The following is a 72,089-nucleotide window of genomic DNA, read 5'->3' as shown; positions in this document are numbered from 1 at the left end:
ATTTCCGGGTTAATATGATGCATTTCTCTACATACCAGAAATGGCTTACCAACACAAATTAGTACATAATTGTGAAGTTCTAGAAAAATAGTGTTTACATTACACATTATATCCCATGTATACTGGAAATACAAGAAGTCTATCAAATTATATCAGTTTATTTATAAAGCACCACTTTACAACACATGTTGTGTCAAGGCACGTTATAGAGTCAGTTCAATCAAATAAAACAGACAGATGTTCAAAGGTTTTCTGTCTAAGGTACAGATTGCATCGAGCCCTTGACTTGGAGAATTCACTCTTCCTGGATGTGGATGAAGCCGCATCGGACAATCGCCTGGATTGTGTTGTTGACTTTGCAGTAATCTCTCAATAAATAGTTAAGAATCCAACGCAATATCACCCCCTGTTGGCTGACGTGAAAATGCTACACCTCTAAGCTGTTGCAGAACTGGCCCAGAACGTATAGAAATACAAATATTAGTTCAATTACTTGGTGCAATGAAGTCAGAGTGCCAGTTTCCTAGTCAAATTTACAATGAGAAGACCCCTGAAAATTTCAAACAGGGAATCCTGATCACGCTGAGCCCAGAGCGTTGCATCCAAAATGGCCGCTGTCCACATTGAATGTCATGAAACTTATGGGTATTAACTTTTTATACACTTTTATGGCATTTGTATCCCATTAAATCACAAATAGTGCACAGGCATAGTACCTAAAGAAGATCTGTTCAAATTGTTCCATTACTATTAGAACATAAATCGAAGTACGTTGTTATCTCCTTTTATCGCTAACAGTGGTTAGACTGTAAATCAGTGCCAGATCTTTGGTTAGTGAATCACTAGTAAACATCAATAAGGGTGTAAATGTTTGTTTCCTGCATCTTCATGTGCAAGCCGTTGGGACATCATGGAAATCTATGTGTCTAGAAATTAATTCTGGCGTCTACTTTACACCTGTATATAGGATGCTTTTCTTTCAGATCAAAAAAAACTGCTGCATTCACTAATTACTGTGCTGCTAGCAATCTGCATGAGCAGCTAACATGCCTCAGTAGAAAATGCAGTTTCATTTTTAAGAACTTCTTTCAGCCTTCGTCCTCACTTTGATTTCATTCCGGTTCATGTTGGCCCCATCACTGGGTGGATGGGCCCGTTGGTTGTCTGGGCTGGGATTGGAGAGGAGGGTTAGGACAGGGTAGGTCGGGTTGTGGTGGCACCAGGCACCACAGACAACCCTCTGGGGTGCCTGTGCAGGAACCTGGGAGTATATGATGTATGTGGTGGGTGTGGGTGTGTGTATTGCGTCCCCCTTTTTTTGGTGTGTGTGGGTGTGAGTGTCTGCATGTGGGAGCACCAGGGTGGGCACGTGCGAATGTGACTGTGTACCTGGCTTTCTGTGTGTCTCTTTGTCAGGTTGGGTTTGAGCTGCCCCCTCTCCTGGAACATCTCAGGTCTCCACAAAGTGTGGAACCCATCTCCCCCATTTTGCTCCCCTCCGTTTGCTGTTGCCCTGACCCGCTGTTGCGCTGGTGGTCCTCGGTGTTCGGGGCTGGGTGTGTCCCAGCTCACTCCTGGCGGCTGCTTAGAAATGTTGCTAAAGTAGCGTTTCCATGAACCCTTCCGATATTTAGATGGGCATTCGCAGAAGTCCCCTTTGACCCCAACCTGATCAGATGTTAGCTAGATTCCCCAGTGAAAATACTTTCACATGCTTCAAACTCAGATTTCTGCTGCAAGTAAGTTGCTAACTTATGCCAACTGCAATACAAATGCCTACTTAAAAAAGAAAAAGTTCAAACTCTGACCTTATGTGAATAAATATATAGGGTTTCCACATTATGACACTAGTCAGAACTCATTAATCCCTCCACCCAAAACATCAGTTAAGTGAATCTTTGATTTGGATTTTATTCCTACAAACCATCTTTACGTTCTGTTTTCATTAAGCGAGGGAGGCAGAAGGCTACTGCGTCCCACCTGCTCCCTATCTAACAAAGATGTGTTCAGCTCAGCCTAAACCACATGACTAATGCTCATTCGCTGCATCGTCTTTTAACCTCTGCACCTTCCCAGTGACATTATATTTATATCTCCCCCCGATGACTGGCTACACCTTGCTCGGCCTAAATAATTCAACATCCCCTTCCGGTTATGGATGGCGACATCGCTCTTTCATGCTGACAGACCAGGACGTGGTTGACCGGACATGTTGCTATGACGACTCAGATGTGCCCCTTGACCCTGTAACGATTCTCTCCAGAGATTACGCATGATGTCATGATCTTCATATGTACGGCCCTGCTGGCTGTAATCCCCCCCAGTCAGTGAGCATACTTGGATCCTTGGATGACCTGAATGACCTGTAAGGAAATATTTAGGATAAAGACCAGCTGAAAAACAAGGATGCTTTTATTTTGGGTAGACCTTAATGTTCTTTATTCCCGAAATTAGGATTTAGACAGTGAGGAGTGTTCTGCTAGGCCAGATGTAGAGGGGTTATATTTGTAACACCCTCGGGGTGCTGTTGCTCTGTTGTTGGGTCATCATTGCAGTGCATCAGATACAAGCACGTTTTAGCTCCGTCCGAGCCCATGCATGTGTGCAGTGTACACTCAGTGGCCCCTGTTCCTTCCCACATCCTCACAAACAGCACACAAACACGCTCTTCGCCCCGTCCCTCCAGGCAAAGTAAAGCTCCTAGTGATAATCTGCAGCGGCCAGCTGGATGTTACATCACTGCTGAGCATCTGACAACACACAACTGCAGAGAGAGGAGCCTGGAGATCAACTGGTGAATCAAAATATTAGAGACAGCAATGTGAGAGGACCGCGTTCCATACAGAGTAACCCCTCCAAAAAAACAACTGAAAACTGGTTTGTGTTCCTCTCGATCAAGAAATGTTGGCTGAGATTATTAGAAATTAATTGTAAGCACATAGCAGATAGAAATAAATTGTTTGTCTTTTGTCACATCCGGCCTTAATATGTCTGAACGGCACTGATCCAGGCAAAATACTGTAAGCAAGTAATCTGATAAACTAGAAAAGGAACATTTTAACAAAGACTACTGTGGCTGATTAAATAAAATACTAATTGGAGTAAAGATAAACAGCTTATGACTGCACTTTTGGCAGACATATTGCATTTTGATGTTGGGGTTGGTGAGGAACCTAAGGTTTGCTCTGACTTCATGGGGCAGTCCTATTGAGCTCTGCCTCAGACTCAGGAGTACAAGCGTACAAATGTTTTAGTGTTTTATCTACATAGCACCAAATCACAACACAGATCATCCTAGATGACATGTGTGGACTAGTGGTTAGAGAGAAGGGTACTTGGCGTCCTGGAGAAGTTGCAAGGTTCTGGGTTTGAATCCCAAAAACTGTCCCTCTGGGTCCCTGAGCAAGACCCTTAGGCCCAGAATGCTCCCCGGGTGCCATACAGCAGCCCAGTGCTCTGTAAGGGCTAAATGCAGAGGACACATTTCATAGTAATTGATGTTGCCATAACAAATAAAGATAATAATTAGCAAAGTCAATTCAACCAAATCGTCCAGATAGACTGGTTAAAAGTTTTCTATCTAAGGAAACCCAGAAGATTGCATCGAGTCATTGACTTGCAGCATTGACCCCTCCTGGATGAGCGTGTAGCCACACTGGAGAGTTGCTTGCATTGCACGGTTGAGTTTGTAGCAATTTCACATGCGAAACATCCTCATAACAGTGAAGAGGAAAACTCCCCTTTAACAGGAAGAACTTTCTGCAGAGTCAACCTCTGCTGACCTCCAAACTTCATGTGACCTTCAGATTAGCTCGAGAACATGGAATGGGTTTCCATTCCATCGAAGTGCAACTCAAAGTATGCGATGCAGTGGTGTAAGGCACATCGCCACTGCTCTACAGTCCAGTGGAGGCGTATTCTCAAGAGTGACCAATCAGCCTCCTCCATCTGATGGATGTGTCTTGGTTTGGGACAGGAGAGCCATACTTGTCTGGCTATATTGTGCCAAGAGTAAAGTTTGGTGGAATGGGGATTCTGGTGTGGTGTAGACGTTCAGGAGCTGAGCTTGGCCCCGTAGTGTCAGTGAAAGGGACTATGAACGCCTCATACCAAGAGATTTTGTACAATCCCATGCTTCCAGCGTTGTGGAAGCAGTGTGGAGATGGCCCTTTCCTCTTCCAACTTGACAGTGTACCAGTGCACAAGTACGGTCCATAAAGACATGGATTGGTGTGAATGACCTTGACTGACCTTCACAGAGTCCTGTCCTCAACCTGATACAACACCTTTAGGATGAATTAGAGCAGAGACTGAGAGTCAGGCCTTCTAGTCCAACATCACTATATGACTTCACATTTGCGCTTCTGGAAGAATGGTCCAAACTTCCCCTAAACACACACCAGTACCTTGTGGGCAGCATCTCCAGAGAAGCTGAAACTGTTATAGCAACAAATCCAAGGTGAAAATGTTGGATTTGCTTCTACATTCTAAGTTGCCTTCTGAACTGTAACTGTGAATGACACGCTGGGTTGTGTCTCCTTAATATGTGCAACGAGACACTCTGGATTCAAAGCAAAGGAATCCAAATTATTCTAACAAGAAACACTCAAAAGGTTCAAACCTTCTTTCTGCCAGTAGATACTGTGAAAGGAACAAGTACTAAATGTTCCTATGAATGTAAGGCTGATGCTTCAGTGTGGAGTAGAGAGTGGTGGAGAGGACCACTGCAAAGAGACGATGAAGCCCTGGGAGGAGCTAGTCAGTGGACGGGTTTACAGTCACGCAACATGCCACTCCTCCTCCTTCCATAGCTCTTACCTCAGCTATCTCGGTCTCATCACGCAACCTCCCCTCTAGTATCCCATCAAACATGTGGGCCTGTCCCCATAGCTGTTCTCTTTCTCTCCCTCCTCCTTTCTGCTCCTCTCTGTGCCTCCCCTCCTCCTCCCCTCTTCCACTCCATCACCCTGATGGTCTGTGGCAGTGTCGGCTGCTGTGTTTGCTCCTGAATGGGAGCCTGTATTAATCTGCAGCCGTGATTTCCCTCTGTTATCCCTGTCTGGTTCCCCCTTAAATTCCCTCTCATTTGGGCTGTCTTTGCGTCGGACGTGCCTTCGCTCATGCTTTCTGTCTGCCTTTTGAGGTCTGTTAGCACTGGAAACAAGCATCTGTTTAGTCAACAGGATTTAACTGGATGCCGACTCCACTGACAGAGCCCAGGAGAGAATTGGGCATTCTGAATATTAGGATGCCATGTCCTCGGTCTGATTTGATCAATCTCTCTTACAGTGTGGCGGAGAAGGGGGCCGAGGGCTGCAAAGAGCTGATGGAGGCCTTTGCTGCTTGTGTGAAGAGTGCGGCTGAGGGGACATCGTGAGGAGTCCCTCTCCAGTCTAACATGTAAGGATGTTGCGTAATCACCTGAGTCGGTCCTGGTCATCACAGCTGAGCGCAGAACAGCTGCAAATGCAGTTTCTGTGACGTTGTAAATGTCATTCCCAAACGTTTGGGCATATTACTGAAAAATCTACTGTGCCTTGGAAAAAATGTGAGTTGTTCTTGAACCATTCTGTATTTTGTAACATTACAGCCACAGAGGCTGGGTCTGTTCCTGCAACAGGACATTTTTTAACGGATATTCCTGTATCACAATGACCCAGTTGATGTCCTTTCCTAAATCCAAGACTCGTGCTTAAAGACAATCTCCGTTCAAGCTCACTGAGCTTAAAAGGAGATTTTTGCACAGAAGGGTCAAAATGTCCTGTCCCTTGATGTTTAGGAACTGGAATTTGATATTAATTTTCATATTTTTATTTGTATTAAAATTGAAAACCATGCATACCTTTCCTTATACCGCACCGCTGTGTGGTTTATGACATAAAATCCCAGAAAAATAGATAGAAGCTTGTGGTTGTAATGTGGCAAAATGTGCACGAGGGTTATTATTGAAAGTGAAACAAAGACATGCTTTATGTCAACTGTTGTTTTTTTAAAATCTGGTTTAACATAAAAAGATTCCTGCCAGTTATTTAAGCAAGGTAATAATACATATTTAACTTTTTGGCAGTTTAATTTATCCTAATTCTGAGATATCATCGGGATTACTTGGACATGTTCCTGCACTTTATGTACAAACTGAGATATCACTGCAGTATTAACTCCATAGAGAAACCATTTAGTTCAGTAGGCTCAAAGCTATAATGTGAACAGCGTGAGGATAGTCACAGTTGTAGTTTTGCTCTTTCTTTAAACCACCATGTAATCTTCCCATTTGAACCAAATTAAACCCCAGAATCTTGCACACTCTAACCCTAACCCACCCTCAGTTCTCTTCTGTTCATAAGCAGGCAACAACCCTGAGAACTAACACACAAACTTATTTCATCAAAGGGGATTTTGTTGCGATATTGAGCAAATATCCGCAGTAGAGTCAGAAATGTATAACAAAACAGAGTTTGCTACACTTATAGAAGAAATCATCCACACAGCATGAAGCTACCACCATGTTTTAGAGCAGGGAAGGTGAGGTTGAGAAATTACACTTTCAAGCCAAAAATAAATAAAAAATGACGCTGGTGAAGTTAAACCAATAAAGCGGTGCTGGCAGGAAGAACTGAACAAAATGCGATCTGAATCAGCTGTCAGTCTAAGCCTCTCACATCACTCTCCTCTCTTCCAGGTCCAATGCACTGAGTCCTCCAAGTTCCCAGCATTCCCTTCTGCACAACAGCACTCGACTGAATGATGACAACAATAAGGATGATGATGATTGCGGGAAAAACACTGTGTTGATCAGTCTGAGTTTGGGATCTGGAAGCAGTAACCTTAGTACCCCCCCCCCTCCCCCCTTCCTGTTTTAGCCTTACCTGGTGTCCCTCAGTCGTACCGTCATTCCCCTTCTCCCTCTACAGCTGATAACTAGTACATTGATAATTCCAGAGAGCTGATGGGCTGTGATGTAACCTGTCGACTTGAGATAAATGCTTATAAATGGAAATAAAGTCTAAAGTAATTGGTGTAAAAAGATTTTCATGCTCTGAGTTTTTGTAGCATAAAAGCTGTCCCGCCAACTGGATCGGTGTGTCCATTGATTGCTTTACTTGTTGAAGCAGCTGGAACTGGGATCTGTTTTTACTTGAATGTCTGAATGTCCGCATTCCATTTTGGAGAAAAGTCAGCCGGCATGCAGTGTTCAGGCTAACCAGTATGAGCGTCACAAGCCAAAGAAAACCTGTTCATTACCAGATTAACTCTTTGGCACTCAATATTAACTAAATATGAACCGTCACAAGTACAAATAAAAAGTTTATTGCCATTTTCACTCTGTTCCATAGGTGTGACAGCCACATTGGCTTTTGAAGTAAAAAATCCGGCTTTCCAAGTCAACATTCTGATTTGAGGGGGCAGTCTACAGCAACAAATCTTTGAAGCGGAAGCTAATGTGGGAGTGTCTTCTCAGTGGAAAACAATAATTAAAACCGGATGGCTACAGGTTGCATAATTTGGGTGCATGGAAGCTGCATCTTATTACTTTGAAAGCTTTCAATAATTTTAGAAATATCCGCCTAAAACAGACTTTACAGCAGAGCTACATGATTACCATCAGACGGGAAGAAAAATCAGACGTTAATGCTTACAGTTCGCTAAATGTAGCATGGCTAAACTTTAGCATTTTTACCCAATCTTTGAACGCATCACTGCAATCATTTTTAACAGACTAGCACACCTAATGAACTGATCCCTCTCCTGGTGTCTGACTAAATGACTGACAGGCACTCATGGGGGCAGATGCAGCAGAAAGAACTTTGCAAAGTCAGTAGCTTCCTCCAAACTGCCTTCAGATCAGACCAACAGCGTGTAGAGCTTCCTGGGACGCTTCATCACCGAATGCAATGCAGTGTCAGATGCACCGATGTAAAGCAGGCCACAACCAGACTCTAGAGCAGGGGTCACCAACATGGTGGACTCCATTTTTTGCATTGTCATGCTCCCAACTCTGTGGGAACAGTTCTAGGATAGCCCCTACCTGTTCCAACACGTCTGCATACCAGTGCACAAAGAAATATCCATCAAAAACCTGAACAGCCTGCAGAGAAACTTAAACCCTTAAGCACAACCGGTAAAGAGCTAACCTGACTCATGCCAGACGTATGTTGCTCCGCCTAGCTCCACTCACATACATCTGGGACATCGCCCATTGAAAGTGATTTCTCCAACCAATTTTATGGTCTGGCCAATCAGGACGCAGGGCGGGTGTTTCCTGGATGTGACGTAGTGGAGACGCGACCATGACGTGAGACTGTTTTGATAGCAATGGCGGCTCGTCGAGGAAGCAAGCGTTAACATTGATGCTGCTATTTCTTCCGTGTTGTCCAATGTACCTGATATTGTTTCATTAAAAGAACATCAGAGAACGGCTCTGAAGGCTTTTGTTGGTGGAAACCATGTTTTCGCTCTTTCTCCCGACCGGATTTGGCAAGTTTTGTTTTCCGGGGCGCGTCCGCGTCTGCAGCGGACGCGCCCCGGAGCAGTTAGCGGTTAGCGCTAACTATGTTAGGAGGCCTTTAGTCCTCAACGCGGTTCTTCTGAAGGAACGGTCAGGTATTCCAATACAGGCACTCTTAGACCTTGCAGACAGCCTGCCTAGATGGGTTATGGCTGTTATAGTTGCAAAGAATGGGCCGACTTCATATTAAAGCCATCGCATTGAGAAAGAGATGTCATTAAAGTTAATGTGTTTGCAAAGTAAAGCATCTCAGTACTTCTGGTACTATATTTCATCTGTGCTGAAAGGTATCCAGCTTCACTGAGAGAAAGCCGGCGGATCAGATTCTCACGAGCACACCCAAGACCCTCCAGCTGTTTTTGGCCGTCCCAGGGGGATAAATTCGGACACCAATGTTTCCACACGCTTCTTTCACATGAGCTGTTTCCCCTCAGAGGTGTATGTTTAAAGTTACTTTGTGCGTATGAGAGACTTATAGACCAGTTTGAAAAAACATTTTTCTGTATGTGCACAAACCATGGAATTATATTTCTTTCAAAAAACATTATCCTCTTTTTACATAAATACTGCAATAGGCACAAGAGACAGCTAAAGCCTCAATACATCACAATGGTCCTCAATTCCAATCCTCTGGGTCCGGGGTCCTGCAGCTTTTAGATATGTCCCTGGACCACCACACCTGAATCAAATGCCCTGTGACAGACTGGCGACCTGTCCAGGGTGTACCCCGCCTCTCGCCCAGTGAATGCTGGAGATCGGCACCAGCAACCCCCGCGACCCCATGAGGGATAAAGCGGTTCGGAAAATGGATGGGTGGATGGATGGATATTTAAATGATTGAAACGAATTACATGAAATCATCATGAGTCAGCAGTCTTTCCCATGATTGCGCGGGCCATAACAGAATAAGTATCTCATTTATTTTAGGCTTCCATTTCACATGTGCACACAGCATTTAATCGGCATCGACAGCCACTTTTATATGTCACTCAAACACGTGTGGTTCGGTACAGAACAAAGTCCTCTGGTCCGTGTGTAACATCAGATGTATCATGTCTTCTTCAGAAATACCAAATAAAGATTCCTCGGCGGGGGGAGGACATACCGTATTGCTCTATAAAGAGGAGCCTAAAGGGCAAAGGCTAGTGTTACGGTGTGTCTCCGTCCGAAAGCTTCACAAGATTATTGCAAACTGCTCCACATCTGAAATGACAAAACATCTCAGTATAACAAGTCATTTTTATCAGTTCTAATGCATGTTAGCAAAAAGCAGCAACACCATTTTAATGTACTCTATTATGTACTTATGCAAGAGTTAATTGGCAGGTTTGTTGCCCTAATGTACAGTTAATAAATATACAGTAGACACCTGATACCACCTATTCTATAAAAAGGGAAGAATATTTTTGCTCTTATTAAATCAGCCCAGGTGATGATGATGATGATGTCCCGGCTTTGTCAGCTTCTGACAGGTTAGTTCACTACATTTGCTTTAAATAAAGGCAAACCTGTGAAAATATTAAAAGGCAACAACTCAAACACACTGCTTCCTTAAGTGACATGTTGGGAAATTCCAAATAAAATACATTAAAAAAACAATTTTGAACCTCCAGAAGTCTGTTTCATTTTTTTCATCTTTGTTTTACCAAGTCAGACAGCAGAAGATCAACCTTATAACCGGTCTTCAGAGGCTGCTTAATGTCCGTTCAGCATATGGTGAACTACATGATGTCAACTTCAACCCATCAAAAAGTATCATCTTGATTTGTTGCACTAAGGAGGACAAAAATAGAGTATTTCCAAATTTCAAACTATCTGGGACTTTATTGAATGTCTCAAATGAAGTAAAATATCTTGGCCATGTGCTGACAGGCCGTCTGTCTGATGATGAGGACATTTACCGTGAGTTTGGAATGTTATATGCTCAGGCAAATATCCTTGTCCGAAAAAAAAAAAAAATATCCTTGTCCGTAAGTTTGGATTCTGCTTTGATGAAGTAAAACTGGACTTGTTTAGTTCATGTTGTACATCTCTGTATACTCCACATTTGTGGGGCAACTTTAAAAAATCCAGTCTTCAAAGATTGAATGTGGCGTATGATGACGCATTAAGACTTTTGTTAAAGAAACCCAGATGGACCAGTGCCAGTGAACTGTTTGTATCTGCCTGTGTCAGCACTTTGATGGCTGTTTTAAGAAAGCTTATGTATAAATGTCGCTTAAACAGGTCTAATAATAGAATTATCCTACTGTTGACTAATGTTAAATATAGTGCAGTAAAATACTCAAATACTCATCAGCACTCTGGAGACATTGGTATGATTGCCCTCTGATTGGCTAGGAGTCGTTTTTTATTGTACTTTTTATTCTTTTATCGTTTTTATTTTCTCTTTTATGCAATTTGGACTTTGAGTCTGTAATAAAAAAATCTATCTATCTATCTATCTATCTATCTATCTATCTATCTATCTATCTATCTATCTATCTATCTATCTATCTATCTATCTATCTATCTATCTATCTATCCCTCCTTTTGGCATGAAGAGGGATATGGAAAATATTGACCCAACATATCAGTTCGCTTGTTAAAGCTTGGGCACAATAGGATCTTCCACAATGATCATAATAATTTTTGTCTTTGTACATTCTAATAAAATGTGTTTTATGCCTTTAATCCATTCCTTAGTGAAGACTGCAATGCCACTGTACGGCATCCAGGAAGCCTTCTGTTGCTAAGAGTCCCACGGTGACAGTTTGTGGGATTTGAACCTGGGAACTTGCAGCCTTCCCAGGAGGCAAGTGGCCCTCTCACATCATCACACTCATCACAAAGTGGCTTACTGATGATGAAGTCAATGTTTCAGAGTGTCTATACCACAAAGCTCTCAACTCAGTCGTATAATATGAGAGGGTGGACTCATAAAGGTGCACAGCCATGTTTGGTTCTTGTATCCCCAACTCTATTGGGAAGAATTATCCATGTAACCAAAGCACCAAGCCAACCGACATACCAGTTACATTTATGATACCTTCAGAGCAAATGTGGCAAATATTTCAGAACTTCTCCTGCTCCAGCGCACGCAACTGCAGTAGATTATCTCCTCAGCCTGACACCAAGCTCCGCATTAACCCACCAATGAGCCAGTCTTTGAAATCAGTGGCGTTCATGCAGAAAGACTGTCTGACATCCTTGAGCAACAATCAAACCAGATGAAAAGCTTAACAGCACCATCTTGTGGTTGGACTAATGCACTTACATATCAGCTGGAAAAATCATTAGTGGAAAGCGAGGTTTTAAACATTAAATCAAAGGGGAAAACTCAATGATAAATTATATATATATATATATATATATATATATATATATATATATATATATATATATATATAGCTTCTGGAACACTTTGATGCTGTTCTTTAATGTCATGACACCCAAGAACAGTTTACAGCTTCCTTGGGCTCAGTCAGATTTTATGGGGGACTTCTGTGAACCGAAATGTTTACTTCTTGCCCCAGATTCTAGAATGGTCTTAAGCTTGGACTTTGACTGGACCATTCTAACACATGAGTATACTTTGATCTAAACCATTCCATTGCAGCTCTGGCTGTATGTTCTGCTTGAAGGAGAACATCTGACTTTCAAACAGGTGTTCCGCTAAGATGGCCCTGTTTTAGCTCCATCCAACTTCTTCCACCTGTTTGAAAATCAGGTTTGCGGACGCTGTCATAAAGGCCAGATTTGGGCGGTGGATCTCTGCAGCTCCTCCAGAGCTACCATAGGCCTCTTGGCTGGCTCTCAGATTAAAGCCCTGTCAGTCCGCTGAATAGCTCTATCCATTCTGTTGCAACGAGGATCTTTATTTAGAGCTCTCAGAGTAAAGGGGCCTGAACAGTCTGGTAAGTCACGGTTGTCAAACAGATTTGGAACTGCGATGAGGTTTGCAGTTACAGTGTGCCAATATTTGATCAAATTTCAGGGGTTTGGATGAAAAAATACAACAAAATGAATGTTGTATTGATGAAGAGATACAACAAAAACACCAAAAATGGAGATAAGGCCCTTATTGGTACAGGAACAACTCAATGTTGACTTTTCTGTTTTATTTTCAGGTTTCTGAACAGCTCCCTCAGTGGGTCAGAGTACAGGACATTTGTGCGCTAACATGCTTCTGCGCCGTTAGATAATCTGAGCTGCGTCAAACTGACCGGACCCAGAGATTAAGATTAACGGGGGATTAGGAATCCACGTCACGCAGAGATCATAACGCGGACCTTTGTTACATCCAGTGATGCTGCGCTCTGTGGTGCGGGATGAGATGTGCCTGTGAAATGTTTAGGCAGGGCAATTTATCAGAGATGGTCTGACTTCTGTTGACGCTGTCGGAATTGCTTGCTCCACTTTTCAATTAACAGAAGAAGAAATGAGTCACACACCGAACACAGATTATGACCAGTCGGTCCAATAACTAAACTGGTGTTTCAATGCCGCTCCTAAAAAGAGCCAATAACAAGTGGAACAAATCCATTCCTCGTCTGGGAATGAGCTTCCCCCGTAGGGTGGTAGGTGGTTTTCCTCTGCGCTGAATGGAATCGGTAGACCTGGTGCCGACGTCTGATAAGGATGCCTCCTGCCTGCCACTGGAAGGAGACCCCAGGGCAGGGCCAGAACTCAGCGGAGGGACGATTTATCCGTTTTAAACTGGGAAGTTCCAGGCTTCTCAGTCATTTCGAGGTCAGCTTTGTGAGTTTCTTACAAAGTATTAAAGATAAAAAGAAATCCTTCATGCTTAACATCACACTGTCTTCTTAGTAATCCTCCAAAAGCTGTTTCCATCTTCTTACCGCTGAAGGGATGAAACGGCTGCCTTCCAGCTTACAGTTGTAGATTTTTACTAGACCGTTATTCTCTGCTCGTCTAGGATTTTAGCGACAAACGTCTCAGAGGTCTCCTACAAAGCAGCAAAATCTGCAGACAGAGCCATTTGAAGAGGTATTCATCCTCCTTTCATTTTTCCACGTCATGTCACAGAGAAATTTCATGTAACAGAGCAACACAAATTGGTGCTTAACTGTGAAGAGCAAAGAGAAGTTCATGCATTTTTTTTTTTGGTTTTATACCAATATCTGAAGAATGTCCATTAATGTTCAGCCTCCTCCGCTCTGACACTCCTAGAGATACAATCCTCTGCAACCATCCGCCCCCAGAAGACACTAAATTAGTAAACTGCCAAATGAAGGCAAGCTGTATTTGACTTGATCCAGCAGTAAAGTTCTCAGAGGTTTTTAAAGAACATTAGGGGGCAAAGTTTAAAGCAGGGCTGAGTTATGAGAGAAAAAAAATCTGATTTGTTTTAAACCCACAGAGAACGACGGATCGTCCAAAAATGAACGAGAATGAACTGTAAACCCAGCAAGAGCTGCCCCAAACTAACAGGCTGGGTAAGGAGAGCATTAATCACAGAAGCATCCAAAGGCTTGTGGTAACTCTGGAGGAGCTGTAGACGTCCGCTGCTCAGGTGGTCTATCTATCTATCTATCTATCTATCTATCTATCTATCTATCTATCTATCTATCTATCTATCTATCTATCTATCTATCTATCTATCTATCTATCTATCTATCTATCTATCTATCTATCTATCTATTAAGCTGTCTTTTTTTGTTTATAATAAGTTGGATTGAAACTTTTTTTTCTTTACTGTTTGCAGAATGGCTGTTGCTGGAGGAGTGGGTGTGCGTTTCTCCCCGGGCTCTATTCATGCGAGATCTGCCACTGGCCGTGTAAATTAAATCTCCTCTGCTCTGATCCGTCATACCTTCTTCTTCTTTTTTTCTCTCCTCGATTGCATCTTTGATTCAGAAGTGGCCGCGAAAATAAACCGTGTTTTCTATTGTTGCTACAGGGGGGGTGAACTGGAAGTTGCATTTCAGAAAGGGAGAAGGGTGGGGCACCATCGGCGGAACCCGGATGCTGATGCTGACCGATGGAGAGCAGGAAGCTGGAGAGAAAGAAGAGGAGCGTAGTGTGAGAGGGAAGGACTCGGTGGGGGTAGCAGCAGGCTGCAGCAGAGCAGGCAGGGGGGAAGCCGACAGCGGAGAGCCGCTCCCGTGGATTCTGGCTCTTTTCGGGAGTCTCTCTGTAGCAGGAAGCCGGCTCGCTTCCGTTGTTCGCGCATCATCCGCGCCGGCTGAGGGAGGAGATGCGGTAAGATCATGAGCACGGCCGTCCAGGGAGGGAGCAAGGAGAGAGGGAGGGAGCACGGGGAGTCGCCGGCTGAGGATGCTTGTTGTTTCTAGAAACAAGATTCACCATCGGAGCGAGCTCTGATCCTCCTCCTCCTCCTCTTCCTCCTCTACCAGCACCGGCGCGCAGGGACCGGGAGCGCATCCCTCCCCCCGTAGCAGCTGTCCCGACCGGGGGGCGCATTTAGCCTGTCTCCCTCGGCCTTCCCGGAGGCTGTATTTTTCTTCTTCTTCTTCTTCTTCTTTTTTTACGCTCACCCTCCTCTTCCTCTGTTTCCCGATGCACGGCCAGGGAGGGGGCGAGCCAAAGTGTGCACCGGATATTGGAAAACCCATTCTTCTTGCTGCCTTTGCGATAGCAGATTCTAATTCGGACAGCAGACAGGCAGATAGATCCTGAGCAGACGAGGCCCGGGGCTTGACAGGAGCAGGGACATGTGTGGTGTCGGGAGGACTATGGGAACAGTTCTGGACCGCGGCAGCATCAGCAGCAGCAGCAGCAGCCAGGACGGGGGTCCCTGATATCGATCCTCGGGATGGATCCAATCAGGCCCTTCTGACTTGGGTTATTTGAGACTGTACTCTTAACAGCAATCAATCGGAGGCAAAAGTAGCCTTCCTGTCCAGCTCCTGCGCGATCCTCTCCCTCTCTGCTCCACTTTGATCCACTAGAAGCTGGGCGCACACGTCATCCCTTCCCAATTTCCATGTGGATGATGCTGCATTCCGAGCGGCGCTGAACGGAAACTGATTCTGGACCTGACCACGAGACAAGTTGAAGGGAGTAGCCTGCAGGGCCCCGGCTTCCCATCACGACCGCTTTAGTCGTTTTCCCCCCTCCGCCGCCTGTGATGCGCGTTGCGGCGTTACGCATAGAGCTTGATCTGCCTTGTTCCGCGGGATAAAGTCGACTTTCGGCAAGGATGAGCAGCAAAGAGATCACGGTGGGCCAGTCCAGCCAGTACGTGGGGCCTTACCGGCTGGAGAAGACCCTCGGGAAGGGACAGACAGGTAGGGTCCCTTTCAAGTCGCCTACAAGCCTTTAAAATAAGTAAGGCAGGACAGGGCTGGTGTAATGCTGCGGGAGGCCCCGAGCAGAGATTTATTTAGGGGCCCATTTACAGACAAGCTTATCACAATCCACTCAGATGGAAACAAAATGCACGGATCAGAATTTTGAGACCGTTTTCCAAACTCCTGTGTTTTGTAAGGCTTTCCCCCGGCCTTGCAATGTTGATTTCTCTTTAAGTAGCGATGCACCAATAACACTGTTCTTGACCCATTTAAAGTCCAGATTCCCTATCAAGTCAGACCTGCTGACTCCGTTTTTGGCCAAAATGGGATGAAGGTTGTAGTTGCCAGTTTTGAATCCCACAGAAATGTACAAACTTACAGAATCATTCCCATTGAAATACATCACAGAAGTCCATAACGTGTATCTAGTTTTTTTTTTTTTTTTTGGTAAGCTAAAACAGGTGCATCAATATATAGATGTTTAGTAATGTGATGATAGACCTAACATGCTGGGAGTTCTTAGTTTAGATGTGTTTAAAGGAACAGGAAAATAACTGATTGTTGAGTATTTTACCTGTCAATCGGCAATCAGGAACGGTCAAGGGAAAATTGGTTAATTCATGTCTCTGCCAGACTGAGGCATTGCTATTTATGAAAATCATCAAACATTTATTAAGGAGTTGATATTTTTAATTCTTAGATATTTTTGGCATGACATTGTACTAATTAACACAGTTAGCATGAATAAAGCTACTGTCTCCATGTGTTTTCCTAGAGAATGTAGATCCGTACGTTCACTCCAAGATTTCCAGAAGGCTGCCAACCATTTTCAAATCCACCATGGTCCATGACAGACAGAGGTTAAATGCTTTGGAAAGGATTTAAAAAAAACAGAACAACATTGCTATAATATGTTCAGCTTTCCTATTTTCTGCCAAAAGTCTTACTCTCTCTCTCTCTCTCTCTCTTGCTATTTTAAAGAGACTAAACTCCTTTTAAATAGCTGTTTGTAATCTCTGAGCTCTCATTGACTTCATTTTTCGACACCTCTCTGATACTGACATTATTTTGAGTCTTCTTCCAGCGGTATCGCTCCCACTCCAAAGAGAGTTGTTGTCATCGTGACCTGGTGGCACTAATAGCGGCCCATCAAGAAAAATAACAGATATTTGAGTTTCCACCTGTCATCATTCAGGGCTGACCGCCCCGTTCTGGTCATGAGTGGTTTTTCTATTATTTTCATTAATATTTACCCCTGATATATTGATTTCTTGGGATACTGTTATTGCTTTATTAGCAATAACAGTATCCCAGGAATCCGGGGTCCAGCTCAGACAGAAGCAGCTGAAATTATTAAATCAGCAGTAAAAATGAATTATACATCTAAAAAATTTTGAGTGTAGTAAATACACAAATGTTAATTCTACTGCTGGCTCGGAGGAAGATTTCAGGCTCCAGAAAAAGATCTGTCTCCCTGGCATATGGGGAGGAAGGAGTCGCAGACGTCCCCCTGAATGAGTGGCCTTTATTTGAGCCGAGTTTGTGACATTGTCAGAAAAAAAAAAACGTTATGAATTATTTATGGCTTCTGCTTCCTTCCTGTTTTCACTCCACTCAACACTTTGTCCCTCCCTCCCTCTGTCTGCCTCTCAGGCCTGGTGAAGCTGGGTGTCCACTGTATAACGGGGCAGAAGGTGGCCATAAAGATTGTGAACAGAGAGAAACTCTCGGAATCGGTTCTAATGAAGGTACGGCGTTATTTCCTTCTTTTTTTTCTGTTTTTCTCTGAAGTATTCACATGTGTCATTGTGCGGCTTGCTTCAGGCTTGTGCTCTGCAGAAGCAGCAACAGGAGCGGTTATTTCTGTCAGTGAATGCCCGTCGGTGTGTCTTGAGGCCGCTGAGTGTGTGGGCTCTGCCTCTCAGCGCCGAACAATAGGAGCGATTTCAGTCTGCTAATTAAGCCCTCTGATGAGCGCTGCAGCAGACAAAGTGGACTAAAATAAAACTTCCTCTCAATGCCGCCGACTTTGCCGTGGCTCAGTCGCCTGCAGTGAACGTCGCAAGCAGCACTGGGGCAGTGTTGATGCTTTGTAGTTCACACACGCTGATAGATTCCCAGCTTTGGGGTTGGTTTTGCAAAACATACAACACAGAGATACTTTAGACTGTACATTTTGCTATAGTCAAAGAATCTGCGGAAAAAGCAAAGCTGCTATATACTGTGCCTCACTAAAGAATTCAGATCTATTAGACCAAAAGCTAGACTCTAATTCAGTTCAGTTTATGTGTACAGCATCAGTTTATAGTAAAAGTTGTCTCAAGACAAAAGTGCAGAGATTGAGGTCTTATCTCATACACCAACTCAGAAATAAAAATGCGATTGTGTTCAGCTCCACTGAGTCCATACCTTGTAGAAAACCCCTTTGCTGCAGTCACAACTCCTTTGAGCTTTGTCTCTACCCGCCTTGCTGAGCAGGAACGGCGTTGTTCCTAGTCTCCAGACCCAGTCAGAACACCTGTATTCAGAAATCTTCAAGTCTTGCCACTGATTTGTAAACATGACCTAGGTCTGGACTTTGACTGGACCATTTCAACACATGAAAACTATTCCACTGCTTGTTTAGGATTGTCGTCCTCAGTCTCAAGTCTTTTCCCCTTTACAAACAGCGTCCACGTCCCAGCTGAAGAAAAACATGAGCCACAGCATGACGCTGCCACCACCCTGTGTCACAGTGTGGACAGCGTGTATAGGGTGATGTCCTTTGTTGGTTTTCCTTTGCACATCATGTTTATGTGCGGAGCAAAACATTTATTTTGGTCTCATCTGACTAGAACACCTTTCCCACGTGTTTTACTGTGTCCCCTACTTGGTTGGTGGCAAACTGCAAACAGGACTTTCATGGAGTTCTCTGCAACGATGACCTTTGTTGGTGCCACTCTGCTGCAATGGCCAGATTTATGAAAGTGTTCAACCAGTTGCTGTCCTGTGATCAGGTTTTGCCCGTTTAGGTGGATGAGCATGAATTAGTAGATTTCCAGTTGTATTGTAGTCTTTGATGTTGAGATGATGGGTTGAACAGAGCTCTGTGTCGTATTGCTTTCTCACCCAACTTCACAACTTTCTCCCTGACCTCTCTGCTGCGTTGCTTTGTCTTCATGGTGCTGATGAGGAATGTATACTTGTACACAGCTCCATATTTCACACCATGGCTCTGTCCCATGGAGACCTTTTAAAGGACAGTGAGCATGCTCTAAACGTAGTGTTCAATACCCAATCCCTGAGTGTGGAGTGAAAAATCAATGATGTGCCTCATTTTCTCCTGTGTGGGAGACCCTTTTAGGGCAGGTCATGGCCAGCTGCTTGTACTAACACGATAACTGATGCGCTTTAGGAAAGAAATTATTCATTATAAAGACTGAGTGGGAATGTTTTCTAAGAGTTTTAAATAATAATGTTTTTTAGTGGTTATAGTTTTTTTCCCCCACATGGATATGGGGCGATTTCATGCAGTTGTGCCCATTCACGTAGAAGACTTGATCCAAATTTATATCAAACCTAACAAAATGGTTTCCTTCTGCTGTTTGAACACATAAAGACTGGATATATCTGAGTAAGAACAAGCTTTATCAAAAAGGAATGTTTTAAGCCTGATCTGAAAAGCAGACAGGGTGTAAAAATGGGAGTTGGTTCAACAGGAGCACAGCCTCCTGTTCTTGTTTCGTTGAATGTATCCCTCCACACTTAGCCGTAACTAGATGACAGAGAAGGAATTGTTGGTCAGGGAGACAGAAAAGCTCCTGATGGACTCCGCTGAGCAGTTAAAAAATAGTTTTAGCAATCATCAAAGTTAGCATATATGCACAAGAAATTGTTCGACTCATGGGGTTGTCATAGCACATCACAGTGCCCCCTGTGGTGGCTGACAGACATAGCAAATTAAACCAAAAGCTTGATAGCAGTAGTAGTTTTATAGCTGTGGAATACATCAAATATTTTAGAGCCATCTCAGCTTCCTGCAAAACCTTCAGGATTTTCTAGGGAAATGTACTTGATGCAAAGAATATAATTCAAATCTCGTCGTTCTCATTTCTTATAAAATCCAAAAAAGACACCTTACACAGGTGTTGGTTTGCACCATGGGAGCATGGCTGTGCATACCTGACAGGAGCGGGACAAGGTCGATTCTCGTGTTTTTGTGAACACACACATACCACGAGAATTCAGCTTGCAGACAAAGTTATTGCTTTGCTGCATGGCAAAATAACAGGGACCTACTTTGTTCTGTTATATACAACCCAAACCCCTACTTCCCAAGGCAAAGGTTGTAAGGTAAGTGCAAAGAAACATAATTAAACTGATTAGGACAATTTGACTCAGAATTGCAACTAGACATCACATTGCTGTTTCAGGCAGTAGCACTGATGTAACAACACTTCAGATGATTCTCCCCTTAAGATGTGGAGGAGGAGAGTTCAGAGCTGAGGGCAGGAGAAAGACGATGCTGAGGAGCTGGGGAGCAGAGATCTGGGCAGATCAAGAACCAAACACTGAACTGCTGAGACAAATAAAAATGGAAAAAAATTGTATAACTAGTATGGATCAGGATTAACATACATATAATGACCTACACAGCTGTTGACAGCATCCATGAAAAAGAAGTGTAAAACACCTAGAATTAAGTAATCTATTATTGCTGCAGTATAGTCTCACACAGTAACAATTAGAAAACGCTATCGATCCATGTCACCCGACATCGGGTCACCGTTTGATGATTATTATAAGTCAGGGAATGGAAACAGGAAAATAATTCCTCTCCTGAACTAGACCAATGCTACAGTCAGAGTACTAAATACAACTTCTAACACTGAAAATGCAATAGATAAGGTGAACGAGGACCCAATTTTACCTGCCCCTATGTGAGGGATTGTGATAGTCCAGGTAAGGGTCACTGTTAGAGAACCTTAAAAAAGACTGGCATCTTGGTACTGTTTACATGCCAACCAATGCATTTTGGAAAGAAGCTTCTTTGGTCCCACAACTGTTAACTGGAGTTCGCTAATACTACTAGGTCTTTAAGTCGAACTGGGCCAGACGAAACTAAGTTTGAGCTCGTTGGCAACAAACGCTCCAGGTGTGTTTGGCATGAAAACGATTATGACTACGTGAAAAAAGCATTTCAATCCCCATGTGAGGTATGGTGGAGGAACTGTGATGGTGTGGGCCTGTTTCTCTTCCAAAAACCCTGGGAACCTTGTGAGAAATCATGGCATCATGAACTCTTTGCAACTTTTCAAACTGAAATATTATGAACAAAACTGAAAATAGGTCCTTATTGGGTCTCTCAGCAACATAATGATTGATAGCTAAATCAACAACAACAAAAAAATACTTTTATCCACGTTAATCCAAGGATCTAAACCTAAGGAAATGTGGGGTGAGCTGAAGAGAAGAGAGCATAAGGGAAGAACCAGGACTCTTGAGGACTTAATGTGGAATCTTTAAAGGTCCTCTCTGTATGCGTGGGGAATATTACAAGGAAAGACTTCAAGTGCTGTGAAGTTAGCAAAACGGGGTTGTCCAAAGCATTAAAACTAGTGGTAAGAATAACGGAAAAACTCAATACAAGTGCTCGGCTATAGTTCTGAATCGGTTGTGCAGGTTGGCAGGAGGGTGTATGAAGCCATCTTTCACCCCCTCCTGCATTTGACTAATCACTTTTCTACATGTCATATACTTGGACTTAATGCTCGCCTCCTACTTACAACTCAATTTCTTTGTGTTAAAATGACTTACCCAACAAAAGAATATTCAGTATTTGACTTCTTTACATTTTACTTTACCTCTTCTTTGTGCCTGCTTCTCTGCTCCTTAAGTCTCACAGTATACCAGCTTCACCTTTCTCTCCCATTTGACATTTCCGTCTCCATCATTTCTAACCTTCTATTTTCTCTTCTAAGCTTTCTCCTTTCTCACCCTCCCTCCTTTTGTGCAGGTGGAGAGAGAGATAGCTATTCTTAAACTAATAGAGCACCCTCATGTTCTGAAGCTCTATGATGTCTATGAAAATAACAAATACCTGTAAGTATCTTTGTGTCTCGATCTTTACTGCATTACTGCTGCGTTATTTCTGAAACTGAGATAGATAACCGCATGAGGAGGCAGAAATTGAATAGTTCCCTGTTTTGATTGTTCCATCTGTCTCTTAGGTACTTGGTGTTGGAGCATGTGTCTGGTGGAGAGCTGTTCGACTACTTGGTGAAGAAAGGCAGGCTGACTCCCAAAGAAGCCCGGAAATTCTTCAGACAAATCATCTCTGCCCTCGATTTCTGCCATAGTCATTCCATATGGTCTGTAAAAGCTAAAAATGCCTTCAGAAAATGTTCTTTACTTTTATGTGCAGCCTACATTGTTTAAGCTCTAATTAAAGTAACTTCAAATCACTAACAATGACATTATTGACTATGGTGGACATTGTGTGACACCAGCATAGCTGTAATCTGAGCTAGTGGGAACATGTAGATATTGAATGAAAGGGGTGTGAGAATGCAGCCTTGTGGAACACCACATGTGAACTTTGCCAAAGAAAGCATCTCCCAGTGAAGATCTCTGCCATATGAGTACAGTAACAGATAATGGCAACATCTCTTTTTAGCTCCTTTCCGATCTATGCTTTCAAGCAGCAATTCGGCCTAGAATACTGACGCTTTCAGAAAAAAATATGTAACAAATAGAAATATAAAGTTTGATACAAATATAATGACAATGTAAGTACTATTTGCTCATGTTTTTTAAAAACTGCTTTCTATTAATTTAAAGTTTTTAAATTTAGTGCTGCATTGGCTTCAATCTCAGGGGAAACATGTACTAACAGATTCCAAATCATTTATTTCTTTAATTACAGTTGATGAGGCATTATTACACAATCAAAGGGGAAAATATTTTTTGGCCTGTTTGTACTTCAAAGACATACATTTCTAATATTTGTTTATTCACTCTTATTTTTAATTTGCATGTGCATTTTAATATAGGGTAAATATTCCTTTTTGCATATTATTTAAAGAAATGTGGAATTTTATTATATTTGTTTAGAATTTAGAATTTTTGTTCATGTTGATTTCACTTGATTTGTATTTTACTATGTAACATCAGTAGCAACAGTGCGCGTGTTAGAGCAATATATATATATATATATATATATATATATATATACTGTATATATGGAGTGAGAGAGTGATAGATAGATAGATAGCTTAGCATTGTTTTTCAGTGCCAAATAAATGCTCTTATAAGTTCCAGCTATCTAAGCATTTCCCAGAAACATTTTAAATCAATATGGCACATTATTTTACTTTGTGTGTGTGTTTTTAGTCACAGAGACTTGAAGCCAGAGAATCTTCTTCTTGATGAGAAGAACAACATAAGGATAGCAGACTTTGGAATGGCCTCGCTACAGGTTGGGGACAGTCTGCTGGAGACCAGTTGTGGGTAAGCACAAATGATTTCATTCATTTAACAGTAAGCCTTTTTTTTCAAATCAAATTAAGGGTAAATATGGAATCCCTTGATTAGCAAATATTTCTGAAATAATTAACCTAAAAACATTAGTACTTTATAGCACCTCCTCAGATACTCTCTTAAATGAGTTGCATCAAAACACATTATTCATGTGACAGAAATGCCCAGTCAAAGTCAAAACATGACTTCTATTGAGAAGCAAGGCTTTAAGAAGTTAACCGACACTCTCTCTTCAAACTAACTGGTTTTGAGCTATTTTGTGAAACTTGCAGCTTGTAAATGTAGCACACGGTGTTGAGAACCAAATTAGGAGAACTCTTTATATACACACCACAGTTTTCAAAAATTTTGTTGTAAAAAATGCACCATGGATTCTCTTTCTTCTTTACAATTATGTTGTAATGATCAGAGGCAGGGGACCCAGAATTCAGCCTGACCAGCAGAGGTTTCTTTAAAACGAAGGATTTTAATAACAGAAATCAAAAACAGAGACAAAATCCAAAAAAAACTGTAACAAAAATGGCAGAAAAACAAACAGTCCAGTTGTGCAGGCAGGGCAGGGCAGGAACAGACAGAACAGGATGGCTCAGGTAACTGGAGACAAAGGGGGTCAAAAATCCAAAAGCAAATCAAAAACAGAATCTTGCAGAAGGAGACTCACCCATAACTCAACAAGACAACCTGGCACTGATGTCTGGTCTCAACAGTATATATGGAGGTGGAGGCAGGTGAAACTGGTGAGAGGTGATTGCAGCAGGGGTGGAGTTAGGCAGGTGTGCAGAGTAAGTAATTAGACCAGACATCAGTGCTGAGGCTCAAAACAAGAACAGATCACAAATTCAAAACCTAAACTAAGAAGCATCTGAAGACATAACTAAAACAGTAAACACGAACCTAAACAAGAATCCAGACTAGACAGAACTCAAAACAGCCAGATAATAAAAGACAGGAAAGAGAAGGAAAACTAAAACTAACAAACCATAACAGAACTCAGAATATTACATATATGCTATTTTCTGTACGTCTGTCACGTAAAATCCTAATAAACAATCAGAGTTTTGCTTGTGAAAACGTTTAAGGTGTGTGGCTACTTCAGTGAGGCACAGTACATTTAACTTTTAGAAACTTCTAGTTTGTTCTTACTGTAAAGGTCTGCAGTCATTCTCTTTAATTGCAGAGCCAGTTGTATATTTGGACTGCAAGTAACATGATGACTCTGTAGCTTTTCCACAACTGTTGTTGATTCTATAAATATTTTTAACAAATTATTTTGCCAGGGGTTATGTGGTTCTCTCTATAAAAACACTCACATTATTCATCCTTGCATCAGAAGAAATTAGGATTTAAAATAATTTTTTGACTGTTGCTCTGGAGGTATTCACTCTTTTGTTCCTGTTCCTTCCTTACAGATCTCCTCATTATGCTTGCCCAGAGGTCATCAGGGTGAGTTATTTCCATCTTAGTGTGTGTTTCCTGAATGTGAGAGTGTGTTTCGTTGTCTAATACTACCCCACTGTGTGTGTGTGTGTGTGTGTGTGTGTGTGTGTGTGTGTTTGTGTTCCAGGGAGAGAGGTACGATGGTCGCAGAGCTGATGTTTGGAGCTGTGGAGTTATTCTCTTTGCTCTGCTTGTGGTAAGAATCTGTTTGTTTGTATTTATTTTAAAATTATGTATATTTTCATTGATATTTTGTATTATTTTTTACTCAACATTAATTACTGTCCAAAGTGTTTTTCTACAATATTTACTTAAAATCTAAGAACTGTCCATATAGTTAATTTATCAGTTTTTAAGAAATCTTCGCTGGGACTTTGAGTTTAGGTGTTATTCAGTTTTCTTAGTGCTTACTTGAGTTGTTTTCATGTCAATTGATGCTGACTATGCAACCATGACTATGCAAGCATAGTCATGCTTGCATAGTCATGCTTGCATAGTCAGCATCATCATGCTCCCTACACAGGTTCGATACATTAGGTTTCCTTTGGTTTTTCCTGATTTAACTGAAGGAAAATCTGTGCCATCCATGACTTATATCTAAAATGCAATTAAAATCTGCTTGAGTGGGTCTGGAGTTATCAGGAGTAACACCCATATAGAGCTGTGTGTCATCGGCGTAGCTAACAAAATAAATAGCATATCCCCTGAAGCCATCACCCAACAATAAAGATTAAAAAAAGTAGGACTTGAAATTGAACCTTTTGTAACAATGTAGTTTAGTTCACAACAATCTGATGAACAGTTTTCTTTGCTGAAAAAAAAAATCCTGTTGCTACTATATGGGTTGACCCACTTCAGGACGGTTCCAGAGAGTCCAATTTGTCTGACCCTGACTAGTTAGATGGTATGGCTAACGGTCAAGCTAAGGTTGAGCTATACCAGTACTGATGGTTTGTTCTTATCCTTTCCATATTTGTTTAACATCTTAAGCAGCACAGTTTCTTATTATGATTGAATTTAAATCCAGACATTCATTTTCTGGAGTGCTGTTAAAGGTTTAAATGAGAGATTAATTGATTTAGAGCAAGCTAATCTAAATATGTACTCTAAAAAGGTAGGCCAGAAATCTTTCTGCATTATTAAGCACAGAGCCAGCAAGATGACTTCTCATTAGACAAGGCTTCACAACAGTGGCCTTATAAAACAGTAGGGAGAGCGCTGACCTGAAGAAAAGATCTTGCAGTATTAAGAATATCATTTTGATATTATTTATTTATTTAAAAATGGATATTGAATTCAGCTCCAAAAGACATGTTTACAGCTCTAACTGACAACTAGATCTGATTAGCATTTCAGCATCAATCAGGACAAAACTCTCAGGAGCTTCCTCATCAACCGAATGACTCTAAGGTGATATATTTTCTATGTTGACATGGAGACAAATTAGATTGAATATGTTTTATTTAGTTTATCTCTGAAGTGGGCTGCAAATTCATTACACTTTGAGCTTGTGGACATACTGGTATGTACCGCGGGACTTTGGCTTGGTTTAGTTAGTCTATCAAAAACTGAGAAAAGGGTACTTGGAGGTAACTTAACACACGTCCGCACTGTGCGTTGGCCTTTGGGAACCCGGATAATAATGTGATTTACAGAATTTTATACATTTAAACATGACATCAGCATAGTCCTGAAATGTGGCGTTGCAATACTCTGCTTGTGAATAATTTAATAAGATATGGACCATCAAAGATTTTTTAACATCATTCTATTTCATAGGTGAATTGCAGCCATATTTGATTTTTGGGTCAGGGATGGTGTCAAATGTCCCAGTTTTCAAGTTGGAGTTAAACATGCAATCATCCTGTAGATTTTTCACATTTTTAAAAAGCTGACTTCCATTCACAAATGGAATGCATTATACTACTAACGAGCTGAAGGAGAAACAGACTCATTTTAACAAGAGCAACAATAAAAAAAGTAGCATTGCAGTTGGTTTCAAAGCTATGTGCCAGCTCCATGAATCAGATGAATGATCAGTGCATGGAGAGGCAACTGGCAAAGTCAATGAGCTTCTCCGTGGTGTTTTATTTAATCATGGATTGATTTCGTGAAGAGCCAGTACCGCACTGCAGAGGTTAGGGGGCTACATGGCTCCGGAGAGAAGTATACAGTACTTACAGGACTAACAACATTCAGGGAATCCTCAGTGATTGATATTATGCAGAGGCAAGGCAAATTTGATTTTAAAGCTCCATTCATACACAGCACAAGTTAAAATGCTTTACAGTGTATAGACTAAATGACAAATTATCAAATAAGTCAAGAAAGCATTAGAGGAATTACATAGAATTTGTGCATTGCTTATAAAGAGAAGTCTCATACAATGCTAAATTAAAGCAAATAAAATACAACAACTAATAAACCCCTAAAATAAGCTTTTAAATCTCCATGAAAGCTACAGAAGGCAAAATTATCATTCAGCCCTGATTTAAAGGAGTCAACAGTTTCTGCACATCTGTTGTGTTTAGGGAGTTGCTGCTTTGTTCAGTATCTGATAGTTTAATAATATTTTAAAGCTATATCCCTTATGGAAGTAGGGAACCAGTGTTTAATTTGACTGAAGAACTAGAGTGATATGTTCCTATTTCCTAGTGTTGCTCAAGGGTCTGGTAGCAGCATCTTTGTGAGCTACAATTGCCTGATTGATTTCAGTTCAGTTTAATTTAGTTCATTTATATAGTGCAATTCAACGAAAACAAAGGTAAAATCATTTTACAAATAGATTCAGTTTACACTATATTGCCAAAAGTATTTGCTCACCCATCCAAATAATGGAAATCAGACGTTCCAATCACACCCACGGCCACAGGTGTATGAAATCCAGCACCGGACATACAGACTGTTTCTACAAGCATTTGTAAAAGATTGGGTCACTCTCAGGAGCTCAGTGAACTCCAGCGGCGTTCTGTGATAGGATGCAATGTGGGCAACCTCCTCCTAAATATTCCCCAGTTAATTGTCAGTGGTTTTATATAAGTGGAAGTGATTGAGAATAACAGCAATTAAGCCATGTCAACTGATGGAGTGGGGGCAGCAGATGTTGAGGAGCATTGTGCGCAGATGTCTCCAACTTCCTTCAAAGCCAAACACTACAGACCTCGAAGCTTGATGTAATTTCATCCTAGTCATATTGTGTACAAGTTTATTTTAATATATTAATTGGTCAACTGGCATCACTGGTAACACTTGTTAAGACACCATTAAAATAACCTTCTTAAGGGCGTGCTTCAGTGGCGCAGTGGTTAGCGTACGACCCCATGTACGCAGGCCTTAGTCCTTGACGCTGGCCAACCCAGGTTCAACTCCAACCTGTGGTCCTTTGCCACATGTCTCTCCCCCTCTCTCGTACCCCCTTTCCTGTCAGCCCACTATATGAAAAACAAGTCACTATTGCCATAAAAACCAAAAAAAAAAAAAAACTTAAAACATACATTGCACATTTTTGTGTCCCTGTATTCAGCTATTGTTTTTTATTTGATTGTGAGATAATAGTTGTGGGCTAATTTTGTAAAGATATATATGTGGGTGATTCAATCTAGGTACGTAACTATACATCGTGTGGTAATCTCTAATGTAACCTTTTTTTTAGCCAACCAATGATTTCTATCTTTTTTCTATCTTGTTGTTGAAAATTCTTCCCCACTTTTTTTGCCCAGGTTTATAATTGCCAAAGGATCCAACATAGTCCCGAACCCAAGTTATTATTGAAACAATCTAGCATAATAAGAACATAAGAACGTATACTGTATCAACATCTGTTTTTGTCTTTACGGACACAATTTTTGTAATTTTTAGGAATACTAGTTTATTCCAATGATCACTCCAGACCATAAGCAAAAAAAAGAAAAAAAAAAAGATACACAGAATCAAAGGTTTTTCAAAGGACGTGCCATCTGGATGCAACTTTATTTTGTATTATGTTCCACAGCTGGTGGGTGACTGAAATAGCTTATTTTTCTGTGTAGGTTTTCCATCTAATTAGGTTACTTATGTCAATAAAACTGTACCGTTAATTATTTCCAGAATTCCTCTGATATCTGATAATATCATAATAGCTCAGATTTTGCTATCCCGAAGAAGAAAAACTAAGAAAATGCCTGTGCTAATTCTCAGTTATCCGGGTCAACAGCAAACAGGTTTGAATCAACTGGACATTCGCTCAATTTTTCTGTCCCTGTCTTTGTCTTTTTATAGGAAAAATTATTATATTTATTCTGTAACTGATGTAACTGTTTACGTCTGACTGAGTCCTTAATAGTGGATTTTTCTGTGATAAAAACCAATGCATAATCTAACGGATCTGCTTTTCTCTGACAGTTTGGTCACTTTGGGAGCATAGTCCGCGTTCTATAAGCAAGGGAACAGGGAGGAAAAAATTGATGGCAGACTGCCGACAGCTGTTTTCCATTTATGCCTGTAAATGTGGATGCCGTCATGACCACAAATGTTTTATCAAATGCTACTGGGATCATGTGATTGTGTGAACATCAATATGACCGCCATGCATGCTCAGAGATCGGTGCCGGAATAAGGCCTGCTTCAGGACAGCCTAAATTACCAGGATGTTCAATGCAAAGAGCACCACCAGGAAACTGATACGCATCAGACTAAATCATATTTTTTTTATCCTATCCCATGTCAGGGTGCCTTGCCTTTTGACCATGACAACCTGCGGCAGCTTCTGGAGAAAGTGAAGAGCGGCGTTTTCCACATGCCCCACTTCATACCACCTGACTGCCAAGCTTTACTTAAAGGAATGATTGAAGTCAACCCTGACAAAAGACTCACGGTAAGACGTCTTTTTCCACGTTTTGGTAACATTAAGGCAACAAACCTCTGTGGGATTTATTGGGATTTTATGTGGGACAAACCTAGGTGGCAACAGTCAAATAAAAAGAAAACCATACATGGAGAAGTCTGTAGCAGGTTCAGGTAATGAGAGCATTAATGGGGGAAGCAGACAAAAGCTCCGTAGGAACTTTGGAGGAGCTGCAGAGATTCACAGCCCAGGTGGTCAGAAGGTGTTTTAGTCAGATGAGACCATGACTGAACCTTTGACCTACGAAAATGATGCTGCATTGTTTCAAACCATCCCCATGCATCACCCAGTGGTTCATATGGTGAAACATGGCAGCGGCAGGCAGCCTCATAGTGTGGGGATGCGTATCTTCAGGAAGGGACGCTGGTTGGAGTTAAATACGGTCAAATCCTGGAACCTTCTAGAGCTGTAAACGATTTTAAACCGGGGTAAAAGTTTGGCATGTTCTTTTATAACTGTCAAATGATACAATGTAGTACCTAAATGTTTTGAATTAAACTGCATTTAGATTGCATGCAATAAATAACTGTGATTTCCCTTTGGCTAGAAGCCAACAGCATTAGCTGAAAAGGCCAGGGCTTGTGAGTTCATACCGCACAGTAAGGATGAACTAGGCATTTACGCGGTGGAAGGAGAAAAGAGGAAATGCAGCCGCAGGCTTTGCTTTAAGATGGGACATAAATGAAACCTGACACAAGACCTTACCAAGAGAGGAAGAAGAAGAGACAACACAGTCCACGGATAGAAGAGAGCGCAGGGACCTCGGGTGCTGCTGAAGGGCAGGAACAGAGTAATTCCTGACAGGACTGCCCTTTGCTTTCATGTTGGCTAACTGAGGAATCTTAGTGGTTTAGAACTAGAAGTTCTATAAAAGCACGGCTTAGGTGGGACAGATGGACATAATGTGTTTGCATGGTTAAAAAAAGATGGGTGAATGAGGGGCTTCAATCGAGGTATAGCACACCAAACCAGGGTATTGTCCTTTGGTAAATTTTGATTATTACATCTACCAGCTAAAAAAAACCCCCAACCTTTTGCTTTAAATTTGTATATTATATCTAGGGCCAGATGATAATTCAATAACAATATATATCGATCGACAGACCTGTGGTGTGATAGAAAAAAATAGTGTCAATAAAAAGTTAAATAGAAGAGTTTTTCTTCCTTTTGCATTCTAGGCTATCGTGTAGGTTAATACTACAGTCATTACACCCTCCCAACAAACCACAAACGCAGACCCAGGTATGCTCCGTCACCTTGCTCTGCCCCTTCAAAGAGTTCAGAGTGCCCCTGTTCTTTTTCGTTTATAATAATAAAATATTTAATGAAGGGTTGAGTTTGAATTTAGTGTTTCAGTGCTTTTTCTAAAAATAGATCATTAAGCCAAAGCATAAACTAGCCAGGGCTGCACTTAGAATATGTGTTTTGAGGGATTGCTGCAAAGCCATCAACTGAATGGCTGTCCACTGTGGCTCTATGCTCTTTCAGGAGGAGTGAATGCTGCTTGGAGAGACTCGGTGCAATCTGCTGGGTTTCCTAAGATAGGAAACTTTTTGATCAATCTGTTTGTATGATTTGATTGAATTTGAATATTTAAAGTGCCTTGAGATGGCATGTGTTGTCATAAATAAATAAAATTGAATTGAATTGAAATTGTTGATAATTATCATATCGATCAATGTGATTTCTATTTTATCAAAATGTTTTTTTTCTGTACGGTCCAGCACTAATTACATCAGACCAATAAAAATATTTTTAACACAGAAATGTGTAAGTAAGACCATGTACTGTACGGCATATGCTCTCAGTTTTTGGTTGGGCGTCCTTAAATGAATTGAATGAATTCCTGCATTCCTCTCAGACCTGTTTGCTGGCCTATCGGTGATACCACAGTCATCAAAGCAGGTTTAGGCACTTTTGGCCACGTGGGAAGATGTCAAGTTCTGCTGGAAATATATCCATAAAACTTGTCAGCAAAGGGAAGCATGAAGTGCTCTGAAATGTACTGGGAAGCACCTGTGCTGACTTTGGACATGATGAAACACACATTCCTCCCCAAAAGCGTGGAAGCTTGACATGCAAATCCAAATTAAATGCAAAATGTATTTTAATCTGAAAGTTGAGACATGTGAGATAAGACTCTTGTGAGACGGTCTCTGCTTCAGGAGGGGCCTAATCTGAGCAATGTGACAGTTGTACCCCATGTCCTGGATGCATCTGTGTGCCTTGGCTGTTGAAGCTCTGACTCCAGCTGCTGTCCATGGCTTGTGAATTCAATTCAATTCAATTTTAGTTATATAACACGTGTCATCTCAAGGCACTTTCCAAAGTCAAATTCAATCAAATCATACAGATTGGTCCAAAAGTTTCCTATTTAAGGAAACCCAGTTGATTGCATCAAGTCTCTCCAAGCAGCATTCACTCCTGCTGAAGAAGCGTAGAGCCACAGGGAGAGTCATCCGCATTGTTGATGGCTTTGCAGCGGAGCTAGTTTGCGGCTTTTCCTAACTTGCAGTTGATTTTGCCGCTTTGCGTCTGTTTTGTGTGTTTGTGTGTTATTTTTGTGTTTGGATTCCTTTTAGCATTTGCAGCACGTTTACGTATCTGCAGTGCTTTTGCACCCCTCGGCCACCGTGATAAAGCACTCTGTGAACAATCATCTTCTCTGGCTAAAATCTTTTGTGGCTAGGCTTCTTGCAGTGGGTGCTAACTGTCAAGTCAGCAGTGTGTAGGCCATGGCATGTCTATAGAATGTGCATTTTCATGATTAAAAACATCTTATATCCGGGATGCGTATTTTTCTTATTTTGTGAGTGAAATAGTCATTGTTTTCCTTTTTGTCTGAAAGGGAAGCTTTTCATCTCGTAGCTAATTTCCATATTGCTGTTATCAGTTTAGAGGAGTTGTATTACATAGTCAGGGGTGAGTAAGACGGGCAGAGAGAGAACACACAAGAGCAGAAGTACCAACCTCCAGAGCAGCCCAGAAACTGTTATGGGAGTTTTGGGTGGAATATTAAACAATAGTAACTGAGTTCCCATCTTTACTAAAGGAGGAGACGGTGGTGATATAGTTCCAGCACTTTTATTGAGAAACAGAGCAGAGATTCACATAGTTGGAAAGTAATCGCACCCCACGGTTCCGCTGCGTCTGCCCTGTCTCTGCCTGCCTCGCTTTTCGGGCTTCCACTAATACTGCACCGTGGCCTTCCCATGAGACAAAACAACAACGTAAACAATCCCTCAGCAGCTGCAGCATTTGGCCTTGCAATCAGCAAACAGTGGATCTTATACACAGACATCAGGTCTCCAGGCCTCCTCTGTCCGAGTGGTGTGAGGCCATAGTGACTTCAGAATAATAATTCTTATAACATTCCTCTCTTTTTTTTTTTGATGATGGCGTCGTCAGCATCAAGACAAAACAAGATGGCCCATCACTTGAAAATGTGAACAAAGCACAGAGGAACCATTTCTGTAAACTCGTAAAGTGGGACCCAAAGGGTTCCCGTGTTGGAACCGGGCAGTGCTGGAACTTTTAGTACAGATCAACATGAATGCTTCATAGAGCTTTAACACACAAGATCAAAGGTTTAGCCTTTATCTACAATTTAGGATTCATCTAATTAGGTAAGGCCTGTTTTAGGTACCTATGCGCACATTATTTTGAAATTACATTAGACTATGGTAAGCTAAATCTGTTCAGTAACCAAGGTCGAATCCGTCTACTCTCACCCACCCTGAATACCCTCCTACTCCTTTCTCCACTCACCCCTACGATGGACAATAATCCACCACTCCAAACTTACAACACCAGGAGCAAAGGCAGGAGAGGTTCAGTGCGGGCAGGGGAACCCCAGAAAAAGCTACCCCCAGGGGGTAGTAAAAACTGGCAAGGCCCCCCTCCCAGGGAGATCTGCTCTCGGCCAATCTGAGCCTGAAAACCCTGTATTGAATCTAAGTGTTAAAATTACCAGCTAATATTAAAGGATCTTTAGAGCCAATCCGATCCTGGTTCTTCCTATATCAAATCAAAAAGGTGCATAAACCATAGATCCTTGTGTGTCTGAAGCAAACAGTTTCCATTTTTTACCATAAAACCATATTGATCAACATGATGTAACATTAAAGTGTAGATCTCATAACACAAAAAATAAACATGTGAGTCAGCGGAACAGAGCAGTTAAACAAACAGCAAAACAATATGAGAAGAGTCTGAAACGTCAAGAACGCAAAGTTAAGGAAGCCTTCAGGCCATTCAGGCACAAGGCAGAAAATGATCTAATCGCGCTTAGGGTCTCTTCAGGCAACTCCTCCCGTTGAAGAATAAGGAATCAGAGTTCTCTGGCTTCTTCATCCCCAGTCCTCTTCTTGGTTCCTCCTCGCAGGCTGGACGATTGAGCTGGATAGTAATTAATGTTCAGTTCTGGATTGGGCCATGAGCATTTTATTTTGCATTTCTCTCTAATAAAACACTTTGTGAAGATGGTCTGCAGACACGAGTCCTTGTTTCCACTGGAGAACAGAAACAAGGTGTAATTAGTGTTCTTATCAAAACCCCCATTCATGTGTCATTTATTAAAACATCCTCCAAGCACTTTCACATTCAAGATATTTCTGTCCACAATTATTTAGCTCTCAGAATTCTGCAATTTAATTATTAGTTAAAAGAGTAATCTTTAAGTTCAAATGTATCTGCAGTAAATTCATAGTAATTCTTAACAGAATGCTTTTAATGTGTGTCTTAACTGTTGTTGTCTGACAGTTGAACTTCTCTGCAACATAAGTTCATCAACATATTTGTTTCATGTCATTTCCCATTTATTTTAAAAAAACAACTGAGAAAAAGAAAGCCTTTCCATGTGAAAGCCTTTTCCCTCTTTCTCTCTCTTTTTTTTTTTTTTTAAAGAAAGTGAGGTGCTGTTCTGCACAGAGAAGACAAAATATTTATACCATGCTGTTACTGTTGAAGGACGCCAAGGTTCTACAAAACAAAGCAGCGAGCAGGAGAGCTTTTTGAAAACGTTCTACAACCAAAGCTACTTCAGCAAATTAGAATTAGTTCCCAAATTAATCCTAAAATAAAGTAAACCTTACATTGTGTACATTGTAAATTTTTATTTATTTATTTATCTTCTTAAACTGAGGATTGAGGACTTTGATTAAGAAGTTCTTGGATGAACGCGTCTTTGCGTTCCTACTTGTTTAGGCCTCGGTAATCTGATCTATGATCTATGTATTCTGAGTGCCTGGTCAGGAAAGGTTAAGGTTCTCTGAAGCTTTCTGTTTTCAGCAACCCTGAAAACCCAGAACCCTTTACAGTCAGTGTAAGGTGTCAGGTGACCTGTGGGACCACCTCGTCGTCCCTCTGGTTCCACCAGCTGTGTCAAGTCCACAGCAGCTCGTCCTGGGTGCAATGCCCCAGGGGTCTCCACACCCCCTGTGTGAAAGTCTCTCATTGTAAGGATCTCACCTTACGTCCCGTTCAAGATGTTCTTTGCACAACAGGAGTTCCAATGTGGGGTGTCTTTGCTGCTTTAATGTTCCTCAGAGAAAACCTTCATTCACTGATACATCTTCAAGCTGTTACCCTTTTATCATCACAGTCCCCAACCATCCTGACCAGATCCAAAATGTCCCCATAATTTAATCTAATTGAAGTAATCTTACTTATTTTCTGTATGTAAGACGATAACCATTAAATTATCCTGATCTAAAAGCTGTCAGGTTAAAGGTTTGCTAAACTCAGTGTTATGTGTTTTTTCCCCTTAGGATGTTTAACTGGTTAATAAGATAAGATAAGATAAGATAAGCTTTATTGATCTCACAGTGGAGAAATTCACTTGTCCCATCGGCTCAATAGTCAAAAGTCAGAAGAAGGTGTCAAAGTAGGTAAGTAGAATCAGTTAGATACAGTTATACAGCTATATACAATATACAATTCTGTACACTCCTATGTATAAATATGTTATTGCACATATGTTATTATACAGTTTATACAGGACTATTGCACAGGCTTATTGCACAGTTTATACAGTTTATACAGGAAAGACTATTGCGATATTTGTGTTCTAGTTGAAAGATATTAAATCTCCATAAATATTGTAACCATTTTACACTGATGCTTTAATCCTAAATTTACCCATGTTAGTTAGTAAGATGTGTCATTATGCTAATTTTATTGCAACATTGCCCATTTTAGCCAGTAACCTTTTCTTTGTGTTTTATTGATGCCTGCCAGAGTAGCAGAAATCCGCTTACTCTAAGATGTTCATTAAATAAAATGCTATTTAAAAGTTCACAGCAGCTTTATCCACATGAGATGTTTAAAACACTTATACCATCTAAAATACAGGATGAAATAATCACCTGGGAGGATTTTTCATCTGTGCTTAAGGAGCAGAAGCAGATGTAATCATGTGTTTCAGAGGAGCCTGTAAAATGAAACAGAGAGACACAAGTCTGGTTAGTCATACAGCCACAGCAGCACAGATTTAATCAAAGCTGTGAGTTCGTCTGATGAGCTGTTGATTAATGGAGCCTGAAACCAGGTCAGACTGTCTCTCTCCGCCTCTGTCTGTTTGCCATGTATCTCCACAGAAACCAATGCAGTTCATCAGGAGTTTGCGCTTGGGTCTCAGCAAACCACCAGTTAGTAAGAAGAGATCTTTGATGAGCAAGTTAACAAATGCATGCTGGACGCCGGCCTGTCTCCTGACGTACGGACGCAGCAGACCTGCATTTTTCTGTGTTTCCAAAGCAGCAGCTGCTCCGTCACTCCAGCCCCCAGAGAGTCCCTGATGCAATGGTTTCCACTGTGTGCATTTCTGCTGTTATACTAACGTCTAAGGGGATGAAGGACAGCTGCAGAAACACTTTCCTGGAGGTCATGCGGACTGGAGGAACAGTCTGTAGTTAGCAGATATAACAGGCCTATGCATCACGTTATATCATGTTTAGTCTTACTAATTCAACAGAGTCATTGTACTGCCTTCTGAAAGTATCTATTCCCCTTGAACTTTGTCACTTTAACTCCTTTTGCTGGCATTGATGTGATAGACCAACACAAACTAGTGCATAGTTGTGTAAGGGGGAAAAAATAGTTCATGGTTTTTCATTGTCTTACAGATACAAATCTGAAAAGTGTTGTGTGCATCTTTATTCAGCCCCCTTTACTGTGACGCCTCCACATAACATAGATAAATCCAGCTGTTCTGTGAAGGCCTCAGACATTGGTTAGAGAAGATTAGAGAAGAAACAGCATCATGAAGACCAAGGAGCACAGCAGCTCAGGGAGAACACTGTGGAGATGTTTAAAGGTTCTAAAACAATGTCCCGAATTTTCAATATCTCCCTGAGCTCCATTTAAAGATGAGTACAACTTCAGACCAAGCATGATATGGCCGTCTACTTAACTGACAGGCAGAGCAAGAGCATTGATCAGAGAGCCATGGTAACACTGGAGGAGATGCAGAGATACACAGCTCGGCTGGGACAACTATTAGTTGTGACCTAAACAAAACAGAGCATCTGTCGCAAGACAGATCGCAAATGCTCTCCACCCATTCTGAGCTTTTCAGCCAAGAAGGGCACAAGCCATGCAGGGGGGTGGTGAATATAAATGCATCCCACACGTTTCAAATTTTCATTTGTAAAACTTTTTGCGTTGAGCAGTTGCACAAAATGCAAACCTAAACCCAATGTTCAGATTGTTTTACACCAGTAAAACAGTTTTATCAGTTCTCTAACATTGTTCAATGTCTTTTCTTACAGCTAGAAGCAATACAAAAACACACCTGGTACCTGTAAGTACATTAACATTGTTTTTGGGGTTTTGGGATAATAATCTTCTGTGTTCCTTTCCTTTTCTTCTTTTCCAACCACTTTCCCTTTTTATTGTATTAATCCTTTAAAATACCCGATGACTGGTTGTAATGTGTGGTTCCATGTTTCACGCCTCTCTGGTTCAATGTTCAAAAAAAAAAAGCTGACTAACAGAAAAGTTGTTTAAAGCAGCTTTTCTTATAAAGTAACACTTTGGGTGCTTCTCTGGTACCATACGGTGCATAGACTGGAACAGGTTTTGGTCAGCAGGGATGTCATGATCAAGATTGTTTGTCCCTGATACTAACCTCAGACATATAAGATTATTTGCTGATACCAAGTCTCCATCAGGCTTTTTTCTCTTTTACATCTAAATACCATGTGGACATAAAACTTAGTACCTTATGTGTGATTGTCACACAGAACTTTGAGGGACTTGAAATGAATGAATGATCCTGGGGTATCTATCCAGTGCTGTGAGGTTAAGCAGTGACGTTGAGTTAAATTCTGTTGGGGATTCACATCAGATAATCATCAGCAAACGTTTTAAGTAGTGCTGTTTTGGCCAGGTAGTATGGTGGTCCCCCCAGCTGCAAAAACCGGTGCAAACCTTTATTTTCCTCCACACTGGTGAGCTGATTATCAACATTCAGTCACCAGTGTTCTGATTGCCGTCCTCTGGAAATCTTAGCTCATCTGCTGTCTTCTCTGGTGTTTTGCTTGTCTTTATTGACTTTCAGAGTTTGTTGAGTGAACTTGTGGCATTCGAACCGTGGATCTACTTCATTATCAAATGAATAAATACCCAAATTGCCAAGATTTGCAAGTCGCATCTGAGCTGGCTTACTTTTCTTTAAAGTAGTTCCTAATAGCAGACATAGTAGTAACAGTGATGGGACTACACATTGGACAGGTACTAGAATCAAGGTTAACCAAGATTTCAAAGTTAATTCAAAACTGTTTCAAAACTACCAAGACGTTGCATCGTATTGTTTCTATGGTTTAAATGACCTCAAATGGAAGGCCAGAGGAAGAGCTAGAGTGACTGGAGTTTCCTCTGGCTGTATAAAGCATGGTGTAATGCAGCAGTGCCCCTTTTCATGTGATGCTGTGCACTGCCAGTCAGCTGACTAAAAGAAGCCTCCTAGACCTTCGCCTTTGAGAATACACGTTTAGCTGTTTGAACATGCACTATATTACCGCAAGTACTTGCTCATCCATTCAAATAAGTGAATTCAGGTATGCCAATAGCGCCATTGCCACAGGTGTCTAAAATCCAGCCTGCAGGCTTCCAGATTGTTTTTAACATCACTTTTAAGCTGAGCGCATTCCAGCAAGGTGCCATGATGAAAATTCTTGTTCAATAAGAACATTGCTGAAATGTCATCAGAACAAAACAGCCCACAGTCAACTCTCAATGAAATCGCTTGCAAACGTAAAACACGATATGGGTCAATGCATGCTGAGGTCCACGGCTATTTCTAGTCATGACAAACAAGGATTTTACGATATACAGCTCATATAGAAATGTATCCCTCTATTTGTTCGACATTAGTAAAATATCCTATTCATTAGAGGTTTCTCAATGGCATTGCTTTGTAATCATAATAATTGCATAGGTGATCTGGGTTTTTGATAATAATAGATAATATGTTAACCCTCTCCAGGTTTTTGTTTTTCACTGCTCTGCTTTCATTGACAAATACAAGTCTGTAAACCCCTCACCCTTACCCTAACTATGATGTCTGTCAGTTTGTCTTCTGAAAAACACGGGCCAATCTAAAGCTACTGCCTCTCTCCTGCCAGGGGCGGACGTAACGAGCCTTGCCCAGAGCAGCCTCCTCCTCGCCGGGTGTGTGTGAAGAGGATCCTGTCCCTATCGGAGCTAGACCCAGACGTCCTTGAAAGCATGTACTCTTTAGGGTGCTTCAGAGACCGGGTGAAACTCACACAGGACCTTACAAGTGAGGAGTGAGTACATGCAACCCATTCAGCTTTTCCACTCTGACTTATTGCACTGCCGTATTAAAGGTAAACACTGTTAGGAGTGTGTGACGAGAAAGAACCCAAACCTAACCTGAGTTGTCTTTATGCTAGTTTACCTGTGGTTTTCCCATTTACAGCAGCCTGGATGGAGTTTGCACAAATGCTTACATGTGTTGTGCTTTCATCATTGCTTTCTCTCGTTCCTCGTTACCTCATCTGTTTCATTGTAGCCAGGCAGTTTTGTGCTTCATTACCTGCCTGAGTGGACAGTAACAACAGCATCGTTCTCAAAAGGACTTCTTGTGTCTCCCTCCACGTCCATCCTTTGACGTCCCTTTTCTAGGATGTGGATTTTTACTCACTTCATTTTAAAAGCTGCAGCTGTGATTGAGAAGAGAAACTGACAAATAGCTCACTTGCTGTGATTATTTTATTTTAGTGGCAGTGGATAAAAAGCTTGTTCCTAGTGTTTTTGGTTTTCCTTTAGTCATCAGCACTCTCGCCAGCATCTCTGGATCATCTCAACTCCGTGGATTCACTATTGACCTGATTTAGTTTGTTCTTTCAGTTTTAAAAATCCGCTGCCTAACAGGTGTTCAAACCTCCAGAAATGTTTTCAGATTTAGTTGTATTACAGCTCCACTCTTCAGTGTTTGTAATTGAGATTTTATGTGGAAGACCAACCTAAACTAAGTCATCATTGACAATAAAAGGCATATTTATGACTGTTATCAATAACAAAAATGTACGCGATGTGTGGATTCGCAGGGAGAATGTTGTGAAGTAGTAAAAAGCAGGGTTAGTATCCCAAGCTGAGGAAATTTCAATAATCTCCCTTGAAGCTTTAACTGAAAACAGAAAGGTTGAGGCTGCAAACCCACCAACACGTGGCTGTCTAGCTAAACTAAACGGCCAGAATCTTCTAACTTTTTGACTCTCAAGCAAAATGCTGTTTGGTGGAAAAAGAAACACAGCACATCACCCTTTCTGCACCATCCTGGCTAAAAAAGGTGGCAGCATCCTGCTATGGGATGCCTTTCTTCAGCAGAGACAGGGACACTCTAAATGTACAGCCACAACTACAACAGGATGGTTTTAGATTAAAGCATATTCAGGCGCTAAAGTGGCCCAGCAGAAGGCAAAAGACTTAAAAATTCCTGGAGGTTCTCCATTGAATCTGACTGAGCTTGAGCTATTTTACAAGTCCAAAGTTTCATTATGTACCACTTTGTGTTTATGTATCACATAAATGACATTGAAACATGTGGTTGTTACTTGTCAAAACGTGAAATTTGAGGCATCTGAAGACTTTCAAAAGGAACTGTAAAACATCTGCAAAGCAGCAAAATAATTGTTTCCCTAAGAAAGAGCTACTATACATTATGCTAAGTCTAAGGAATTGAATTTGAATACCATAAGAAAATTCTGTCTGCAGTGATTAAAAGAGGGCCTCATTGTCATTTAAGAGCAACATCACAAACCACAAACCCTAAGCCCATTGATTGGATCTAGAGTTTCCTCATTATATATGCATATACGGAAATGACTGCCAACCACCCCATATTTCATTTCACTAAAGTTGTGTCCCACTCCTTGCTCCTTGTTTTTGTTGTCAGTTTGTTTCCTTTGTCTCACTGTTATTCTGTATACAGGGACAACCAGGAGAAAATGATCTACTACCTCCTACTGGATAGAAAAGAGCGATACCCAAGCTGTGAAGATGAGGATCTTCCACCCAGAAATGACCTTGGTAAGAGAAGTTTTTCTACAGTTTCCATGTGATCGTATGAGTGAAGATATGCATTATATTAACAGGAACTCTCAGTTTTCCTAAACTTTAATTTAGGGGTGCTTGCATCAATGAATGATTTGCATTTGATTTTCTCCAATTTTGTAAATGTTGACCTCTCAATCTACCTTTTAACTGACTACAATTTCTCAAAAATACCTACAACTTAATGAATTTAAAACATTTTTAAGCCGTGCTTGAAAGTATTTACAATAATAGAAGCAAAGGTAACGTCAGACTGTGTGCATGAAAGAGGAGTCGCAGTAAACAGGGTTTTTAGACTAAAGTTAATTTTGATTACAGAATTCACAATTTTAACTGTCTGTATTATCTGATTTTTAGTGATTAGCGTAACCAGTTTGGTTTGTATAACTAACTGGAAGTGTCAATCTTTGTGTGTATTCCTGATTGAACGCATATCCTTACCTTACATTTCAAACTTTTAAAGGCTTTCAGCATCTGTCACGTCACTGTGAGATTTCAGCAGGTGCTTTAAAAGGATAAAGCCATGTTGCTCCGATATGTTCAGCCTTCCTGTTATTTCCTTAAGTTACATCAGAATTCTAAGAAATTATCCTGACCATGGCTAAAACAGTGCCGGGCTAAAGATTCTCCCAAAACCTAGCTTGTGTTTTCTCTGCCACTGTTTGTCATTTCCACTCAGTTAAAAGCCTCTTCATCTCACATTTGAAAATATAGGTTATAGAAAATATAGAAAATATAGAAAATAGCATCCTACACCTTCTGTGAATTGTCTGACTTCATTTTTAAACACCTTACTGATACTAAAACAAATAACTTTGAGTCCGCTGTCCGGACGTCGTTTCAACTTTCACACCAAAGAGTGTTGGGGTTAGTGGGAAATGTCTACACTTAAACATGGTGCGTTCAACGATCATAAAAAGACTGGCTCTTAAAGCTCAGAGCTACACCAGCTGAAAATCAGCTGAATCCGGATGATTTATAGGTGCATCTGTACTTTTATTAGATGTACTCAAACAAAAACTTCAAATTCCATTTCTGTGGTGTTGGTATTGTTGTCCAAGACCCACCCAGGAAGCGTGTGGATTCCCCCATGTTGACGCGTCACGGCCGTTGTCGTCCAGAGAGAAAGAGCTTGGAGGTCCTCAGTGTCACAGACCAGGGGTCACCCACCCCGCCTCGCAGGGCCCTGGACACTAATGCTCATAGCCAGAGGTACAAACAGATTCATCCTCACCATTTCATGTGCGACAAAAAAAGTCAACAAGACATGTTTTGATTGTTTCATCTTGAAGCTCTCCTTATAAACTCTGACATGCTTTACTCTTGGCCATCTCCCAAAGGTCTCGTTCAGTCAGCGGTGCGTCCACAGGGCTGTCCTCCAGTCCTCTCAGCAGTCCCAGGGTAAGGACTTTACATTACTGTGCTCTGTCGTTCCGTGTTGAAATGCACATCTTGCAAGAACACCACAGCTTCAAGTTAAGGAACCCTTGTTTCCATTTTTGTATGTGTCACAGCTTGAAAAGCCACAAATACACAAGATGTCATGGTACATTAGTGCCTTTTTGCTTTAGATATGTCCACTAAAGAGTAATCACCTAGTTTGTCTTATATCTTGCCAGTGCAAATACTGTATTTTATGATGCACTTCTCTCCTTGTTACATGACATAATGGGAATACATGTAACATATTTTCCCATAATATACGCAATATATTAATTTTTATGTAAGGTTGTGTTAAGTGGTTTTGAACAGGCACTGTCTTACAAACAGTAAATTATTTTGTGAGATTCAGGCTAAAGGTTGCTTTATGCATGATTATGGACACAACGTCTGCAGCATTTTTGCTCCGTACAGCTCTTCCCCTAGAGTTGCACTTTTCACCTAGGGCAGTGTTGTGCTCCTACACCAAGCGTACTACACCACACTACACATAGCAGTAGAAAACACAGTTATTTCCAACTTTAAGCCAGTGACTTTCTTCAAAGAGTGATGGTGATTTCTGTCCAGGAACTGTTAACAATTTGTTGATCACATCTTTTTGGGCCAAATTTTAAAGATGTCTTTACCTCTGCTGACAATAGGGTGCATTTGAGAACAATTTTAAGCATTTTTTAAAACTCCTTAAAACTGACTCTGAAATTTGAGTATCGCTTAATTAGAGGTTTATTTTTTACAGCTGTTTACGTTTGCATTACAGAGTTGTTTATCTGGTCACCATCTTCTCAATCAGGGCTAAAATAAACAGCTTAGGACTCAAAAGGTATGCCCTGTGGATCGTGTAAACCTGAACAGTTCCCCAGGTCAAAACAATTCCAGAATGATTACCATAAAATTCCATTGTCTGTACCTGCTAGTCTTTGCAGGGTCAGGTCAGACACACAGGACAAACAACCATGCATACTAAGGGCAGTTCAAACTTACTAACAGGCAGGTTTTTGAATTGTGGAGTATCTGGCATGCACAGGGTGAACATAAAAATTCCGTACATAAATATTCCAGGTGCGGATTTGAACTCAGAACCACTGTGCATGAGGCTGAGACATTATTTTGCAAAACCCCATCTTTTCTGGAGGAGATGGGAAAATATGTGCGTTAGCCATTAGAAACAGAAATTATCTGAGATCAGAACTTGATGATAGATTTTTGTCACACTCCTGGTATCTAGCACACTGTAAAGTAAAAAAAAAGCACATTTTATAATGAAATTCATTACATCTTACCCATGTTTCCAAGATTCACCTGTAATTTACGGTGTCTCTACAATTTTTCCGACATTGTGTGTGGGACATACAATTGTGACAAAATCCCTGTAGTCTGAGGAACAAACCCACTGGGTAAGGAGATCAGTTCTTTCAATCATCTATTTCAAGTCTGCCTTTGAAGTGTGTCGACCAGATAACTGGAGAATACTGTAAACTGAACGTAAGCCAAACATGTGCTTCATTATGCTCCTGCAATCAACCTATAAAACTTCCACTAGTCTTCCAGATCACCTCTCTGAAGAAGTACCATAAAGAGGGGTGTTCACCAATGAGAGGTGGTCTTCTCTTTTTTTTTTTCCTTTTCTTTTCTGAGACTATTGTTAAATTGGACTTGAATACATAAGGTCTTTTAGTTCCATATCTTTCCACCAGATCTCCATCAGATTTCTGGGGACTGCCTGTAAAATCTAATTACCCCATACTAGAATGATGACATCAAAAATCCAAAACCTGTCCAGAAACACAAATTGCTGTGATTCAGCCAAGTCTGAAGAAAAAGATGCTGATCGACAGTCTCACCTAATAGTACTGGAGGATACAAAATGATCCACAAAAGAAGACACTGGCAAGGCAATTATTAGACATCCTGAACTTTCAATGTCTTGATTTAATTCACTCTTCATGGTCCACACCAGTGTGGACCATGAAGAGTGAAAAAAACATCAGTGTTTGACAGTGTCTAACATCAAGCAGTAAAAACAGCAGTGTACTGTTCACTATCCCTTCCAGTTGCCAGCTAGGGGCCAAAAAGATAAATAAATAATCTTGAAGGAACCAGTTGAATAAAGCAAAGACAATAAGTTTTTTTTCTGGGTGATAAGATTCCAAATGAGTCTCATATAGAAGAGTTTTTACATATAGACGGTACATCTCCTGAAGAGCTAAACTAATTAGTATCAGGATATATTAACAACTTCCAACCATACATTTGATATAGCAATACAAACGTTCAGATTAGTTGGTAAATTAATAGGATCTAAATAACGTTAATTAAGCTTTGGCCTAAACTAGTCGATCAGCTTTGGGTTTGATGGAAATTTGCTCTTGAATAGGCCCTATCTTGAGCAAGTGGTAGCGTGAATCCTTCATGAGAATGTATCCCTTCCTAGTTGGAGTTATTCTACCAGTTCATTACTACACATCACTCACTTTGATAGAACCAAGCTATTCCTTTCACATGTATTATCTGTAACTATCAGTTTTTTTCCAGGATAAATTTCCTGTGCTGTGACGTTTGCCTTAATAATGCTTGCTCAGTCTGTTTGTACTGGTCATGTTGTTCCGGCCCCCTATTACATTTTCATTTCGGACATATCATGCTGTTCATGTCTCAAAAGGGGCAATTTTCCACTTTGTGCATCTAATCTGGTCTTGTTGATATTTTCAGTCCATGAATCACATTTCATGACCATAGCTTCCTGTCTCATCTGTCCACACCCCTTTCCCTCCTTTCTTGCATCTTTTTCTGTCTGCCCATCAGAGTCCAGTCTTCACCTTTAACCAATCAGAGGTCACCCCCACCTCCACTTCCTCCTCCAAAGACCCCAAAGCAGGAAGTGCCACCACTCCTCGACCCACCCGTCCGGTGCCTGACCCAAAAACCCAGACTTTGCCCTCTAAGGGTCCTGCTGACCGGCCCCAGCTCCACTCCATGAAGTCTCTCCCTCTCCAAACACCACGCTCTCCTTCCCCCTCCCCCTCCCCCAATCTCTCTCCCATCCCACGGTTCTTCAACTTCCCCTCTCCTTCCATCTTCAGGTCCAAGAATGTCCACTCATCCTCTAACTCATCTGCCACCCCTTCCCCTGTGTCGCAGGTTACACCGCAGGGCTCGCCTCTACCAACCCCGCTCGGCACGCCCGTGCACCAAATCCAACACCCTTCCTCCACCACCCCTCCCTCCTCCTCCTCTTCGTCCTCTTCCTCCAGAGTGGATGGAGCGGGCGGTGCCTCGCTGTCACTGACTCCACCCTCTAGCCCAGGAGGGAGTGGCAATTTGGCCGCCTCGAGCTCCACCCACTGGAGGACGAGGCTTAACTCGTTTAAAAACAACCTGCTGGGTTCTCCACGCTTCCATCGGCGCAAACTGCAAGGTGAGCAAGGTTCTAAAGAAGGAAAATAAGAAGTTGTTGTTGCATCCTTAAAATATGCTCTGCAGCTAAGTGCTGACATCACTATTCTATCAAGGAGAGCTTCATATTAGCCGAACAGTCTAAAGAATCTCTTCCTACTAAATGTAGTGCCATTACGCATGTTTTTAAGTTATTTAATGCTTAATAAATAACTCTCGGTCTGTTAGGTATTGGCCATTGAATATCAGCCCAAACAGTTGATATTAGGACAATAGTTGAAAGGATTATTTGAGCGCTGGCATTCTTTCAATAGTACACTCTGCACACATTAGTGTAAATTTCTCTTCAAGTATAAGAATTTATTAACAGAAGCAAATGAACATGCAGTTAGCACCAATAATAGAACGCTGGGTTCTATGATTCAACTCCTCTCTACTAGGCTAGTGAAACTTAACTAAACTACTAAGCAAAATTAAGATAAAAAGAAGCTCAGGAACTATGTAAACACATAATAACAAAAGGACTAAGTTAATTAGTTTAAAACCATCATCAGAATGATTCAGTGAATCCTGGTTCACTGCAGATCTAAGTTAGAGAACCAGAGTTCATCTGAAAGAATATGGAATGAGATCAAATTAGTTTAACTAATTTAGAAGAACCTTTGTAAGTGTTCAACACATTCATAATGTAAATTCTGAATTAGACAAATCATTATTTGAAGAAATACCATTTTAAAGAATGATTTTGTAAATAAAAATCAATAACCTTTAGGACACCTAGGGATTTATTAATGTAATTATTTCTCTTGGAAATAATTCAGACTCAAATCGGTAACTTAGGAAGCTAGAGGGCACTGTAGCGGACAATTCAACTGGAAATGACGTGTCCGGGCCCATTGTTTACATTAACTTGAGTTTACCTTAAAGTTACATAAAACACCATTAAGTTGACATTAATGCTTCCTATTAATCTTGTAAAAACCCTCGTAGTACCATTGAACACAACCTGTAGTTATGTTTTACCAGGGTATTAACGAGTTATTAGAGAGGCTAATTTCAGCTAATGCTAGCGGGAGCTCGGTGTTCACTTAAAAATACATTTAAGCCATATTTTGTCATAATGAGCGGACCGGAACATACAAACATCAGTTTTCCAACGGTGAATGAAATCCTTATGGAAATAAAGTTCTGACCATAAAACATCATCATAGCATTGATTTAAGGTCACTAGCGGGAGCTAGCCTGTAAGCTTGGTCTTTCTACTCGATCAAACCTTTAAACAAAATAGTAAAACACATTAACAATGACATTTTTTTAAGGTTTCCCTGCTTATTCTCTGCCAAACCTCTGCCTTTGTCTAGCAGTGCCGACAAGGCAGTCCGATTGCAAGAATGCTGAAGCTAGTTCAGACGGCGGAGAGCAAGCAGCTAGAAAAGGGGAAAAATCTTTGTGAACCACGACCTGGGATGTGCTTTACATGGGCTCCAATCGACTGCACTCGAACTGTTCAGTGTGGGGAACCCTGCATGGCAGCAATGTTTCCTTAGGCTTCCTGCGAGGCCATGGGTGCCGGTGTAGAGTTAAATAGGGTCCCAACGTTTAAGCACCATGCAGCTGTGGTGAAACTGCTTCATGTGGTCTCGGCTCAGCTTCCTGCAAAAATTGAGGAAAATTACAAAAGCCGTTTCTGTTAAGGTTCCTTACTCCGGCGTCTGATTATGCTGAAGACAGACTGTTTGTGGGTATCTGAACCCCATTCGGATCAACCGACAGATAGATCGCTTCCACTCCAGAGTGACTGGTGACCAGAGGCGGAAGAGGAAGATAAACCTGTGCGGCTAGTCTTTATACAGTGGGCCCCCTGCTGTGAGAGGCAGTCCTTGGGGGAAGGAGTGACTGCAGCAGCCTTAAAGTCTTATGTTATTTTCCTGTTGGCTGATTTCAAAACATAAAGGAGGCTGGTCTTCAGCCTGTAACTGTACTAAGCAATGCCGCGTCTGCGATAAACTGTGATTTGAGCAATTAAATTAGTCTGTCATCAAGAATCTTCTCAGACATTCACTTTTTATTCCTTTCTCTCTGCCTGTGTTTTTTTAGTTCCTACATCAGAGGACATGTCCAGTCTGACTCCAGAGTCCAGTCCAGAGTAAGTAAACACATATACTGTAATTTGTTTTCTATTTCACATGTGGGGTAGTTGACAAAAACATTATAACTTTTTGTATGTTAATAAAACGTTTTACTTGTATTTAAAGGGGTGTAGTCCAATGTTCCCCCTAATTTTTCATGTGTCTGAGCATTCATTGGACCTCTGTGAGCAACATCACATGTGCACACTGAGGCTACTACCTGCCCAAAACCTGAGCTTATAACACATTACATGGATTACTAGTAGAATCAAATTACAGCAATAATTATTTTTAGATGACTAAGTTCAGATATAACTGATTTAACCCAATTTAACCCAATTATAAGACAAAAATCGTGGATGTATATATGTTTAGCTTTAGCCTTCAGGACAGACTAATCTGGATTCATCCTAAATAAAGACACTAATGATCTTCTGTCGGAACCTTACTTTTTTTTTTTTTTTTTTTCCCCAGTGTCCTGTCTAGCAATGTGGCAATAAAAATTAATATCTTAATGCCAAATAGAGCTCGACAGATTTTACTTTCACAAGTGGAGCAAACAGCTTTCGCCATAATGCTCCGCTTGATTTGTGCGTGTAAATAGCTTTATTGTGATTCCTGCAGGGAGAATTTCAAATTATATGGACACTACAATGGGAAAGTAGGAGAGTAAAAGAAAAAAAAGAAGAGATAAAAAAAGAGAAAGAAGAGGTGAAAGAAAGAAGAGATAAAAGGAAGAGAATGATAAAACGTCCTCTGTCTGCTCCATCACCTGGAAAGAGACACAAAAAGAACAGCACAACCAACAGACATAAAGCAACAGATACAATCGTGTAACACCTTGATACCATTGCTAAATCATATGTATTATTATTTAAGCTGACATGTGTAATGTGATACCTAAAAAAAAAAGTAAAAGAAAGTAAATAAATTATAGCCTTTCTGTATATAAGTGAACATTTAATACATGGGACCCAGCACCTGTGGGAGATTGTGAGAGTGCACTAGTTTAGGTGAAAATTATCCAGAAGGAAATGGCTTGATAGTGATTGTGGAGAACCGAAGACCCACCTTCCCCGAGCACAGAGACAGGGGTCAGGGGACCCATAACCCCGGACTCCCAAAGGGGTCCCCAAAACAGTGTGCCCAAGAGGGGCCTTCACAGGAAATCTGCAACCCCCCCCCCCGAGGAAAGAGGAGAGACGACTCCGAGGAAATCCCCCAGCCACCGCAATGCTGACGCCCCCAAGAGCCACGGGGACGAGCCCGTGGGCTCCGCCGGCAGCCGGCCGCGCTGAAGTGGTCCTGGCCATGGGCCCTGGGGGCCAGAGGCCCCAGGGGCGCCCCGCCCCCGCGGCAGGGGCCCCGGCCGCCCCCCGGGGGGCCAGGCCCCACGATGCCACCGCCGGGAATGGGCCGGCGCCCACCCGGGAACCCGCCCCAAACCCGAGGACCGTCAACGCGCCAGAGGGTCAAGGCACCCGCCAACGCAGCGGAGGAGGGCAGGACGTGGGGGGATGGGCTCCGCACCTATCGGAGACTTGAGATGATCTTGGGAGAGGGAGCGGACCGAACCCAAACCTGGAAAAAAAACAAAAAAAAAAAACTCATTCACACCATCCCTCCCTTGTGCCCCACTCGCCACACACAGACACAAAAATAAATAAATAAATAAAAAAAAATAAATAAATAAAATAAAATAAAAAATAAATTAAAAAAAGGACACACATTCCCACATAGCATTCACATCCAAAAATCCCAAGTGGGGGGGGTCACCACAATTCAACAATACGACTGCCTGTGCCCGACCCCCGGCCCCGCCCCCGGACCAGGCGCCCCCCGGACCAGGCCCCCCAAAGAGGGGGGGCCGACACGACCCGTACGGGCCATCCGACCAGAGCCCCCCCTCACCCACTATATACCTAATAAACCCCCTCCCACCCCGACCTTACCCTAGCCACCCCTGCCCCCCATCCCTTCCTGGGGAGAGCAGAGGCGTCAGCCCCAGATCCGGTAAGCCGCTTGGCTAGCCGCAACAGCCCCCCGCCAAGACCCCGTACCCAGTGGCCCACACCTCCTCCAGGCCCCAGACTCCGTGCCGCGATCGGAGATCGGGGGTGTGCAAAAGACCCCCGATCCTCCCTACGCCCGCTCAGATGTTGTGTTGTTGCATGTTGATCTCAGGTGTGTTTAAAACTGGGAGCACCGAAGGGGGTGCACGGCACAGCCCACCCCCCCCTCCGGAAGGGAGCTGGTGCCAGCGCCCCCCTCCAAGCAACTACCCAGAACCCTCAATGTCTAAATGCGAGAGGGGATGAAGGGAGCCGCCCGGGGCGAGGCTCACACAACATAAGCCCCCCCCCGCCCCAGACGTCTTCCCCCCACCCCCCCATATCGTGGCCTACATGAATGTGCGTTGTGAAAATGTTTGGAGTGAAAGTGTCTAAAATGCATGATAAAATTGGGGAGAGGGACGTCACCAAAAGGTGGCAACCTCCAGTAACGCCCTCTCCCCAAGGACCTACATGTGTGGCGGCGTGATGGAGCAGGCAGAGGGAGGAGTCCGGGGATGGGGAGCAAAGGACTGGGGAGCCAACCCAGGGAGCCAGCTCCCCTACTGACTCCAATAGGCACCCCCGCTCCCCGAAAGCCCCACCCGGAGAAAGGGGCCCCTCCAGCGGCACCACCATAGCCCGGGGGCCGGGGAGAGGCCGCAGGGAACCTTACTTTAAAAAAAATCCTAAACTATCCCTTTAAACATTTACCTTAAAAACCTGAAACACATCAGCTTTATTTTTCAGCAGTAATGTGATGAATATGATGAACAGATAGACAAAGTCATTTCAAGATTGCATAAAATGATAATGGTGTGAGTATTTAGGAGGTAGAGTAGTATAAATGATTTTTAATTGGTTCTAAGTTTTAAAATAAATTATTAAAATCATAATTTTTTTCTATTTATTTCTAGGTTGGCTAAGAGGTCGTGGTTTGGTAACTTCATCAGTCTGGAGAAGGAGGAGCAGATCTTCGTGCTCATCAGAGACAAACCGCTCAGCTCAATCAAGGCTGACATCGTTCACGCCTTCCTCTCTGTGAGTGCTATCAGGCTTCACCCAGCTTGGAGCATTGCTGTAATGTTTGCAGTTCCAAAAGGCGCTGATTTAAGACTCTGTCTCCTTCAATTGGGCAGATCCCCTCCCTCAGCCACAGCGTGGTGTCTCAGAATAGTTTCCGGGCAGAATACAAGTCCTCGGGTGGCCCCTCTGTCTTCCAGAAACCTGTCAAGTTCCAGGTAATGTTTCCTTCGTTTGCTTTTGATATTTTAATTTCTCCAGCCGTCATCACAGAAAACGGGTCAAATATGGTTTAAAAGACTCTAAAAGTAATGTTGAAATGCAAAGTTAAGTTTTGTTTTTTTCGCTCTCGTTTTACAGGTGGACATCGCTTTCTCTGAGGGAGAGAGAGAACGGGAGAGGGAACGAGCGGAGAGAGAAGGACGAAGAGAGATGGGCATCTACAGCGTCACCTTCACGTTATTAGCAGGTGAGAGGCCCTGTTCAGGCCTGGTATCAACACATGACCTGGCCATCACATCTACCTGTAGGTAGCTGAATGGACAAGTGTTCACATCTTTAGAGTTCAACAGTTTCATCCTGGAAAAAAAATCTGATTCTCAGAATGTTTGTGTAAAAGCAACTGGAAGCAGTTTCTGCTTTTAAGATTCTTGTTTATGGAACTTTAACCAAGAGACATTTCAAAAGAATTTATATCCCAGACATAAGTGGGTTCCGATTTCTTATTTTAGTTTTCTCTTTTTAGAGTGTATTATGTTAAACAATTGTGTGAAAGTAATGACAAATAATTGTCATTATTTTGACAATTTGCTGCACGTTTTTTTGAAATCCTGCTTCTGTGACGAAAGCCGTCTGTGTGGCGCCCTCCTCGTGTCTAATGTGTGTACCACATTTGAATTTTGAATCAGTATTAGTGTTGACTCAAAAGATATTGTGACATTACCCAGAAAAACTGTTTCTCTGCTGCTGTGGGATATAAAAGCGGTTCCGTCTCGTACGCCTCCATAGTGAGTTAGAGTTGGAATAGCGAGTTTTGTGAACTTTCTGTTGATTTTCAGGTTAGTGATGTATTAACTTAGCATTCAGTTGGTTCATTTAGCATTTATTTACCATGTTCTAGTATCTCAGACAATGCCCAGACCTCAGACCCTGCAGATTCCCTGGTCCGCCGGCCACCACCTCCTTTAAGGCTCTTGTACCATGGTTAGTTATAGTATGCATACTAAGAAACACTATTTAGTCCACTATCTGAAACTGGACAGTGTGGCACAACTGCAAATCTACCAAAACATGGCTGTCCACCTAAACTGACGGCATAGCAGCCAAGAGTCCCAGGGTAACTGGAGAAGCTGCAGAGATCCACAGCTAAGGAGAGAGAAAATGGCAACAGGACAACAATAAATTATGTATGCAACACATCTGACCTTATTGGAAGAGTGGCAAAAAATAAGTTGCAGTTGAAAGAAAACCATAGAAAACCTTTTTTGGGGTTTGCCACAAGCCATGTAGGCGGAGCAGCAAGCAAGTGGAACAGGGTGATTGGCACAGATGGGAACAAAATTTAGTTTTTTTTTTTTTCTTTCCTACATACAGAATGCAATGCATGGCAGAAAATTGCATTTCATAATCTCCATGGTGAAAGATGGTGGCGGCGGCATCATGATGTGAAGAAGCGTTTTTCAGCAGAGGCAGGGAAACTGGTCAGAGTTAGTGGAAAGATGGATGGAGCTAAATGCAAGGCGGTTTAGGCTGCAACGCTTGAGACTGGGAGGGAGGTTTATCATCCAGCTGGACAATGTCCCCAAACGGTAGAGCTGCTGACCTCTGGGAGGCTGAATGCAAATGTCGGCCACACTCTTCAGATTTTTTATTTTATTGTTTGCTTAAGTTTGAAACCTGTATATCATTTTCCTTCCCATTCACAATTAACTCCTAAATTATTTTGGTCTTTCACCAAAACTCGATATGAAACAAATTGAAGTTTCTTGTGGTTGAAGTAATAAAACTTGAAAAGTTAACCAGATATGAATACTTTTACAAGGTCCCCTATGAATTATTTGCAGCTCTACAGACATGGATGATATTTGTCTCCTTCTCAAGTGTGTTTTTCACAGAGGTCGGTGAAACAAAAGGCTTTTTTTATTTATCATGAAAAAGGATCATCCACCTCCGTTAACATCTGTGAACAGGCACGCCTTCTCATACTGTCAATATTCCAAGGTGCTGATATGGTGGCGCTAATATCCTGTGATCTGACGGATCTGTTTGTTCTTGCAGCCAGCTTTGCTCAAATGTAGCGCTTCTTTTAGGTGGTGTTAAATGTAAATATGGCTGATAGTACCGTCATTGCTCCAAATGCTTTATTTTCCTAATGGTAATAATAAGGAATCAGTTACATGACGAGCTGAAGCAAACAGAAAGAAAAACTAATTATATTTTGCCATTTACAAGGCTTTGTGTGCATTGGTGTATTGGTGCTATAACAAGTGAAATCTAGGGAATTCCTCCTTCAATACTCATAATAAGCAAGGACAGGCATAAGCTGCCGGCCACTTTAGAGAAAGGGATGTTAAACATACGATGGATGCAAAATCGCTTCATCTGCACGGATCTGTGGTCATTCTTGTGGGTAAGAACTGCTCCAGTTGTTTTGGGCTATAATTACCTAAATGTTACACAGTTACAGCTGAAACTATAACAATGCAAACCTTAGCTCTGTACCATAGATATGATTTCCAAAAGATTATCTCATTGTTGGTTAAATGGCCATTTTGGTCCATACTCTGTAATAAAAACAGAACAAATAAACTTGCCGAGACTCTCAAGTAGAAACTTGAAGACACGTGCAGTGTAGTGATAGTTAATCATCTTTTTTTTGTATGCCTGGAAAATTTAGAATTCAGTTTTCATTAAACCAAGACAATTCTTCCTGTTTGTTTGGAAATACGATGTGAGTCTCTTAAAAGATAAAAATGTAGAGGTATATCAATGAAAAACATTATATTTAATCAGTTTTTTTTTTTTACATTTTATTAAAACTGCCACGGCAAAACATATTAAAATCTTTCTCAACAATCAATAGAAAAATCTTTATTTGCAGTACAGCAATCAAACCCTTCTTTAAATTGCTGACCAGCTTTTTAATGTCTCCACTAGCATTTTGATGAGATATCTTTGGTGCTGAGGGTTGAAAGGCCTGATATCATCACCCTAATATTTTGCTGCAACCAATAGATTGTAATTCAGACTGAAATGTGAAATCTGATTAGGCCACTCCAAAATTTAAAAATTTAAATTGCTTCCAGTAAGAAGAAACATGTTGATAAATTTAAAAGATTACTTTAAACCTAAAACGGCCAGGGGTATGAATAATTTTGGGCTTAGCTACACGTCAAGCACACAAAACGAGACCATAATCATTTTTTTTTCTCCCACAAATCAAAGCTTTACAAATCACAAAACGATTTACAAAATCTCTTAAACAAAACATACAGTTATGCATCATTTGATTTTTTTTTTTTTTTTTAGTAGCTTGGAACCGGAAATGAAGTCATAGAGGTTGATTCTACTTTCATGTCAGACAACCAGTTACTTTCCTAACTGTTGTGGTGCAAACTACTATTAGCAATATAATATAATAACACTATTTCTCTACTTATTGTGTGCACTCTAACACTAAATTACCATGTCCACAAATATAGATTGTGCAATATTATGTATGATGTTTATTTAATATGAATGACAATAAAAAGTTTATATCTGCAATTTTCACTATGTGCTACAGTATATGGCCAGCAGCCATATTGGATACTGGCTACAATGTGATCTTTAACCTTCCCTGTAAGAATTCTGACTTTTGACTATAAGGAGGAAGTGCCATATGGGAAGGGACAGGCTGGCAGCAACTAGATAACACTTCACAAGATAGATTTAATATCAGATAAACAGAAATGTCTCAGTGTTTTAATGCTACAACATCTTGTGCCAGTGCTGCATGTTACACCCCTAAAGGACATTGCTACAAGGGAGTCAAAGGAAGGTAATTTATCTGAATTATGTTTCCTTTTCAATACAATTTGAATTTGGCAGGGTGATGGTGGATTATGAAATTACATAATGAACAATAATTATAGAGGCAACTATGGAATCTTAACTAAAAAAATTAACAGACACCCATTGAAAAATGGGATTAATGTCATGGAAGTCATGTATATTTAACAAAAACAATAAAGCAGGATGTCAGGATATGCTTACAGTTCTTATTGATTGTTTTGAACCGCTTGAAGAAACTGGAATCCACTCAGTTTTAAACTCTTTCCCATTAGATTGACACATTTCCCCCACCCTTTTCCCAAAAGGTTAACACAGATGTCATTTACGCATCCCAAATCAAATTGTTTTAGCCATGGTAACCAAGCAGAAATCCCCTATTCCTAACTATCAGAAGCTACCTCTATCAGTATGAAATCACTGAATCACAGATCTTCACACAGATCTTCACTTAGCAATCAGTCTGCAGGCCTGAAAAGATGCCATGTCTGGGTTGTCCTTTACCAGTAGGGATGGAGGAGGCAGATGAGAGTGAGAGGCAGAAGGGTCCGAGGAAGAGGAGTCCTTGTGCAAGCCGAATGTGTAGTTACAGTAAGAGGGCTGCAGTTTCAGAAGAAATTTGGGCAACTGTTATTCTTATTCTCTGGGCTTTTATTTTGGTTTACATTTACTGTATTTTCTGTAATATTTACAATATTTCAGATTTTCTCCTCAGTTTGAAAAAGAAAATGTCACAGGATCAATAAAACTCACATCAAAGCAATAACAAGCTATGGTGCACTGATTACACTGAGTGCAGTGTTTTGTGTTCCATTGTGTAATGATTGATTGGAAGCGCTCATACACTTGGTTGAAAGCAACGGTAGCAGAAGGGGGGGGGGGGGTTACTTTGGTATTATCGCAGTATTAGTACCTGAAATATTAATACTAATAACAAAAGGAAGGGTTAGGATGATGTTCTATATCATATTTTCCACTCTGGTAAAGAGGTTTTCTGTGGTTTGTCTCAACTTAGTTAGAGTTTCTTGTTTGATATTTGTTGAATCATTTCATAAAAGCAGTGAGTTTGCAGCCAGTGGCATGCATTTCACAATTTTTACTCATTAGAGCCTGGGATCAGTAAATCCTTTATATCTACCTTACTATTATCTGCCGCGTCGAGACCCCCCCTATAAAAACTCTGGACCCCCCTTTGAAGGTTGTGTTGCTTGAAGACAATATTTGCTTCATATTTTAAACGCTATGGCCCGGTCAGAGCCTTTTGCAAACAAAATGTGGCCCTTTCACCATGAATACCACTGTTTAGTCATGTGTGTTTACTGTTTTGAAGATGTGGAGTTGGAGTTGACTGTTGCATGAAAGCAATCTAGAAAAACTTTAAATGTTGTTTTACTGCCACCCAGCGGTCACAAAAAGCATCTACAGGAGGACAAGCTTCTGGGATTTTTCTCTGTGGAAGGCTAAACTCGAAATCAGATTGGGTTTTGATTTTTAGTTTTTAATTGCTTGTTCAGTCATGTCCACTTCATTATCATATGCATAAAAACATATTTACATTTCTCAAATAAGTTAGATTCGTAAACCAAAAAGAAATCCTCCAGTCGATCCTCTTTCTTCAATGGGCCTTTTTGGTTCCGATCTAGCTCACCCGCTCTTTATTACCCTAATCTGGACGACATCTCCTGAGAAGTTCTGCAGAAGTTCCTAAATGTCAACTCCTCTTTGTGAAGTGTCTGACGTCACATTGTGATGAAGGACGGTGAGTGTAACACTTCAGTGGAGAGAAAGGGAAAACTAATACCTATGGATTCTTCTTTTCTCCCTAGGTCCCAGTCGTAGATTTAAAAGAGTCGTAGAAACTATTCAAGCTCAGCTTCTCAGCACCCATGATCAGCCTTCTGTGCAGGCTCTGGCAGGTGAGTACCAAACAGTGCATACGTAGTGCCTTGTAAAAGTATTCATGACCCATAACATTTTGCCACATTTAGCCACAATATAGGGTAAAAAATCCAATGTGTTTTATTAAAATTTCATCTGATGTCCAAACATCATAGTGCATAAATGTGAAGAATATGGAAAATAACACTTGGTTTGTAAGTTTCTTTACACACACAAAACTAAAAATCTGAGAAGTGTGACTGCTGTAACTACTGTATGTGAGCCTATATGTTCAGTTTTGGTCTGATTTGACTGGAGTAGTTTCTTCTACAAGCTCCATCTTTTACGTAGCTTGTAAACTACTAATGAGCTGTGGCTTTCTGCAGCTGCCCCATAGTCACCAGAAGCCCCTTCTCTGGGCCGAATCTCTAATAATGTTCCCCTTCCCAGCCTTTCAGGTTAGATATAAATCCTAATAGATTTGCAGCTCTTTGATACTCTGGTAGAATATTCTGGCCTGAATACAAATGCACTTCACACTTTTCAGACTTACAAAAAAGTGAACATGATCAAGGGGTGGGAATACTTTTGCAAGGTACTCTACAAGCCACCTGTATGTACGGTTATATGAATAAACGCTCCTCTCTGGAATTCTATTCCTTGCGTCTCAGATGAGAAGAACGGTCAGCTTTCCCGTCAGCCTAGTGCTACTTCCCATCAGAACTCCCGGCATTTTGAAAGTGGAGCAGATCGAGTGGAAAGGGAGCACATAGTGGACGGGGTGAGCGCCAGCAGCAGCAGCAGCAACAGCGCGACCGTCTTACAGCGGCGAGAGTCAGGGAGAGACAAGACCAGACTCCTTTCATCCTCCAACGGGACGCAGTCTCACCCATGAAAAGAATGTTACCAACGAGAAGAGAGGGTTGCCCGTCTGGCCGCCCTCTCGATCTCCACTCAGTCCTCCCTGCATTCTTTCATTTGCCTTTTCCTTACTCCCTTCCGGGCTCCTGACCTCAACCCCAATTAAATAAACGGAAGATGGGGAAGACTTTTGTCAAAGATGGTATGGAAATACCGCAGAGGACTCCCCAAAAGTGTCTGTCTCTAGGAGGAACGTGTGCTGATGGCGCGGGACTGCAGAACAGAAAGAGCTCACAGCCAGGGAAACATGTGGTCCACCTCCACATCCACAAAGCACAGGACATTTCCAATCACAATCAACAGCCGCTTCATACCTTGCAGGAAACCTCCAAGTCCGTCAGTCAGGATGGGTTACACTGATTAAGGCCAAGGATTGAGCGCATCGAAGCACTCTCATTTGTGCCCATCCAGATTGATCAGCGGCATCACTTCTTCTCCTCACCTCGCCGGGGGAAAACGGACGCGTTTTCTCCAGCAGACCAACAACATGAGCGAAACTGACCCGGGAACTACACGAGTTTAGTGAATGTTTAAAGTGGATTGTGTCTCTAAATGCTGAGCAAACCGAGCGGTAAGTTTTCACAATCAAACAAAAGGAAGAACTGTCTGAGGACCAGAGCAGCGGAACATAAAATTGCTAGAGAATTGATCTGCTGGGCCATGTAATGTGGACACGGTACGTCGAAATGATAATATGAAAGTAATACCGTCACAACTTTTCCTTGAATTTATGGAGCCCCCCGCCCCCACAGTTATTATTGAAATACAATGATATGAAGCTATGATACCATATTGCCTTTACAAGAGAGGACAAATGTGGAGAGCGGTAGGAATTTAGCCACATTTCAAAGAAACTAGTCACACTGCAACGAGGGTTCGCCAAAAGTCTGAAAGCATGCAGGATGAAAAGATTTAGGAGGCCAACCTTAAAAAGAGCTGTCCCATATTTCAAACGCCGTGGAGGAGAAAACTAAGAGGCCAAAAACCTTTCCTTTGGCTTATTTAGAAATAAAAAGCAGTTTTTATTTGAAAGACTTTTACAGCATTTGTTTTACACAACACATACTCTATATTAAAAGGCAGAATGATTTGTTTTTGCTTTTTACTAGTTTCTCCTGACAGGTTAGCTCTTTGTGAAGCGTTACTTTTTAAACTGGTCTCTCTGAACCTCGGAATAACTTATAAATTACATGTTAGCACCTGTGAGGTTTTTTTGTTAGCGCCAAGCCTTATCCTACATCACATTTCTCCCATCAAAGCAATCAGGTGCAGTCCACTCATTTTCAAACCCATTTAACATGATTCAGGAAGTACTGAGTGCATATCTGATTGGCTGGTTCAGGTTTCAGGTTTTGATTCAGCAGGCTATTGAATTTTATCTTCCAAGGTTAGCATTAGCTTAGCTTAGCTTAGCATGAGCACACTTTCAGAAATGGCTCTGTTTTTATACACAAAACACAATCTTTTCCAACTGATGAGGGATGAACCTAACCAAACAATTAAGGTCCAAGCACAGCTGTAGATCTGACTCATATGAACAGTGATATATTTAGTCTTGGCTCAGCATGGGTGGTGCTGGTGCTACAGCAGTAGCTATGCCGCTCGTATTCTGTTTGCACCAAATCACTTTTCTCTTTTAGATGTTTGCCTAATCCTTGTTGCCCCTCTTGTCTCTACGCAGATTTATTTATTTTTTATATTTAATGTTTGCTTTTTAAATTGTTTTTCGTAGTACAATAGAGAACATATACAGCTGTGTTCTAAATTATGTTTGAGAGCGTGAGTAAAGCTCAAATTTTCTGATCGTAGCCTTTATTTCTATACATGCAAATGCATTGAAATACTGGCCATTCCATTACAGATTAAAACAGGGAGAAAATGTATCAACGTTTCTTATCATAACAGAAAGGTTAAATGGGCATTTAAAAAAAACAGCCATGTTAAACATGTTAAACTGTATACACTGAAAAGGGCTCGAATAGTTAGCTTTCCTGGAGTAATATTCAGCTGTATAGCATCCATCCATGCATTTCCCTACAAGCTTATTCCTATTGGGGTCACGAGGGGTGCTGGTGCCTATCTCCAGCTGTTAATGGGCGAGAGGCGGGGTACACCCTGGACAGGTCGCCAGTCTATCGCAGAGCTGTATAATCATCCATTCTTAAAAAAAAATTTTGATGGTTGAACTGCATTCCACATTTTTTCTGTATTTCTTGATTTTACCTCAGAAACAACATAGTAGTAAATGCTAATGATAGTTTTCAGTTTTCTTTCATACCTTTCTAGCTTTGAATTCTATTTTAAAGCATCTAAAATCATCTCAGCTGCACAGCCTATCATTTTCTAGGTTTCTTTAGATGCTTTCCCCTCTCCAACTAAGTTTTTGTAGCAAAATACTCAGATTTTCGAAACAATGTCTGGATGCACTATAAGCAGCATGTAAAAAATGGATCTCCTGGCTTCATCTTTAAATAGGAACCACCTGTTTGATTCACGTTTTCTAACAGAAGAAACACACCCCATTTAAATTCATGATTGATCTGAACAGAAACAGCAGCAGATCATTACTGTTGGGCCTATTTATTTTCTACAACTCTGCTTTACTAACTACAAAACTATGTAGGAAATTAGTTTCTACTGACAATGACAGATGTGGTTAGTGATGTTGGACTGCAAACATTTTGAACACAACTGTATTTATTGATAAAAAAAAATTGCTCTTTTATTGTTTGTCCTATTAGGCTAACTGGATAAGCTATTTTTTACTGAAGAGGAACCTAAAACTGAAATTTATCTTGCTTAATTTTCAGGCTCCATTGTTTCATACACCGACACTGTCTGTGACGTTGTCAACCTTAAGATAACTCTGACCACTAAAGGGCAACACAATGTGCGCTCCTATTACTTTCTGTTAAGCATGTCAAACTGCCAGAGTGTGGCCGGTGAGCGACTCTCCAGGGCAACAGCATTCAACCATTCTTTAAAATGCAGAAACATTTACATTGCTGATAGGACTCTCCATGCCTGACCTCCAATAAGCTGTTCTTTCTCTGCACATTTGAATCAGTCGATGTGCGTCAGATGATCAGATGCATCGCTGCTCTCCCTATAGGCATTATGAAGTCCACAGTCCAATTGTCTTTTTTAACTGAAAAAAAAAAGTTTGTTGGGAAGAATATCTGTAAAAATACCACCTACAGCCTCTTCCAATGAATAATGGCAACATCCATTTCTGGTACAAAGACCTTTTTCTGTTCTACAGTGGCCAGACACCTCTCCCTTATGGCACAGTGCTTATCTGGTGACTTGGTCAGTAATATTGGGTCATTCAAAACATATACAGTACATACATAATACCACATCTTTAGTGAGATGAGTCAAACCTTTGTTAAACAAACCAAAGTTAGCTTGGCCAACAGAGCAATAATAAATAGCAAGGATGAGAGAATCATGCTACTGTATTATAAAGTATCATATACTGATTGGAACCAGGCATCCTAGTTCTGGTCATAATGTTTAGTTCCTGAAATCATAATCTTCATATCAATTTCTAATTCGATGCAAGTCCAGTCCGAACACAGACCAAAGGTAGGCAAGAGTTCAAGCACTGCTACTGATGAACAGTTTTAGATGTTTATTTATTTGAGAACATTTGCTCAGATCCATAGAGTTGTAGTGTTTTACCACTTGCTGTTGCATAACTGGAGCTCACCACAGCAGAAGTAGTAAAACTTTGCCACACCACTGATTCGTTACATGTTCAACTGGAATTTCTCAACCTCAAAATATGTTGGAAAAATGGGGGAAAAAATTTAAATAAAGGTCTCTATTGATGTGTTAATGGTAGAAAACTGGTTTTACCCCCCTCAAACTATTGCTCAGAGGTGTGGACTTTGACTTGATGACTAAACTCGAATCAAACTTGAGTGACAGATTGGATGACTTCCGACTTGACTTGGTTATATTAGAAAAGCCTTGTGACTAGACTTTGACTTGATTACTTATGACTTATGACTTGACTTGGACTTGAGCGCATTTGCTTGAAATAACTTAATGCTCTTATTAAAGTGAAAAATTGGGCTAGGGAGCCTATCCCAGCTGCCAACAAGCAAAAGGTAGGGGACACCCTGAACAAGTGGATTGTCCATTGCAGTGCTGAAAGCTTTTACAAAAGAAGCTAAATGTTTATTATATGTTAAATGTTTGTTTAGATTTGTTTGTAATATTTAAACAAACACTTTTTCGTTCCATCTCGAAATGATAGCTGAAACAGCTATCTCTGTTTCAGAGACAGCTCATGTAGATTTGTTAATGACTTGAATTTTAAACCATTGATTTTGGATTTGACTATAAAAATTCGAGACTTACTTGTGACTTGGAAAGTAATGATTTGGTTCTACCTCTGACATGTCTCACAGCAACAGAATCAGTGCAACAGTGACTGAGATACTGCAGCATTAGCCACATGGTCACATTACTAAATCTCCCTCTATACTGCCCACACTGATTCAAATTTAATGAATTGACATATATGAAGCTGAAAGTCAAATTGAGACTTTACCTACTTTCTGATTAGTTTCCCTCTTTGACCACCTGGTTGTTGAGCATTGGAGTTTAATTCACCTCTTCCAGGGTCTCAGTTGGAACATAAATATACCACAAATTAAACAAAAAAAATGACAAAAAGTAATGTAACCCACCCCGACGCACCAGAACAATGTAAATTCCACACCCTTAATCCCAATGCACATTTACTAGTCAAAAGAAAGCACATCCAAAGCATCACAAGATGTGGCAAAACCTGACATTTCACTAACTCTGCTTCATTTTCCTCATATTCAGACTCATATTGTCATGTTTTTTTCAATATAAAAGCATGCATGCTTGAGAAAACTGTAAAGCAGTTTTAGGTTGTAAGGATGGAATGTGAGGTAACCGAACCTGATCTTCAAAGTTGAGGTAAATTTGGAGTTGGTGGAGGGCTAAAACAGCTAATTGACCATCTTTCCACATTATACTGCCATTCCATTGATGGCCACACTATGTCAAACTTCACCACCGTTTTGTGTCTATAAGTTACAACTTTAACCAAAGGTCCAGTGCAAACAATTTTATTTCTAAGTCTTTGCTTGCATAAACACAAAGAGCACCCAACAGTTGGAGAGAGAAAAAAAGATCTGTATAGTCTAGTTTAGATGGTTAGAACAAATTAGCCAGAGGTAAAACCCATCTTACACAATAACAAGTAAATAATTGCCAATCACCGTCTTTTTCCTGAGCCTAAATGAGGAGTTAAACAATGTCTCTGAAAATTATTAAGTAGAACTATGAATTACAAAATTTTAAGTCAGATTAAAAATTTGCTACAGAATTGTCAAAACATAATACCCTCGTGTTAAGTTGAATGAAACCATTCCTTTGCCCATTTCCCTTGGAGTAACAAAAAGAGTAAGGTCTTCTCACAATAGCCAAAAGGTTTTATTCCCAACTGAAAAAAAGAAAAATATAAGAAATGTCCTTTTTAAAAGAAAGCTACAGTGACAGATCCAAGAGACACAGGTGTGTCTGTCTTCATAGAAACTCAACACTTACGCTGCCTGGGAAGGTAAAATGAAGCCAAACTGAAGAATGAAATGTCATTTTGATATTTTTTACAGTCTCCTTTCTTTAACTAGACATGTTTTTGTGTATGAAGGTGTTATTTAGTCTATGTATCTAACACAAGAATAAACGAAGGGTGGAACAAATGACCTGAATGTCAAAAAAATTGTATTACAGCACCAGGTTTTTATTCATATTGAAGTTTTTACTTTTATAATTTATTAATTTCCTTTACACTATTTGAAAGTGGGATTTTTTGTGTCCTGATCAGGAAATGTAGGAGTAAATACCCCTGCACCAATGTCTGTCACTGAAGAATCATTTTACTTTAACACTGAGAAATGTTGTGGTAATGTATTCTTTAAGCTCCGCTGTACATTTCTGTATCCCCTGTTTAGTTTAGAATTTATTTATTGTCATATGTGTTTGTCACCAAAGCTGTCCACCTTTTACGAAGCTAAACCAAAACTACACTCTGACGTTCAAAGACAACCGTTTCAAAGGTATTTGAGTAACAGGTAGATCATTATCTGAGGCTGCATACGTTTGCTGTGTTTCATTTCTATTAGCACCTAAGACAAAAAAGATCAAGATGATGTTAAGTTGCTGGAATGTTGTATGGTTACCTTTAACATTTTCTTTTCTGTCTGCCTATATGAACAAACTGCACGTACACCTGTACATCAAGTTTAGGAGATTTTGCTCCCAGTGTGGGACAAGCCCCTTACATTGATCATCCATTAGGTGTTCTAGCTCTCACATCACAAAGACTAACATGTTCACAGCTATGCATGATGTCCACAGAGAAAGCCATTTATTTTCTTTCATCTGGTTTTGTTTCCAAGTTGAAAAAGTGCTGATCCAGTAAAACTAACTTGGTAACAACAAAGATCTGATGTAGAACAGACACCGGTTGGTACATCTCTCACATTCTCACGACTATGCATGATGTCCACAGGTAGAGACATCTATTTCCCTTCATCTGATCTTGCCTCCCGGTAAAAAGAAAAAAAAAGTTGGTTCTGTAGAACAACAGTTGGCTAGCTACCACCAAGAATGCCACAAAATGTATATTCCCAAATAGCAATTGGTGCTTTGTGTTTAAAGCTCAACTGACGTGTAAGAATTTTGTCACGCTGAGCATATCAGAGGACATGGCAGACATTATCCCCTTTGAAGTGCGTCGCCGTCCATTTGGACGCTGACGTTGAATATTCATTTCACAGCTGACATGGTAAGGGCCGAGCTGTCACGTACGTGTTTTTATGTTTGTTTTTTTGTTTTGTTTGTTTAGTCATCAAGATGTCTTAAATTGGACTCATTCTCAACCTACATTCATTAACCTCATATTCCATCCCAACAGAGGAGCTGGTTTTAGTAGCTTCCGAATTAAAGGCAAACTAAACCCTTTCAGAATGTCTCTTTGGATGGACGCACCACAGACTCAGGCAAAGCTGTTCAGCTTTAAGACAACTTTGGGGGGGGGGGGGGGGGGACTCTCGGCCAACGTTCGCTGGTGATGTTAGATATACAACGGACTTGTGTTTTAATCTCTTGGTGAGCGCATGCACACTTGACGCCTGTGCGGACCCTGCAGCGCAAGGCCCGTGTCCAAACAACAGAGGTCAAGGAGTTTTCAAGTTACAGATTTACTCACCTATTTTAAAACACAAACATAGAATGTAATTCGGAGGCGTTGTCTTTCAGAAGCAACAAACCCACTTGAAGCTAGAATTTAGCAAATCAGTGACAGAACTTATTTACCTTACATTCTGTACATCTTTCCATCCCTTCTCTTTGTACTTCATGCCCTCTTTCCTCCTAAACGCACATATCTTACCCTTCTATATAATCACCCTTGTTGTATACATTTTCTACACAGTATACTTTGATGCAGATGCTGTATACATTTGTATACCCTGTGTGCCTGTCTCTAACCCCATTGTATGCCATTCATAGCTATGTAGCATTCACTATGTTTTATTGACTCTGTAGTCACCATACAGCTCTTTTTCTCATCATCATTACTCATTCTTCTTCTTCTGCAGTTATGAAAACACAACCACACTATCTGCTGCCCCTACGCCCTACCACCCCCACGCAATCTAAAAATTCCCTCCACCCTCGCTTCCATTTCACGACCCCTACTACCCCACACCAAGTCACACAGTAGAAAAAAAAAAACTTTTCACTCTAAAAGAAGTAATGAACAAAGGGAGTCAAAGAAGGAGCAGGTGTGACGGGGGGGGTCAGGAGAGGAGCTCACGCGATTAATGATGATGATGATTACGACAAAGAGAAATGTCTGTAGTACAATTACTCAAAAGGAAAAGTGCACTATTATGACTATGATTATTATTGCCTGTGAGAAATGCTGTTCAATAAACAACAATGGAAATGTATACGGGAGTTGGAGTTTTGTTTTGTTGAATGATTTCTACATTTTAAAGAAAGATCCTTACTAGTGCCTTACCTGACAGAGCAACCGATGTGGAAACTAATTGCCCCTGGGCACGCCAAAGCATCTCAATCAGATTCAAGTGAAGATTTCGACTACAACACTCTGAACCTCTTTTAGAACCTTTCAGAGGTGCCTTTGCTGGTGTTTTTAAGCTCGTTGTTCTGACTCATTAGCAAAATGCGGCTGAGTTTAAGCTCATAAACTGATGGCTGGACATTCAGCTTCAGGGTTTTCTGCAAGAAGCAGGATTCACGGTTCCATTGATTACAGCAAGTGGTCCAGATCCTGAAGAAGCAGAGCTGCCCCAGACCACCATCACCATATTTAAGTGTTTGTGTGATAGGTGTTTTCTAAAATTCTGTGTTAGTTTTACATCAGATGTAAGGGAATGCACATCTTCAAAAAATTCCACTCTTATATTATTAGTCCACAGAATAATATCCAAAAACTCTCTGGGATCATCAAGATTTCTTCAGGCCAACATGAGAAAGTCTGCATTATTTTTGATAAGCTCCAGCTTTGGACACAGAACTCTCTCACTGAACCATTTTTTGCCTAATTGCAATTTTGTTGAGTCATGAATCCCTTAGCTGGGACCAGTTAAAGTCCCTTAAATGATCATTTAAGGGACTTTAGGACCAGTGTAGCTTGAATGTTCTAATGGGTTGTTTCACTAGAACGACCCACACCACAGAGGTACAGTTAGGCCCAGAAATATTTGGACAGTGACTAGTTTTGTTAGTTTAGCAATTTATGAAAAATATTCAGGATACAATTATAAAATCAATATGGGCTTAAAGTTCAGACTCGCAGCTGTAATTTGAGAGTATTTGCATCCAAATTGGAGCAAAGGTTGAGGAATTACAGCTGTTTTTCAAGTGACCAAAAGTAATTGGACAATTGACTCAGAAGACTACAAAATAAATAACAAGGCTGCATGGGCTCTTCCCTTGTCGACCTGTCATCAACTGGGCAGTTAAAAGGTCTGGAGATGATTCCAGGTGTGGCGTTTGCATGGAAGCTGTTGCTGTGAACACACAACATGCGGACAAAGGAGCTCTCCATGGAGATGAAACAGACCATCCTGAGGCTGGAAAAAAAAGAAGAAATCCATCAGAGAGATAGCAGAAATGTTAGGAGTGGCCAAATCAACAATTTGGTACATTCTGAAAAATAAGAGTGCACTGGTGAGCTTGTGAACTCAAAGAGGCCGGGACGCCCACGGAAGACAACAGTAGTGGGTGATCGGAGAATCCTTTCCATAGTGAAGAAAACCCTTCACAACATCCACTCAGGTGAAGAACACTCTCCAGGTGTTATGATATATTTTTCTGGGATGAACCCGGACACAGCACGCACACACAGAGTCAGTCTTATGAGTGAGTTTTATTTGAATAGTGTGGAAGATGGATGATTAGACCAGAGTCTTTCAACGGACGGAGGTGAAGGGTGTAGAAGCTGGTCGGCAGGAGGAGTGTGGAGAGACTGACCGGGAGGAACTCTGGAGCCGAGCACTGGAGAGCAGAACATCTGAGCAGAGCCGTGGAGCGCAGAGCATCAGAGCCGAGCAGTGGCGAGCAGAGCATCAGAGCCGAGCAGAGGCGAGCAGAACGTCAGAGCCGAGCAGTGGCGAGCAGAGCATCAGAGCCGAGCAGTGGCGAGCAGAACGTCAGAGCCGAGCAGTGGCGAGCAGAGCATCAGAGCCGAGCAGTGGCGAGCAGAGCATCAGAGCCGAGCAGAGGCGAGCAGAACGTCAGAGCCGAGCAGTGGCGAGCAGAGCATCAGAGCCGAGCAGAGGCGAGCAGAACCTCAGAGCCGAGCAGTGGCGAGCAGAACCTCAGAGCCGAGCAGTGGGGCACAGGACGTCCGAGCCGTGCAGTGGAGGGCTGAACGTCCGAGCCGAGCGGTAGAGGTCTGAACGTCTGAGCCGAGCGGTGGAGGTCTGAACGTCTGAGCCGAGCGGTGGAGGTCTGAACGTCTGAGCTGAATACTGGAGAAAACAAACTGTCGGAAAGTCTTTGGGCTGACTGTAACAAGACCAGGTGAAAGGAGTCTTCAGGCTGACGGGTACAAACGGAGCTGACAAGAAAAACTGGCAGGGACTGAGCGGGAGTGAACGCTATGGACCGGCGACGGGAACAGAAAGAGGTGAGTCTGATAAAGCGGTGGGAACAGGTGGAAGCAGTTGTGGGTTAATTGCAGCCTGCCAGGTGAAACCGATCAGGCTGCGCAGGAACAAGAGACAGGGAGAGAGGCTCAGCCTGCAGCCAATAAGCTGCATCCTGACAGTACCCCCCCCCCCCCCCCAAGGCCGGACACCGGACGGCCCAGAATCCCCACACCGGGCGGGTGGAGGGGGCCCAGGAAGGCGGGCAAGAGTTGAAACCGAACACTGAGGGACCAAAGAGCCTGCAAACACGGGGAACCCAAAGGGGCCAGAGAACACGGGGAACCAAAGGGGCCAGAGAACACGGGGAACCAAAGAGGCCAGAGAACACGGGGAACCAAAGGGACCAGAGAACACTGATGTGCCAAAGCACAACCAGGGGGCGGCACATCAGGGAAAGGCACGAACGCTTGACTGTGCCGGGGGAAAAGCGAGCGCTTGACAGCGCCGGGGAAAGAGCGAGCACAACACAGCGCCAAAGGGAAAGAACGGGCACAACACAGCGCCCAAGGGAAGGAACGGGCGCACGACAGCGCCAAAGGGAAGGAACGGGCGCACGACAGCGCCAAAGGGAAGGAACGGACCAACGGCAGCGCTAAGGAAGGCAACGGGCGTACAGAAACGCCTAGGGAAGGAACGGGCGTATGAAACGCCAAGGGGGAAAGGACAAGCGGACTGACACGTCAGAGCTCAACAGCGCAAGAAAACGCTGGAGCACAATTAACGTACAGAGACACCGGGGAAAGGAACGGGCGTGCGAAAACGCCAAGGGCAAGGAACGGGCGTGTGGAAACGCCAAGGAGAGACAACGCTGGAGCGTGATAGGAGCGCTGGGGCCCAAGGGACGAGATCGCCGGGGCGTGAGGGAACCGCCGGGGCAAAACGGACGCATGACAGCGCCAAGGGGAAAATATAGGTGTACGAAAACGCCAAGAGGGAAAGAACGGACGTACTTAACACCAAGGGAAAAGAACGGGCGTACCTAACGCCAAAGGGAAGGACCGGGCGTACTTGACGCCGAAGGGAAGGAACGGGCGTACTTGACGCCAAAGGGAAGGAACGGGCGTACTTGACGCCAAAGGGAAGGAACGGGCGTACTTGACGCCAAAGGGAAGGAACGGGCGTACTTGACGCCAAAGGGAAGGAACGGGCGTACTAAACGCCAAAGGGAAGGAACGGGCGTACCTAACGCCAAAGGGAAGGAACGGGCGTACCTAACGCCAAAGGGAAGGAACGGGCGTACTTAACGCCAAAGGGAAGGAACAGGCGTATGACAACGCCAGAGGGAAGAACAGGCGTACGACAACGCCAGAGGGAAGAACAGGCGTACGACAACGCCAGAGGGAAGAACAAGCGTACGACAACGGCAGAGGGAAGAACAGGCGTACGACAACGCCAGGGGGAAGAACAGGCGTACGACAACGCCAGAGGGAGGAACAAGCGTACGACAATGCCAGAGGGAGGAACAAGTGTACGACAACGCCAGAGGGAAGAACAGGCGTACGAAAACACCAAGGCTCAACAACTCCTGCTGGAACACGACTGGTGTACAGAAACGCCAGGGGAAAACCCGCCGGGGCGTGAGGGAAACACCAGGACTTGGGGGGGAGAACGCCGGGGCGTGAGGAAAGAACACACCGGGATGCGAGGAAAACGCCGGGGCGCAAGGAAGAAGAATGCCGGAGCGCAAAGGGAACGCCGGGGCACAAGGAAAACAGGAATATCTAAAACACCAGGGAACAAGAACGGAGGGCGTCCTAACACGCCAAGGAACCGAGAAAAGAGGACGTCCTAACACGCCGGGGAACACTAAATCTAAACGCCAGGAAAACAAGACCTAAACACCAGGGAACTAAAGGGTGAGCTAGGCAGCAACAGGCCAAGCGCGCCAGAGGGCACAGACAGCGACTTAAGCACCGGAGGGCTCTGGCGGCGACCTGCGTGCACTGGGTAGCGACAGGCTGGCGTACCAGAGGGCTCAGCCGGCGACATAGGAGCACCGGAGGGCTCTGGCAGCGACCTGCATGCGCAGGGCAGCGACAGTCTGGCGCACCAGAGGGCTCAGCCGGCGACATGGGTGCGCCGGAGGGCTCTGGCGGCGACCTGCATGCGCCTAAACAAGGGAACAACACAGATACACTAGGACAAGACAGAACAAAACAACTACTGAAGGGAACTAAACTAACCCAAACCGAGCAAAACATACAACGAAAACAGGAGAAGGGTGTAGGGACCTAGAAAGCGCAGGGACTTTTAAGAGCGCTGGACTCCATCCAACGCAGGACCCCATACAGCGCAGGAACCCAGACACCTAAATACTAAAGGGGGAAAAATAAAGACAAACAAAACTAAAATAAAGAAAAAACAAATACAGAACAAGACTAGAACTACAGGGCTAGGACAGAAACTACAAAGGCTAGACTGGAATTACAGGGGCTAGACTGAAACTACAGGGTCAAGACAGGGACTACAGGGTCAAGACAGGGACTACAGGGTCAAGACAGGGACTACAGAGCTAACGAAACTACAGGGCTGACGAAACTACAGGGTCTCAAACTGAAAAATCAAAACAAGACTGGTAAACTAGGAAAGGAACCAAAAGCTAAAGCAAAACTATGAAACGAAACAGAACAGGGAGATGAGGGCAAGTACGACTAAACTAATGAAAAACTAGATAACTAGAGCTAGAAATCTGTACAGAAGCAAGCAAGAAGTCTAAAATAAAAAACTGGAAATCAAGAACAAAACTCAGAAGACTAAGGCGAACCTAGAACACTAAATCAGGGCTATGACTAAAACAAGAAGACGGAGAACAAAACCCGAACTAGCTGACTAAGAAAACCAAAAACTAGACTACTAAAGAAAAACCCGAACGACTAGAATAAACCTGGGACACAAAAACCCGGACAACAAAATAAAACACAATACTCAAAAGCAACATAAATCTCAAAAAATCTTAAGTAAAGCAAAAACTAAGGTTGAGCCAAAACAAAGAACAGAAGGCGGAAATAATTCTTCTAAAACAATAAAGAAAAATATACAAAAAGACTAGAAACTAAAGCAGATCTAGAACACAACACCCAAAAAATAACTCCAAACAAAAACCAGAAGGCGCTGGGCAGCAAAGTCTGAATATGCTGGGCAGCAGCAAAAGTTAGCGCTGGGCAGCGGCGGCGAGGAGCGCCGTCCTTAGTGCTGAGCAGCGGGGAAGGCGGACCAGGAAAACAGAGTCAGAGGCGGGGCGTCGCAACTTTGCGACCCAGGCGAGACGAGACGGAAACGTGGCGTCGCAACACAGCGACCCAGGCAAGATGAATCCAGAAGCGTGGCGTCGCAACTTTGCGACCCAGGCGAGACGAACCGGAGGCGAGGCAGATCCTACCAGGTTCTACACCAGGCTCTGTGCGTGCTCGGGTTCATCCCGTGGCCGGTCCATAATGTTATGATATATTTTTCTGGGATGAACCCGGACACAGCACGCACACACAGAGTCAGTCTTATGAGTGAGTTTTATTTGAATAGTGTGGAAGATGGATGATTAGACCAGAGTCTTTCAACGGACGGAGGTGAAGGGTGTAGAAGCTGGTCGGCAGGAGGAGTGTGGAGAGACTGACCGGGAGGAACTCTGGAGCCGAGCACTGGAGAGCAGAACATCTGAGCAGAGCCGTGGAGCGCAGAGCATCAGAGCCGAGCAGTGGCGAGCAGAGCATCAGAGCCGAGCAGAGGCGAGCAGAACGTCAGAGCCGAGCAGTGGCGAGCAGAGCATCAGAGCCGAGCAGTGGCGAGCAGAACGTCA

At 42.1% G+C, this 72,089-nt stretch overlaps 1 protein-coding gene across 5 annotated transcripts; it reads left to right on the top strand.

Moving 5' to 3' along the window:
- Positions 1-14,345: 14,345 nt before the first annotated feature.
- si:dkey-16p21.7 (serine/threonine-protein kinase BRSK2) lies at positions 14,346-60,156 on the top strand. Of its 5 annotated transcripts, none has more exons than XM_036148527.1 (20): positions 14,346-15,759; positions 17,416-17,510; positions 21,758-21,843; positions 21,972-22,112; positions 23,134-23,250; positions 24,690-24,723; positions 24,845-24,913; positions 29,423-29,569; positions 37,369-37,400; positions 39,226-39,390; positions 41,058-41,155; positions 42,235-42,391; positions 42,520-42,580; positions 45,422-46,034; positions 48,110-48,158; positions 51,110-51,233; positions 51,332-51,433; positions 51,576-51,684; positions 57,092-57,181; positions 57,815-60,156. In XM_036148527.1, the coding sequence occupies exons 1-20, from the start codon at positions 15,672-15,674 to the stop codon at positions 58,036-58,038; spliced, it is 2,601 nt and encodes an 866-aa protein (XP_036004420.1). In that variant the 5' UTR covers positions 14,346-15,671; the 3' UTR covers positions 58,039-60,156. The 5 variants fall into 5 exon arrangements, with proteins under 5 accessions (XP_036004420.1, XP_012738369.1, XP_021164456.1 ...); XM_012882915.3 differs by having other exon boundaries at positions 14,347-15,759; positions 42,241-42,391; XM_021308781.2 differs by having other exon boundaries at positions 14,347-15,759; positions 42,232-42,391.
- The last annotated feature ends 11,933 nt before the right edge of the window (positions 60,157-72,089 follow it).

This window comes from Fundulus heteroclitus, chromosome 16 (genome assembly GCF_011125445.2).
Source record: "Fundulus heteroclitus isolate FHET01 chromosome 16, MU-UCD_Fhet_4.1, whole genome shotgun sequence".
Taxonomy (NCBI): Eukaryota; Metazoa; Chordata; class Actinopteri; order Cyprinodontiformes; family Fundulidae; genus Fundulus; species Fundulus heteroclitus.
This window is presented reverse-complemented; position numbering and strand designations above follow the sequence as displayed.

Coding starts and splice junctions, on each gene's coding strand:
- si:dkey-16p21.7 (XM_021308781.2), top strand. CDS start 15,672: ATGAGCAGCAAAGAGATCACGGTGGGCCAGTCCAGCCAGTACGTGGGG. Junction 21,844..21,971: donor TATGAAAATAACAAATACCT/GTAAGTATCTTT, acceptor TCTGTCTCTTAG/GTACTTGGTGTTGGAGCATG. Junction 51,685..57,091: donor CACCTTCACGTTATTAGCAG/GTGAGAGGCCCT, acceptor TTTTCTCCCTAG/GTCCCAGTCGTAGATTTAAA.